The sequence below is a fragment of the Phlebotomus papatasi genome, chromosome 3 (genome assembly GCF_024763615.1).
Source record: "Phlebotomus papatasi isolate M1 chromosome 3, Ppap_2.1, whole genome shotgun sequence".
Taxonomy (NCBI): domain Eukaryota; kingdom Metazoa; phylum Arthropoda; class Insecta; order Diptera; family Psychodidae; genus Phlebotomus; species Phlebotomus papatasi.
The window spans coordinates 84,848,051-84,920,139 of record NC_077224.1 but is presented as its reverse complement, the minus strand read 5'-3'; the positions used below and the strand labels follow the sequence as shown (position 1 = coordinate 84,920,139).

Sequence of the window (72,089 nt, the reverse complement as noted above, 5' to 3'; positions counted from 1 at the left end):
TTTGCTTTATTCTATAATAAAGCGAAAACTGACAAATATTGATATTACAAGACACTTCGAAATTCAAAAAGAAATATTTTAGCCACCACGCGGACAAATCGAGAAGTAAGTAAATTTTTTTTTCGATTTTCGAAACCGATTTTCGAGTGTATTCTTTAGGGGAAAATCTGGCTGCATGGGTGTAAATAATTATAGGAATTATACGTCTAAATTGCTTTTCTCATTTGAGCATTCATATAAACATTGAAATTTAGATATTTTGCCCTTCAAAATAATGTTTTTTTCTGAGGTGGCTCACTGTATAATTCTAAGTGATGGACTAATTTTTTTTGGAATAAGAATGACAAGGGATCAACCTGCTTGAGTTAGATCCCTGTTTCACAAAAATATGAACGATAACGATAAATATGTTTTGTGTCCCTAAGTACCAGATTTTGGTTAAATGATTGTTCCACCACCACAATCTAAATTTCTACTATGTTAATCTTTTCAATTTCTTGAGTTTCCTTGACAAAAAAGTTTGGAATTAGAAAAACATTTTTTTAAATTTTTTTCGCTCAATTTATCTCAATCCGTTTTATATCAATGCAATAAAATGATCTGCCAAGAAATAAATAATTCTTGACCTATACGTTGACCGTAAATGTGTCTTGAACATCGAAAATCGTGTTAATATGGAAAATTTGCGCAAAAATTCCACCAGTTGCAATCGAAAAAAAATTTAAACAACAAAATATAAAACAAGTAATTTAAAAATTTTAAATGTCTCTGTGAAATTTCTTCATTTCCCCACGCACTTTTTTTTTCGATGTTGGGACCGACAAAGTTGAGATCTTGCACCACTGTCAAGCCCAATGCAAAAGTCACTGTCGAATTTATTTATTAAACTGATTTATTCACTGAAAAATTACAAAATCCACTGGTTTTTTCGTAACCCCAAATTGCTTGTCGCGAGTAAATCAGTTTTTTTTCTTGAGTCACCTTTTTTTTGCCATCATATCGAACAAATATTGTTCCAAGAGAAAATTTTTTGGTGAAAAAGCGACGCAAATATTTGCAAAAGTCTCATCTCTCTATTGCAATTTTTCCAAATAAATTCATCAATTATTCGCAATAAAATTGACCTGAAAATTTTTGCGTAAAATTTACGAGTTTTTCTCGATAGACTGTGTCTTCCTCTAAAAAAAAATTGCTCTGAAAGTTGACTCTGAAAATGTTAGCAATACATGAGAAACTTTCTACCTGGTGAGAAAGTTCTGTGTTTACATCTTATTGATGCACAATAAAATAATTTGTAATATATACAATTTATCTCGCTGGTGTTCAATTATTGACCCAATAAAATACAGTGAAATGCAAATATGAAATGCACTCTTAACATGCATACTAAATGCTCGAGTGTCTCTGTTTTTTGCGGGGCTTACAACTTCTTATGCTTCATGTTGCCTCTATAGCAATTAAAGGCTGAAAGATAATGCCATGTAGGATTCTGCAAAGTGCAAAAAATAACTCTATTCCAGAAATTTAAACCTTGAAAACCAGGAAAAGGTTTTGTTGCCTAAACACAAAGAAAAGTAACAAAAACTCCTGAAATTAAAAAAAAAGGAATGGCAAAACATTCCAGGTTTTGCGAAATGCTCGAACTTGTAACATAGTTAGATGCTATATCACAAAAGTGGTGATCTCAGTGGCGCAATAGGCAAGACCGTTGCGTCTTTGGCGGTGAGATCTCTGGCTCGACTCTCACAGATGTGAGTTCGAGTCCCGCCGGGTGCAACAACTGAATGTTTAGAAAAAAAAATATTTTTATTGTGATATAAACGTAATAAAAGTGCACCGCCTATGCCCAACAACTGCGGGAAAGGCGTTCCTGTGTGGTCTACAAACGGATTTAGCAGATTTTTCCAACACGGGATCAACAACAATATACAGTAGACTCTCGCTAATTCGGCTCTTTTAAGATCGGGCTACTTTATAATTCGGGTGGCAGTTAAATTCGAAAAAAGTTTTCTAGTTCGATTTTGATTATCAAATGAAGCAAATATGCTCAAATTTGGCATGGTTTGTCTTAGTTTTGATGTTATTTTTCATTTTTGAGGGATTTTCATGCAATTTACGTTATATATGAGTGTGTAAACTCAATATCTATATGCAAATGAATAAAAAATCGTTGCATTTCAAAAAGTTTGTCGCCCGAATTTCTACCTAATTCGGCTGACATTTCGGCCCCATATGCCCGAATTTGAGAGAGTCTATTATACATTGTAATAATATAGCTCGATACGATTAATAATAATAACCTCAAAAGTAATTTCACATCGTAAACGGTTTATCGGTTCTCAACCGATTTCAACCGATTCATAAATTATATTATATAAATTCATAAATGAAATTGGTTTTCGGGCAAGAATTACTAATCGGTTTATAACCGGTTCATTACCAGTTCACAATCGATTTGAACTGATTTATAAATCTCTAAAAATGATGCCCAAAATACGCCTCAGGAATGTGAATTTTAGATAAAAATTAGTTATCGGTTAGGAACTGGTTTATTATCAGTTTAGAACCGATTGGAACTGATTTAGTTTTATCGGATATTCCAAGACCTTTTCAACGAGCCTAAATGTGATACAGTTCGGTTGATAAAAGCGCTGTATAGAACCTTTTTGAAAAACATATCCAAAAATGAAAAAAAATCTCACGACGCGTTTTTGAGAAATCCCAAAAAAATCATGGTTTTTATGGGAAGGGAAGGCAAGGGGGAATGAGGGGAATGTTAACGATTCTTAGCTCGACTTATGGGAACAAGACGAGTATCGGGGAAAACAGTCGTGATAGAAACGAATACAGAGAAAAGTCGATAATGCAGAAGCACTTAAGATAGAGAACAGTCATGTGCTAAAACAATGTTCAGGAGAAAGATTTCCCCCTTTCATTTTTCGTTGGTATAGCACCATAATGATGAGACCACTCAATAAGTAGGTTTTATAGTTAGGGTAAACTAGGGCGCTAGAGAATACGCGGTAGCACCGAACACTGCAATTTTTATTTAGATATTAGGTTTTATAAGACGAGACATGTATGAATTCATAGATACTCTAGGGATGCTTGTCCACTGAAGAAATGATCGTCATACTCTAGTTTAGGAATAAAAATCAGTGTTCGATGCTATCCGATGTTCGGTGGTGCCCCAATTTCCCTAATGCTTATAATAATTCACTATATTTGAACATTAACTTTTTTTTAGAACTGAGATATTATTTGAACATGTGGCTTACATGCGAAACAATACAACTTAAAGAGTGATTCTTATCATTCACAAGTAGAGCTTGAAAAATTCGAAAATCTATTTGAAAAGCCAAAAAAGATACTTTCTTACTTCTTGATAATTCAGAAAATCAGTCAGAAAATCTGCAAAAATTTCTGACGAAATTTGTCCCAAGCCCAAATAAAATTCGTAGGAATATCTACAGATTTATCGGCAGAGTTGTAGATATTTTCTGCAGAAACCTTAAAGATATCTGACGAAATTATTTGACGAAGTATAAAAAATTCGAAATTCAATTTGAATTCTTCGAAATTCAACGACTTTTTGTGCAAATAGTGTTCCATTTACCTTTTATCCAAGACACTCTTGGAGAATCAAACTCTACTTGTGTTTACAACCATTTGTGTAATACCGGAAGGGTAATTGACAAAATTTCTAAAACATAGAAATAGTTAGGTGCTTTTAATTAACACTAGCGAATGCACTGAGAAAAAAAGGGGGTGCGATTAACGTTTTTTCTTCGTAACTTTAATACTTTTTAGGTGTAAAAATATATCAACATTTTTTAATGTTAATTTTACACATTTTTAAGTGTAAAATTAACATGAAAAAGGGTAACTTTAACCCATATTGCACCTAAAAACCATAATATTTACACCGATTTCGGATCAATACTGCAGGGTAAAATAAACATTTCCAGAATGTTATTTTAACTTTTTCGGATTTCTCTCAGTGTGGTTAACATGTGGCTATCACTATCGTATTAGGTGAGATTCTTAACAATCTCACCTACTATAATCCTAACAAAATTTCATGTCGTCCGATCGACCTCAAACTTGGCCAAAATGTGTTTCGCCACTTCCTGATCACGAATATATATGTGGCTATTTTACGTTCCCGGCCGGCCGCTCTTTGGAGCTTAATAGCTCCTAAACTAAAAAAGATATCGACTTGCGGTTTTCGGCAAAGGTTATATATCGGGTGAAAATTGCAACTTGGTGCATTGACCCCCCACCCCCCACCCCTCCTTCCGCCATTTTGAAGACCCCCCTTTTTTTGTTTTCTCAATAGCTCCGCCCCTATGGCATCGAGCGGGCTCAAATTTTAGTATGTTATAGCTGGGCCTTAGAGCTTTCCATCAATACCAAACTTAAGGTCCCCCGACCCCCCTGACCCGAGCTATAAGGGTTCAAAAAAAAATTTCTTAAAATGGCCATAACTCCGGTTCTAATTGTCAGAATTTAAAAAGTGAGGGCTTTTTGGAAAGCTCTCGTGAAATGCCACTTCCCCTTCTAACATCGCAAGTTCATAAAACCACCGCTAGGGGCGCTATTATTAAAAAGAAAATTTTTAAATCTTATAAGTTAAATAACTCAAAAATTCCATTGTGCATCGGGCTGAAATTTTAGTATGTTGTAGCCGTTGATCATACCTATCAAACAAAAAAAACCTTAAGTCGATCTAAAACCCCTGACCCGAGCTATAAGGGGTCAAAGTTCGAACATTGACCGGCCTCTATCTCCGGTTCTAATTAACATAGCGACATAAATTTTACCTTTTTGGTTTCGTCTCGATGAGCACTTTCAGATGGAAGTTCAAAAAGTCACCACAGGTGGCGCTGTGATAGCATCAAAATTCATCGAAATTCAAAGTCACTTTTCTCAAAAACGGCATTGTGCAAGTTAATGAAATTTTAGTATGTTGTAGTCCAGTCTAGGACGTTTCCAAAATTGTGCGTATGCGCGCTGTGGTTTCAATAGAACCGGAGATATGAGGGGTCAAAGTTCACGAAATTCAAAAAATCATATCTCCGGTTCTATGTGACCGATTTTGATGAATGAGGGCTTAAACGAAAGATCTCACCAAATGCTACAACTTTCTAGAATATTTGAACTTCGTGGGACCAACACCAGGGGCGCCACAGTCGAAAAACCAATTTCAATATCACATAACCTCAATTATCTCGACTGTCGCTGAACCGATTTTGATGATTACTTCAACATAATTGTAGAGCACATTTGTCTCTACATTTCGTCCATACATCATTTTCCACTCAGACTACGCTATCACTCCGATTTTGCCGTTTAAGTGTGAAAAAATTGATTTTTCCCATAATAACGCTTTGAAATCACTCAGATGCCAATTTGACTGCCTCTACTCCACCAAGACACTTAAAATAGGGGTTTAAATGGAAAGTCCCGCAAAATACAACAATTCTTTGATATAGTTGAAGTTCAACAAATGAACACTTGGGGCACTCTGGATGAAAAAACGAGTTCAGAAACAAAAAGCCTCGCTTATCTTGGCTTCTGAGTAATCGATGAGTTCAAGTGCTACGGCAAAATTATAGAGAACATTCTGGTCTACATTTCACCCATATAACACTTTTCTGTCAGTTCATCCAAATCCTTGATATTTTGGTTTAAATACAAAATTTGTATAATTTCACGAATTTGATTCAAGATAACTGAATGGCGTCTCCCAACTTCAGCATCAAATCGAATTTGCATGCACTCCGAGTTAGCTCACGTTAAGAATCTCACCTACATAAGCCGGTTAGGATTATCTGTCCCTTTTCTATTTTGATTTCTACTTTTTTCAGTCATATGTCAACACCTTCGCCAAAAAAATGCTTTAATTAAGGACTTAAAAAGTGTTTCTCATGGACTTATTTTATGTACTTAGCCAAAAGAGCATCTTATTTAAGAGCATCATGGGCAATGTCTAGCATTACGCTATTAACAACTTACCTTGTCCCGGTCTTACAGATTCAAAGTTAGCACTAGAAAAGATAATTACATCTAGCATTTAGTCAGCATAGCAATATTCGATCAAAATAAACTAGTTTTGACCAAACTGAACAGCATGATTATTTGAAACATTTTTTGTCAATTATATAACCAACATTAGCTACAAAAAATAAGCCTAATTAATAAGTTATCAGTAATTATAAAAAACAAAAGTGATTTTCATCGACATCATCGAGAAATGTTTTTTAGCATGTAGCTACCTCCAAACGACAAATCGTACGACTCTCCGTCGGAATGTCGATCAACGTTTGTTAATGGGATGTGATTTTATAAAATCCCGTACTGTTCGTTGAGAAACTTAACCACCCCAAGTGATACATTCGATATCCAATTCTTTCGCCTCACTTCTTCAGCAGTTAGTGGGTAAATCTCTCACTCGAGTAATTATACATACGTTCCCCAAATGTATATTCAATATACTGGATTTGGCAATTAATTCACCGAAACAAGAGTTCGCGATGGTAATTAAAGTGGCGAGTAAAAATCATCAAGTGTATTTCATTAAACGTCTCTCTCTCTGATTTTTTTTTATTCACCTCCTTGTCCAATTTGCATGAGGAGAGAACGGTACCCAAATCTGCCCAATTTTGTGTGTTGATGATGGCTTTAGGCTAAAAGGCGCACACATAAATTTTTCACCGATACGCAATAAAAAAATTGCGTACACGCGTTTCTTTTATACCAACATAGGTTCCCCCAGTGAACAAAAAAATTATCTTCCAAAAAGACAATTTTTTTCTCTTTCTGAATGTGAAAGAAAAAATCTCTCTGCGTGTGAGTTTAAAAAAAAATATTGGTGACTTTAGCTCGTTTCTTTTATTGCTTGAACTCTAACAGAGAGCAATGTATATAATCTATCGATTTTGAGTTATATACTTGGAACGACTCCCCTACTCTTAAGGGACTATATTTTGATAAAATGTTCTTAATCGGATGTTTTGAGTTAAAAAAAATACTTTTAAAGGAATTTGTTTATTTGTTGGTTTTGGGACTAGGGACTAAACGGTTGAAGATATCGACTTTGGGTTTTTAGTGACTCCTGCACATAAATTTACCTCATGCTCTGTAATCCAATTTTTGCTTGTCTGGATTTTCGATATACTCATAAATCGATGAAAAATCGATGAATTGCCAACTGGCATGCAAGAAAAACCTATATGTAGTATTACCGCATGAGCATGTATCTCTGAATTTACTAATCAATAGTCAATGTAACAAACCATTTATCAGACTAACTAATCAATAATTCGCATCTTTAAAAGCGATGTACTTAGATTAAAAAATTCGAGCAATCTGCGAATTTTCCATCGCCATTGTTTTTCTTCGAGACACCATGAGTCTCTTTTTTTATTGTCCGTTTACCAATTTAAATTTATATCAAAAGTATTTCACGCAACGAGCCCAACAAGTGCCTCTTCTTCTGTTGGATGCCCAAAAAGGGTTATGAATGAGGTAGCATAAATTCAACCGTAATTGCAGAAAGATTTTTCAAGAGACAGACATTCTTCTTTGCTGGCTAAAAATAGCCTTCTTTTTAAGGCAGGTCTTTCACTGCAGCATCTTCTTTGGCAAAATTGTGGAAAAAAAATTGGTAGAAGAGGTGGAATTGAGGTGTGCTTAAAGTAATTATATTGGACATGTACTATTTTGTTCCCTGAACATATTCATATCTCGTTCCTTATTCTCTAAAATAGAAAAAAAATATTTATTCGGGAAAGCCAACTATCATGCCATTTGACTTGTACTAACAAGTGATATATCATCAGGTACTAAAACCATTTTCGCTATTTTTAGTACATTGTTATCATAGACAAGAAAACGAGTCAAATAAAGAAAGAAAATAAGAAATTGGAAAAGGTTGGCTGAGGACTAATCAAAATGGAGATAGGTTGTGAACGAAACCAAGGTCCTAGACGGACTGTACCGCAAATGATGATGATGCTATCATAGCTTTGAATATCCTAAGTTCATTTTCTTTCTTACAATTAAAATGAACAAGGTCTTCAAATAGCTCGCAAAGTTTTAGAACTATGTCTCTGATTTAGTACTAAACTGTTAAATTAAACAAATTTTGCCTAATTTTAAAGACAATGAATTGTTCTTCCCATCTTTATTTGGTTGTATTTCCATTGTTTATCATACTATTTTTTAGTATTTACGCGGGATTTCTGGTTTCCGTCTATTTGATAAAGAAGCATAACCTAGTTATGAGTTTTAGTACACGTGAGGTGAAAGACATTCTGAATTTTCTGTTGAAAGAAAATTTCAAGGTAACGTTTATTATCAATGATACTGTAATTCTTATCCCCAATACTATATCCCCTTGATAATCATCCCTTTGATAACCATATGAAATTTAAAATTCCTGACAGGGCTCAATTAAGTGAACAAAAATGTACTAAAAAAGATTTATGGTACATTTTGGGCATTTTAGAACGCTTCTCAATCTATTGGCACCATAATCAGCCTGTATCCTATGGAAATGTGATTTAATAAATTAGATAAACAATTTTAGCGGATTCTGTGAATATTTATTTAATATATAATAATATTTTATTATTATTTTTTTTATCAAAAAATAAATAATAATAACATTGTTATAATTCCAGCAAAGTATGAGGTAGAATCTTCGACAATGACGATATAAGTTCTAAAACTCAAAAAAAAAAAAACGAATGAAAGCAGAAATTTTTCTACTGATACTTTTTTTAGTACATGACTGTTCTCATGTATGAAGAAATTCTTCGTAGTTCACTTTTCTTTATGTAAATTCATATTCCGACTGTTTAGTAGTTTTAGAACACGATGAAAAGGGGAAAAAATAGTCGTGACATGAGCCTATACAAAAAAGTCCATTACGCAGAAACACATGAGAACAGCCATGTACTAAAAAGAAGTTCAAGGGAAAGATTTTTAGTAACAATCACAATTTAGAGTAACAATCTTTTAGGGAAACACATCAACTATTTCCAGAGCTTTCGGCTTGGTCTCCAAGCCTAAAGCAAAAAGAAGGAGCGGTTTTTATTCAAATTTTTAAATAAATTACAAATTTAAAACAACTTTTTTGCTGAAATGTATTTAAAAATTGGAACGGAGTTGATCCACGGAATCGAAGAACCGTACGATATCTTGTTGACTCTCTGCAACCTGGTGCTGATCCGGATTGGATTCTTATTTGTGTCTGCAGTTAGACTCCATAAACATCAACAGACTTAACTAATCCTACTCTTATTACCTGAAGAGTCGTTAAAATCACTACACCGGCTTCCGGCAATGGTGAATGATCACATTTTTATAATTGTTGCTCGCGTGAATTATAGCAATTATATGAAAAATTATCTTAGTTGCGCAAAACATATTGGTGTTACTATAATAATTCTTTCGTATTATTATAGGAAACGAAGCAGCCCCTTCAGCTAGACTTTTTTAAATCTCTATGGGCCTTTCATGTAAGGGGTGTAAGTGGTTAAATGTGACCACAATGAATAACCCATTAAGTGATTTTCTTATCAATCCGTCTTAGAGGACACAGAAGTCGTTGACATACGAGCCTGTTATGTCCTACTGGTCCTACTGATCCTACTATTCTTCAGTTCCACAGCCTTATGCGGAATTCGAACATAACACCCTAGACACACTTACGATTTAAGCCGAGATACGAATTAGTCAGAAACTGATGTAAATGTGATCTGATCATTATTTTGATTATATTTACGTTAAGCCATCTTTCTGCTTAAGTCATAAGTGTTTCTAGAGCATAAGTATACTCTTGGCTTAAACCGTAATGTTCTGGACACATTTATGCCTGAACCAGAGAGACGGTTTAACGTAATTGTGATCAAAATAATGATCAAATTACATTTACATTAGTTTCTGACTAATAGAAATTTAGCCAAATCATTATTTTAATTACAATTAAGTTAAGTCATCTCTCATGTTAAGTCGCAAGTGCTTCGAGGGAATAAGGCTTAGCCACGTGGCTTAACTCTTTCAAGTTTTTATAAGGTAAGATGTTCAGGAAAATTTTGAAACTGAATTAAAAATAAAGAACGAATTAGTCTTTTAGATTTCAAAAAAAAAACCCTAAAATTACTTGTTGTTAAGGATCTCATCACCTTCGGCAATTGAGCTAAACCTTCATTCTGAAACTTATTAAATTGAGTCAAATTCGTTTACCTATTTCAAGCTGGATCTTTCTAGTTTTCCTGAAGCATAATGGGCAATTTTCCTCCTTGCGAATCAGATGATCAGCATACCAGAGCCTAATACGGGCTTCAGACCTGAGGCTTATGCCCTTACGCCTTAAGCCGAGAGACGACTTAGTGGAAAATTATAGAAATGAAGTTTAACCATTATGTCGAGTATAATTACGCTAAGCCGTCTCTCGGCTAATCCTCAGGTCTGTTAAGGCCATTATAAAAGTTTCAGACCTAAAGCTTTGTCATATACCTTAACTGCTCTAATTTCTTATCAATCAGGATTTTTTGGAAAAATTTAATTTAGGATTGAATTATTAAAGATAAGTAACCTATTAGGTTCTCAAAAAGCAATAAAATTGCACGCTATTTAGGATTTTGAGACATTCGGGAAGTAGGCTAAACCTCTAATCTGAAGACCGCTTTAGTCATATAGCCTAAATCCTCTAATTCTTTATCAGGCAAGATTTTTAAAGAAATTGTTGCTTCAGATTGGATATTTAGGGCAAATTATCCATTGCATTTTGAAAAATCAACAAAATGGTTTGTTGTTTAGATTTTTAGATTTTTTTTAGATCCCGCTCCTACTAAATTTAGATATATAAATGCAGGCTATGCAGTAGTGCTTCCTCAAATTGTGGGAATTAGCCGACGTTAATTGCAATCAACAATAGGGAAATCTGTAAGTCGTCGGGAAGAAACAATCACTCAGGGATACACATCAACTATCTCCAGAGCTTTCGGCTCGGTCTACATGCCTTCATCAGTAGTCAAGTCTTGCGATCTTTCTCTTATGCCTCTTATGCCCTGTTATAATCCTGACCAAAACCCTGAACGAGTCTCAGTGAAAAATTGCAAGACTTAACCACTGATGAAGGCTTGGAGACCGAGCCGAAAGGCCTGGAGATAGTTGATGTATTCCCCTGAGTGATTGTCTCTTCCCGATGACTTCCGGATGTCCGTCCTCAAACTCGGTATCAAAAATCCGTTGTAGAATCCTCTATTTAAACAGAGAAAGCAAAGGATCCATGTTGAAGATGAATGTTTTATTTATCTAAGTCGCGCGAAAATCCGGATATTTCCCATATTTTTGAAATGATCTAGGAATAACTGATGAAATTTCCATGCAAAATTTTGGGATAAGGGCCCTGGACAGTTGGTTCAAGTAAAGAAAAAACGCACCTCAATTCACCCAATCGAAAAGATATGCGCGATTGCATAAAAAAGCGCGCGACGGGTTATAAAATAGTCTGAGTTTTTAACAGTTCATTGACACGGTGCCTTTTTCCAATCACACACTTCTTACTCTTCTTACGCCATCTCTCAATCTCCCAAGTCAGTAGAGGAGATATGACTGTATTTTATCCACATGGATATACCCAATATGTGCCTCTATTTTACCCTTCCTTAGTCCCCCAGTCCACCTTCTCAATCGCCAATGCTTAACTTAAAACACTAAACATGTGTACATTGTATACATTTTATATAACAAATATCTACTACTCCCATATCCCCCAAATATCATCCCAACGATGCCATCATTGCAAATAATTCACACAATTCCGATAATTGAATGTCCACCAACTCAAATATCACCTGACACCATGTGAATCCGTCACACCTGGGAAATTCCTCTCATTCACAAACACCCATTTGGCCTGAGAAGTGGATTTAGTTATCAAATGCAAATCTAATACGCATTTAATGCTAATATTTACATACCAATTAATGCAAATTGCACTGCAATTTACTAATGAACTTAATTGCTATTGTGGGAAATTTGTGTCTCCTTTTCTTGTTACATTACCAATATCGTTAAATTGTAGGATGACTTATTAGATTTTTTTTTAACTAAAATTTGAATTATATGATCTTGATCTATCTCAAATTAAAAGAATTTCTTGAACTTCGTTGATATACGAATTTTTCGTATATTTCTGAAGGAAACTAGGCTTTAACGTAATGTAATTTAGATAGACAAAACAATACTGGATCTAAATTAAATTATGGTGAGGTCTAGCTTATTCAAAATAGCCCCATCTGTCCCTATTACTAAATGGATTTTAAAATCATTTTTCATTAACGTAAGATCTTCGTAGGATCTACTCAGTGATAACAGCATTAAAGGCTACTATCTTTCTTTCTAACTAAAAGTACTGCATAAATTTTTTAAGAACAATCCTAATATCTAATTTTAATAAGAATCGCTATTAGAATTTAGAAAACTTTGAAAAACTTGCACATTCTTACAGGAAAGAGTTTTCATTTTTGGCAGAGGTAGAAAAACATGTTTTGTAAAATTGTTCGTAAATTTTGTGAATTCCTATTGAGGACTTACGAAATAACCCGCAAACAAGTTCGTAAAAGTTGGTACTTTTTTCATAAATATTGTTCTTAAAATGATCATTTGACAAGCATTTTTTGGACTTTTACAAACATTTGTTCGAAAATGTTCGTAAACGCACAAAAAGTGTTCGTAAAATTTTGTCATTTTGTTTGTAAATGTTTATAAAATGTTCGCCAGGCAAACAAAAATTTATGAAAAAATGCTAAAATCGTACGAATTTTATTGTGTGTTTACGAACTTTTACAAACAAATGTTTGTGAAAGTAAAGTTTTATTCGTAAATGTTCGTAAACGCACAAAATGTTCGTAACATTTTGTCATTTGTTCGTAAATGTTCGTAAAATTTTCGCCAGGCAAACCAAAATTTACGAACAAATGACCAAATTGTACTAATATTTTTTCTGTGCTTAAAAACATCTGCAAACAAATGTTTGTAAAAGTATACGAGTACTTTTGCTCGTAAATGCTCGTAAACACACAAAAAATGTCCGTAAAATTTTGTAATTTGTTCGTGAATGTCCGTAAAATGTTCGCCAGGCAAACAAAAATTTATGAACAAATGACAAAATTGTACGGAGATTTTTGTGTGCTTAAAAACATTTGCAAACAAATGTTTGTAAAAGTATACGAGTACTTTTGTTCGTAAATGTTCGTAAACACACAAAAAATGTCCGTAAAATTTTGTCATTCGTTCGTAAATGTTCATAGTTCGCCAGGCACACGAAAATTTACGAACAAATGACAAAATTGTACGAACATATTTACAACAAAAGTATAAACTCTTACGAACTTGTTTGTTTACGATTTAGCAGAAATTCGTAACTCCCCAATAGCAATTCACAAACATTTACGAACAATTTTACGATTTTTTTCTGTACAAGCAGGTGAACAGTTCCGTTTAAGCGTCCCTATCAAAAACATAATTAAAGTATTCCTTACAAGAAAAATATATCAAAGAGAATTTAATAATTTTTAAATGCAAAAGATAATACAGATGTTTTTCCCTGTTCTTAATAACCAAGCTATTTCTGCACTAAGAAAAATACTAAGGAGTTGAAATAACTCTTAGGTTCGAGATAAATTCACTCGATGGATAGTTATGTTGCAGTTACACTTTTTCAATGTGAAATTTCATCTCGACTGAAGTATGTAGTTAAATGTTTTTCATTTAAGAATATACTTCAGTCAAGATAATATTTGTTTAACAAAGTTCGTTTTAGAAGAGTATTACTGAAAGCATGTGCACCACCATACATGTCTTGCAGTTTAAGAAATTAAAAAATAAACAAGTTAAAAAAGACAAAAAAAACAAAATGCTGACACATTAATTAAATTTTGTAAAATTATTCATTTTTTCATTTTTTGTTTGTTTTTTGTAAGAAAAAGATTAATTTTAACTTTTCTTTTCACGCAAATTTTAGAATGAAAAGATTAAGAGTTGTTAGAAATTAAAAGTTTTTCTAAACAATTTTTTCTAAAACATTTTCCTAAACAATTTTTTTAGTACATAGCTGTTCTCATATGCTTCAGCATTATCAACTTTGCTTTCTTCCGATTCTTGTCACAACTATTTAATGACTTTGGAACATGGCACAGATTTGGGTAACAGTCGTGACATAAAGAAAGTCGATACCGCAGAAACATATGAGAACAATCATGTACTAAAAAATTTTCAGGAGAAAGATTGCTTTTTCTTCATTTTTCATTGAAAAAGCATCATTTTGGTGCTATTCTAATTAAAAATGGAAAATGGTAATCTTTCTCCTGAACATTTTTTTTAGTACATGGCTGTTCTCATGTGCTTGTAAATATGTTACTGACTTTTTATTGCTTAGTTCCTCTCATAACTGTATTCAACAATTCTCGTCGTATTCCACATCTATAAGACAGTCGTGACGAGAACCAACTGAAAAGAAGTCGATAATGCAGAAGCACTTCAGATTGAAAACAGTCATGTACTAAAAAAAAATGTTCAGTTGAAAAATTCCCTCTTTCCAAGTGGTGAACGAACAAAAATCTGTCTTGTCTCTTGCAATTTTTATTCTACACGACGACGTTTCGGGAATCTATGTTCCTTTCATCAGGTCTACAAGACATTGAATAAGAATTTTTGGTTATTCTGTGTTTAATAAATTATATTTAAATAATAAAAAAAAAAATGTTTTTAAAGAAAGAATGGCAATAGAATTGATTTTCGGACGAAAATTACTTATCGGATCATAACTGGTTCAATACTGGTTCAGAACCGATTAGAAATGAATCAGCTTTATCGGAAACTCCAAGAACTTTTCAACGAGCCCAAAACATGATATATCATTCGGTTGAAGTACGAAATGTCCGTCTGGGTAATTTCTAAAAATGTCAAAAAAAATAAAAGAACGCACGACGTGTGTTTGATCAATCCCAAACAATGGGAGGGGTGGTAGGAGAAAGACATGTTAAAATTCCTTGGATCGACTTATGGAGGGTCCCCTGAAGGTCCCAAATCGTTATATCTTATCCTTTAGCCTCTAGAGCTGGCGAAAGCCGGACGAACAGACGGACAAACAACGTAACGACATTTCTCAGAGATTTTAATAATTTTTTAAATTGGTTTTTTAGTACCCTTTTGAAATAATAAATCTAACAGAAGATTATTTGATAAATTATGGTGTTATTCCAATGAAAAATGATCATGTTTCTTTTTAGAAATTCACTGTTCTCAAGTGTTTCCGATCACGAATGTTTGATGGATTGCAACACGATGAGAATTGAGGAATACAATCGAGACAGGAACCACCATAAAAAAGTCGATAATGCAGAAGCACTTGAGAATAACAAAGTACTAAAAAACATGTTCATTTTTCATTGCAATAGCACCATTATTTATTGATAAAATTAGATAAAAGACATTAAAAATCCTTTAAATCCAATTTCAAGTAAAACATTACCTTTCCGATTTTAATGCAAATTCACCAAGTATTTGAGATGAAAATGCTTTTTTAAAAATAGCAGCCGTTTCAGCAAAACTTCAGTAAATATTAAATATTTAAAAATGTTTATAAAAGCTGATGAAACATTTTGAATTTGACCAAAATTTTTTGCATTACCGAAGGTTGTTCAAAAATGCAAAATTGAGAAATAAGCTGATGTCAATGATAAATGCAAACACCCCAGGATTTATTGGAGGGAAATGGTGATTTTTTTTTCGGGTGGAAAATCCATGTGGAAATAAAATATGGTGTCCCACCTGAGAGAACGATGTGCCATTTATGCAATGTGCAGAGCTCAAAAATTCCGTTTCGTGTGCGTCTTTCAGCAATAATTTGTGTGCGTGAAAGATTAAGAGAACAAAAAAAAAGGGGTGGGAAAGCATTTCAGCTTTGCAGAATGCTCGAATGAATTTTGTTTTTAATGCAATGTTCTCAAAATTCGTATAAAAAATGCTGTAAGAGGAATATTGAATTGGAGAAATGATCAGGACAATCATTGGACCGTCGATTTGTGGGAAGGGTCTACTGGGTCTACTGAATACCCCAAGTCGCTATCTCTTACCGTTTGACCTCTAGCTTTGGCAACGGTGATAGACAAATTGTCAGATTCTTGGACAAATGGTATGAAGTCACTTTTCTTAAAACTTCAGGATTCAAAAATATGATCCCCCGGTGGATTAAGGAGTCAGAATTTCCAATTCAAAACCAAGGGATTATATATCTTGTCCGCACTGTAGAATTCGAGCAATAAAAGAAACATTCAAATGCAGATCGGAAGAGATTATGAAGCTGAAGCCGGTTGATATGACCTTTCTGGCTGGTGAGTTATATAAACGTTACATTGAACCGTGTGGATTGATTTTAATGGAAAGAGGCAAGTGAGCAGATACAAGACATTCAGCGACGCAGAAGATTATGGTGGGAATTGTTTCTTAACACTCGTCCGTTGGTGATTTCCAATCGATGATCTCTCTTTGTCATTGAGACCACGATTGAGGACGCGGGAATGTTGATCATATTACGATCGTTACTTTATGCTTCCTTTCCGTTTTTTTCTTTGTCATCCCAAACTCGGACTAGTCTACGAAAATTAGAATAAAGGTACTATCGACTAAGTATATCCATTGAACTTGAAGAATGTGATGAATTTAGCACGCTAATCTGATCCTCAGAACAGGGGCCTAATACGGGCTTCAGACCTAAGACTTAGCCATATGGCTTAACTGCTCTAATTTCTTATCAATCAAGATTTTTTGGAAAAATTCATCTAAGAATTAGATAAAGATAAGTGATCTCTCTAGGCTCTATAGGGTTCTCAAAGAGCAATAAAATTTCTACATATAATCGACTTTTCTCTGTAGTGGTTCCTGTTACGACTGTTTGGTGGTTTTAGAACACGATTAAGTCTGTGGAAAACGGTCGAGACAGGAACCAACACAAAAAAGTCGATAATGCAGAAGCATTTGAGAACAGTAAAGTGCTAAAAACAAACGTGAATAGCAGCATTATGGTGCTAATTCCAATGAAAAGGAGAAATCTTTACTGAACATTATTTTTAGCACATGGCCGTTATCAAGTTTTCTTACATTATCGACTTTTATTTGTATTGGTTCCTGTCTTGACTGTTTTCTCCAGTCCTTGCTGTTTTCTTGTACCACCAAACAGTCTTTACAGGAATTCATACAAATAAAAATCAATAATGCAGAAGCACTTGAGAACATTGAAGTGCTAAAACAACATACAGTGGCACCTCGATAGAGTCAATTAATTATTTTCAGGCTTGATGATTCTATTGAAGTTCAAAAAATCAATTGAAATGTGAAATTTTGATACTTTTATTTATATAATAAAGGAAAAGTTGACTCTGCACTGAGAAAAAAGGGGGTACGATTAACTTCTTCCTCATAATTTTAACACTTTAGGCGTAAAAATATATCAACATTTTTTAATGTTAATTTTACACCTATTTAATGGTAAAATTAACATACTATAACTAATACTATACCTAATACGCCTAAAAAGTATAATATTTACACCGATTTCGGATCAATACTGCAGGGTAAAATTAACATTTCCGGAATGTTATTTTAACTTTTTCGGATTTCTCTCAGTGTATCATTAGTCAATTTGAGTTCAAGATGACTATCGGAGTCCATAGAGTAAAAGAAGCTGTTGATTCTTATTGGAGATTGACTCTATCGGTGGTTGACTCTATCGAGGTCCCACTGCATACATTTTTTCATTGGAATAGTACCATAACTCAGTTTTTGAATATCTCTAATTTATTTCTACGTAAAAAACAATTTTGGTGATTTTTCAAAAAAAGCAAATTAAATTGACTTCTATATAGTTTTCTAAATCGAAATTTCCCTAAAATTATATGCATATATATAAAGAAACTGAATAAGTTAAAGCATAAGAATGACCCTCATACGAGCCTCAAACCGTAGGAGAAGGTGGGGATATATTGAAAATTATATTTTTGGTTTATTTTTAAAGGAAGCTGGGCTTTAGCGTAATTTAATTTCGACAGACAAAACAATTATCGATCTAAATTCAATTATAGATACATTCAGTTTACTTTAAAAATATGCTAAAAATGTTTTCAATAAAGTCCCATCTCATCCTAACATGCAAAATTTTCGAAAAAAAAAACTTAGAATTGAATACTTAAGGCAGATATTCCATTAGATATTGAAAAAATTAATAATATTTCTTGTTATTTTAAGATATTGGGACTTACAGAAACTAAGCCACGCCCAGCAAAATTAATATTCAGTCTGATAGGGAAGGGTGAGGCAGTTCAAGGATGGGGCAGTCTGATATTTTGCGATTTTTTCTACCACTTTTGCAGAGTTTTACTAAATCTTTCATGTTTTTAATAAGGTAACTGAGCCCCATTTCTACTAAAATTATTAACTTGGAGAGGAAGGATCAAATATCAAACTTGAAATGTACATTTATCACAATGGCATATCATCGGTTCTATCGACTGCCCTTGTATTTTCATTTTTTTAGTGTTAGCATATCATACAATCATGCAATTCATGCAAGCTTACAGATGCTGCCTGTATTGCAGCTTGTACCAAATGCAGATACGACAACTGTTGATGCAACCAACGATATGTTATACCGTAAACTTATTAAACTGAAAATGACTTCATTATTTTTTATTCATATATTAAACATTTAAATCATCGTCAAAAAATCGATACTTCTTAAAAGAACCCTAATGATCCATTTATTTTAAACAGTATCGTCGCTAAATTACCAATTGTCGGAATTACACAGCAAACGGTTGTTTACACTCTTTTGGAGTTTCTACATCACTAAAAAGACAATAAAATTCAACTGAATACACTGAAATTAACCCAAACATAAAATTAAAACTAAATTTAAGTAAAAAATGTCATTATCATTAGTCATTCGACACTTGCCTTTAACAATAAACAGAACATTTACTAAAGATCGGCTAATGTTACTAATCTTTGAGATCGTTTGTTTGAATCCTTAATTTTCAATTTTGTCAACAGTAGGCTAAGTGTACCAAATACCGGCCAGCTTGCAATTCCGTCCACCATTTTTGTTCCTCGAATTTCCATGAATTCTTAGTTTTTGCATACTCTAGAGATTATACAATGCAAAAAATATCAAAAAATATCGTTTCGACGAGCAAAGAGCAAGATAATCCAAAAAAGGCATAGGAAGAATTCCAGAAGGGCAAGGAACTATGAGAATGAACGTGGTCGAAATATACCACCAAAGCTGTATCTATATTTTTATTCAATTTAAAATATATTAAGAATGATTTTATAGTAAATAAACACTCATTAAGAAGAAGGAATAAAAAAGTGATTTTGTATTAAAAATATTACAGTCGAGTTCCTCAATTTTGAACGACGGACGGTAGAGTTCAAAATGTAAAATTTGAGGTTATGTGAAGAAAGTTTTGCGTGGAGTGCCATTTTTCTCTGGTATTTCCTCAATATTATCGTTTAATAATAACTTCCGGAACAAATTCCATTTATTTCACAATAAATTACATTGATATATTCTCTAAAGTTGTTTATCTTAATTTACGGAAAGTGCGTTGAGGAAGTGAGAAAGTTGAGGAGTGAGAAATGTCATCTATACCCCCCAAATGTTCAGATTTGAGGAACTCTACCGTACATTGCAAACTTAAGACTTTGACGCTTGCATGCAACTATGTCGAAATTTGGTACACTTACCCTAGATTGAGAAAAAAAGAGGGTGCGATTAACTTTTTTTCCTCATAACTTTAACAATTTTTAGGTGCAAAAATATATCAACATTTTTAAATGTTAATTTTACACCATTTTAAGGATAAAATTAACATGAAAAAGGGTTAATTTAACCCCTAATACACCTACAAAGGGTAATATTTACACTGATTTCGGATCAATACTGCAGAGTAAAATTAACATTTCCGGAATGTTATTTCAACTTTTTCGGATTTCTCTCAGTGTACCAATTTTTGGACTAACAAATGATGAATAATCATTAGTCAAATTTACTCATTATTGATCACTAATTTTACCAATGTTTTGTAAATATAACAAAACTTTTGTTATATTACCTCAATGCTAAATCATGTTTAATAATTAATTAGTACTACTATTAACAATTCAATCCAATTAGAATGAACTAATCATTAGTTAAAATTATTAATTTTGGGTAATTTCGATTTAATTGGATGTATCTTCCGGTGATGGTGTCCAGGTGCAATTTGGGCATTGAGACTACATCATTGGACATTCCTTCCTTCTTCGATCACCTCAAACCAAAGAAAAAAAGGCATAGCTATGTGCAGCCGAAGCGGCCTGTGCGAGTGTATGGTAACTGTACAAGTATCATATGGTGGTCAGTGGCTGGTTCTTTTCCGCCAGCGACTGTGTGTCTTTTCTGAGGCTCTTTTCTGGGTCTCTGGCCGCGAATACTTTCACTCTCGAAGGTGCACGAACTCTACCATCGCGATGATGCCACATATTTACATTTGTGCTGGCTGGAATTGGTCTCTTGGTCGTATGTGTGTGCTTGTTTATGCGTACAAAAATGCCCAAGTGAGAGAATGCCTTTCTTACGAGACCAAGCGGTGAAAGATCGCGCAAAATGTGGCGGATTCTGTGTTGGCTACTGAACTTCTTTGCCCGTTTTTCTTCTAGAGTGACCAGCTTTTTTCTCTTGTAACATTTTCCATCTCCCTCTAACACACTGTATCAGATCCACAGAGATTATTCACACTTGATGACTATCTCGTGACTTTTTTTTTATTCTCTCTCCTCATACTATATCTCTGGTACATAGACGGCCCCCTGTCCACTTCTGAACAATGACCAATATTTGACAAGACATAATGCCTCAACGTGTGGAATAAATAATCTCGTGGACAATTGAAGAATCTCACGATGCGACATTACTGACCGAATTGTGATTTGATGAAGACATTTTAGCGAGTTTCTTGACTTCATACCTGCAATTCATATCACGAATACCGGCTCCATTTGGGTTTTCCATTATTATTTCATGCAACTAATCTTGAATAACTAATTAATGTTTGTGAAATAACATCTTCTTTGTGCAAGAAACAGATGGAATTCAATCATCATTTCCATATGACCCCTCCAATACGATTTTTTTGGGATTCTAAAGCGTGAACGCTTTGCAATCTGTTTCAATTAGTATGTGATTTAAATATGCCATATTAGAAATTTTCTGTTAACCCTTTCACGATGACAAGACTGAAGTATTTTACTATTTAGTACATGCATGTACTAAAAAATCACTTAGAAAATTTAAACTTTTGTTAGAACAACAGCTAAATCCACTTGCGAAATATTTGTCGGAATCCTCTACCTCACTAAGAAAAACTTAAGGGGTGTTTGAACAAAAGAAAGAGATTAACTTAGTGGAGTACTAAAAAAGAATCAGGGAATACTCCTTGACTTTTTTAAAGAAAAACAATGCCATTTCCAAAATGCATTTGAATATTTATCACTATTAGTATAGCCATATCAAAAGTTAAAGCTAAAGAATAATAGAAGAAGGTTAGCTCTAAAAATATTTTTGCTAGGCCAATAGGAATTTTCAAAATAAAAATACTGGAAAACTATAATACCTTACTTTTAATCTCTATTTATTAGTATCACATGGTTTATTTTATTAATTACCCGAGGCAAAAAAAAAGTTGAATTAAGTATATTTAGAACAGCCATGTACTAAAAATGTAGAATGATTTCAAATCAATTTTATAAAATTGATTTAACAGTTGAAGAAACTTATTGAAGCTTTCTAAATTCGAAAGGAATCTTCATGAAAAACTTTAGAACATAAGATTACGCATACATGTACTAAAAATTTAGAAAGATTTCAAATCAATTTTATAAAATTTATTTAATTTAAAATTGATTTGCGATTTGCTGTGGCCCGGCTGTCGACAGACAAAATTTACATGTAGGATAGCTACTATTTGAAAATACCATGGAACGGAACTAACTTCATGCCATAGTTCGCCTAATCATGAGCTCACCTGGAACAGTACTAAATAAAATTCACTGTCTTTCATCTTATTTCTCCTGAGTATTGAAACACTATGTGTTCATGTAATAGATGTGCAACAAGTGTTCTCTTTTATATCAAAGAAATAGCAAAAATTGACGGAAACCTAGACCTTTCTTGACTTTCTCAATTTTATTCTTTACGACGTTTCGAGGATGAATGTCCTCTTCATCAGGTATCGAATTTTGTTGGGAAAATCACGTACAGGCGGGAAATGGTTACACTTTTTTGGACTTGGATCACAGATTGCACTTTAAAGTTCACCATTCGACTGATCGACACAGAATCAGTCAGAATTTCTCGAAGAATCAGTCAGACTGTCACGACTCTTTCTCCCAGTCCTCATCGTGTTCTAAAATCACCAAACAGTCGTGGTAAGAACTAATACAAAAAAGGTCGATTACGCAGAAAGGCATGAGAACAATCATGTACTAAAAAAAATGATCAGGAGAATAATATTCCTTTTTGCTGAATAATTTTTTTAGTACCTGGCTGTTCTCATGAGTTTCAGTGTTATCGACTTCTGTTGGTTTTGGTTCCTGTCACGACTCTTTCTCCCAGTCCTCATCGTGTTCTAAAATCACCAAACAGTCGTGGTCAGAACTAATACAAAAAAGGTCGATTACGCAGAAAGGCATGAGAACAATCATGTACTAAAAAAAATGATCAGGAGAATAATATTCCTTTTTGCTGAATAATTTTTTTAGTACCTGGCTGTTCTCATGAGTTTCAGTGTTATCGACTTCTGTTTGTTTTGGTTCCTGTCACGACTCTTTCCCCCAGTCTTCATCGTGTTCTAAAATCACCAAACAGTCGTGGTAAGAAACTAAACACAAAAAAGTCGGTTACACAGAAAGGCATAAGAACAACCATGTACTAGAAAAATGCTCAGGAGGATGATATTCCTTTTTTCTGAATAGTTTTTAGAACGTGCCTATTCTCATGAGATTCAGACTTATCGACTTTTGTTCGTTTTGGTTCCTGTCACGACTCTTTTACCCAGTCCTCATCGTGTTCTAAAATCACCAAACTGTCGTGGTAAGATCCAACACAAAAAAGGTCGATTACGCAGAAAAGCATAATAACAACCATGCACTAAAAAAATATTCAGGAGAATGATATTCCTTTTTCCTGAATATTTTTTAGAACGTGCCTGTTGTCATGAGGTTCAGAATTATCGACTTTTGTTCGTTTTGGTTCCTGTCACGACTCTTTTCCCCAGTCCTCATCGTGTTCTGAAACCACTAAACAGTCGTGGTAAGAACTAATACAAAAAAGGTCGATTACGCAGAAAGGCATAAGAAAAACCATGTACTAAAAAAATGCTCAGGAGAAAGATATTCCTGTTTTCTGAATATTTTTTAGTACCTGACTGTTCTCATGAGTTTCACTGTTATCGACTTTTGTTCATATTGGTTCTTATTACGACTCTTTTCCCCAGTCCTCATCGTGTTCTGAAACCACTAAACAGTCGTGGTAAGAACTAATACAAAAAAGGTCGATTACGCAGAAAGGCACAAGAACACTCATGTACTAAAAAAAATTTCAGGAGAATGATATTCCTTTTTTCTGAATATTTTTTAGTACGTAACTGTTCTCATGATCTTCAATGTTATCGACTTTTGTTCATATTGGTTCTTGTCACGACTCTTTTCCTCAGTCCTCATCGTGTTCTAAAATCACCAAACAGTCGTGGTTAGAACCAACACAAAAAAGGTCGATTACGTAGAAAGGCATAAGAACACTCATGTACTAAAAAAAAATGTTCAGGAGAAAGATGTTCCTGTTTTATGAATATTTTTTAGAACTTGCCTATTCTCATGTGGTTCAGACTTATCGACTTTTGTTCGTCAATGACGTAGTAATGACGTCAAAGATGTCAAATTTTTTAATTTTCGACGCCATTTATTATTTTATTTTGGATTTTTTTTATTAAAATAGAAATAATTAGCATAAATTAAGTAGACTTTATGTCTTGTACTAAGTTTCTTTTAAATATATTGAAAAAATAAGCCAATTTTAGTACTCTGTACTAAATTGGACTTTTTGACAAAGAGTAATAAATTAGGTAATTATTAAACCGTGACTTTGATCCCTGAGATCGATTAAATAATTATTTTTGGTTCTTTTGGTAATTTTGAATACTTCAACCCAATTTTAAGTACAAACGAGTTTAATATTTACATTTTAATATTTTTAAAACAAACTAACTGATCTTAAATTGATCTTAAGATCACCTCTGTCAACTCAGACACTCCCCATTTGTTCTTAATAAAACGTGATTGCAGTTTTTGCTTTAAAAAAATTCTCTTCTGGACAAGCCACATGACAGAGATTAAAATCCATGCAAATTGTTAGTGGTATGATATAATATTTTGTGACCACAAATTCTAGAACAAAGTAATTTATGTCAGAATTTCTTGCCACTAAATCTTAACCAGTTGAACAGAAAACCTGTTGGGAAATATTGTAAGTGCGTAGTTAAGAATTGAGATAGAGTTCTTTCAACATTTTGCCTATGCTGCAGTTCACCTCTTCATCGAGATTATGACAAAATCTCCTAACATATCAAAATTCTGCCACAAAATGGGAATAATGGTGGTTTTTATCGATAAAACACTTGTGTTTAGTGGGCATTGAATGTGTTCAAAGACACGATTGGGTGCCCCATTGATTGCATAAGTGATCAGCTATTGAATGAAACTAAAAATTTTTATTTATTTATTTATTTTTTTTTTATTTTTCGTATTTAGAGACGTCAAACTGAAATGAAGTCAATGAACTGACTTGCACTTTGCAGAAAGAAATATAGGTGTGTGTTTGGATGTATGGCTGTGTGATAGAATTAATATGTTAAATACACATATTACACATTCCACATGCTGCTCTTTTCTTATGGGAGGGAATATTGCTTAGTACATAGATGTCTCAAATAGCATGAGATTAGTGCTGAGGACGTGTTTTTTCTTCGAAAAATCATCTCTTACATGGATAAATACGCTAAATTATTGTAGTGCCACTCTAACTAGGTCTATGTGCCTCTTCATCGCATCCAATTCCGATCTCTTCGGCGATTCACCTCCTATTATTTACGTCACCGTCATCCGGATGACGTCGACCCAATGCATGCATTGAACGTTTCAGCATCCGTACATATCCGCTTTTTTCCGCTAACAACATTGCAGAGATTCTTTGCTGTTGCTGATCATTCGCACGAACAATCACAGGAAAGTTCCATTTAACCCTGAAGGCCAAATCAAGATGACTAATCTCAATCCGATTTTAATTAAATTAAGAACTTAATTTACTTCATTGTTTTATTTGGCTGAAAAATTTTTCGAATAGGTTATATCGATTTTAACCTCAAGGAATGCAAATCTGAACTATCTAAATATCAATTAGAATTCGATACTTTAAATCCCAATATCCCCTCTTATCAACCAACTGTTCCCATTTTTGCCGCTACTGTTTCCAATTCGCCACGTGCCGCTATCAAGTTGTTTTGATCTTTCTAAATTCGGGAATCTCATCTAAATAGTAAAGTATTTCACGATATAGAGTTGTCCGTGAATTATTTGTCACATGGTTTTCTGGTCCTTACTGGTTTGCATGAAAAGTAAGTCGTTAACGGATACTTAACCGATTCATTACCGATTATGACAGATGTAGCCGGGTTGGCAATTTCAAAACCTCTTTAAAAATTTCAAATTTAATCAAATCGATTTAAAAGCAAGTCCCCTAAAGTGGTTAAATACAACTTTTAAAAATTCAAGATAGCGCTTTTAGGTTATAAACGAATTGTTCACCTGGACTATACCTTCAAAAGATTTCCCAATATGAAAAGAAATTATAGGAGCTGTTCTCGAAATAAGGGGGTAGGGTTAAAATAAGGTTGTGATAACGACTTTGCTCGACTTAAGGGGATTATCAGAATACCGAGAGTTCGTGTCTCTTACCGTTTGGCCTCTGGTTGGGTCAAAAGTTTACTGATAGACAATAAGAATATTTAAAAAGATAAGTCATTTACGGGTAATTAACCGATCCATTACCGATTATGACAGATGCAGTGGGGTTGAAAATTTCAAGACCTTTTTAAAAAATTCCAATTTATTTAAATTGGTTGAAAAACAAGCCCCCTATAATGGTTAAACTTTAACTTTTAAAAATTCAAGATAACGTTTTTAGGTTATATAGAGGAAATGTTCACCTAGACGACATCCAAAACGTATCCAACATTAAAAGAAATCGTAGGAGCCGTTTTTGAAAAAAAAACAAAAAAGCATTGTTTTGGAGGGATTGGAAGGATATCTGGGAAAATAATAGAAAAATGAAATTCGGAACTATTTCTAAATTGAAAATGATTCGAAATTGCCCAATTTTAAAACTTTGTAATTTTTAGATAAAAAATAAGATCATAAAAATGTGAAACCTGTTAAATATATTGGAATTTTAATTTCTGAATCACAAATACCAGATATTTCAAGATTTGCAATTTAAGAACGAATATTTTACAGATTTATAAGATTACATTCCGTATTTCCTTTTTTTGTAGAAAACATCGCCCGACGAACAAAGTTTTTTTTAATCGTCCAGATACAAAGTAGAAGAATTCATTTCGCTCTCAGGGAGCAAGATTTTTATAAAACAGGGCTCTAAATTGAAAAAAAGAACTTAATATGAAAACTGATTATGGCCCCGGTACACCTTTCAGATCAGGAAAATTTCATGATATCAAAATTCACATCTCTTTCATTCTCACACGTTTTGCACATGTCTAACTCATTCTTTCACACTTTAAATTCGATTGAGCTAAATTGAATTTGTTGTGATGTTTAAAAGAAGAAGAAGAGTGCGAAAGAATGAGATAGATATACGCAAATCTTATTGAGAACGAAAGGGATTTGAATTTCATAAAGTCAAAATTCACATAATTTTCTGTCTTTAAAATTTTGCATATGTCTATTTTACTCTTTCGCATGATTCTTCTTCTTCTTCTTTTGAACATCACAGCAAATTAAATTTAATTCATTTGAATTTCATATTGAAAGAGTGAGATGTTCTTATGCAAATCTTTTGCGAATTTTGTTTTCATGAAATTTTCCCGATATTAAAGGTGTGTCTGAGCCATAATCCTCCAAGGATTAAAGAGCTAGTAATACCTTAAAGAAATTTCTCTTTTTTCTTACGAAAAGTTTTATAAAATTCGTGAAAACCACCTAAAACTAAACAAGTGTGAAAATTCTTTATTAAAATCGTAAAGATTTTCAATCATGAACCTAGAAAAGGGTTTCACATAAATTTAGATCATAAATTTCAATTTCAATTTCACATAAATTAATTGCAGCATTGAAATTTGAGCAAGTTTAATTAAAAACTAACTTTCAATCAAAGTAGTTAAAAACAACAACAGAAACGTTAAAATTTTCAATTTTCAAACTTAACCTAAAAAATACAAATTTTAGCCTTTGCAGCTGGCAAATATAAGAAGTTTTAATAAGAAATCCAAACTTTGGAGCATAAAAATTTTTAAGTGAATAAAAAATTAGAAAAATGGCAAGTAATTCGTAACAAAGTTTAAACGTAACCTGAAAAAAATTCGAATTCTGGCATAAAATTAGTCAAGCTGTCCATTTGTTCGATTTAGTTAACAAGGAATATGTTTTTATCTATATTAAGGTTGGTGAAAAAAATCATTTAGAATCTGATACAGACATTTCAATAACAATAAGGAATTACAATACAAAATACAACATAACCTCAAATCTTCGAATGAAGCTTTAATTTGGTTATAATGGCCTCTACACATTTGGTAGCAATTTCTGTCAAAAATTGCTTTTTTGAAGGAAATTCCCTGCAGCGTTGTAGGGGGAAACGTCAAATTTCTGTCAAAAACGCAATTTTTGACGAAAATTGCTCCCAATGTGTAGACGCCTTAACTGCCGATTTCCTAACCTTTGATAAAAATATCCTAATAAATCGAAAACTTCTCATACTCTAATAAAACATTTTCCTACTTCAGGTGATTTTAAAATAAATAAATGAGTATGAAATGTATTTTACCATCACTGATCAAAATTCATGCAAATGGTCACCGAGTGGCAACACACTGAAGAATGTTAGAGGTTTCGGTGGGCAATATTGGAGACATTTCGTAATTGGAGTTCATCAACCTCACCAGGTATTAGTTTTGTCTACAGCATTTCTTCCCGCCACTCTTTTCTAATCACCACCTTTTTTTTGCACCTCGTGCATAAATTTTGTGACCACTGCAGAAATAACTTAGACATCTTTTTTGTAGTCCCCCCAAAAAAAAATATCAATGTAAAAATTATGCTATAAGATGGAGACACACTTTCAGAGATAAGCCACAGAGTGTCTCAACAACTTCTGAGTCCATCTGAAATTGGTACAGAAATAGAATTCTATTCCTTGGACATTTAAACTGCCAAGCAACATATTAATGCGAATCGTCCCGTGAGTCTGCAAAATGTACAAATTCAACACCTGAAAATTTATTGGACGATTGTGGCAGAAAGCTCCACAAAAGAGGTGATTAAAGAAAGACCAACATATGAAATGTGTCCAAATTTGGCCCCCCTCTAAAGCCACCCAAAAAAAACCCAATCCACTCGGAGATGCAATAAATTTTTATTGAAGTATGTTCCAGAGACTGAAAAACTCCGGTTTTGTTTCAAAAGTATCTCTGTGGTTTTCATTGCTCGAACTCCACGGAGAGAGTAATGTATATAATCCTTCTACTTTAGAATACTTTGGGATTTTCATCTATGGCCCTCCAGAAAATGTTTTTTAAAAGTGATGTCATACTGAGGGGTATACAGGTCTGCCACTCACGCTTAGACTTAGAAACTGATCGATCATCGAGATCTTGTAAACCAGAGGTGAGCAAAAACCGTTTGGAATTAAACAAACGTCAAATAAAAATTGTACGTCAATGGTCAAAAGCGCTACCTGGACAAAATTATTTAGTGGTTTATTAGATTTTAAGCGGTTCGTGCTCACCTCTGTTGTAGACTGATCAGTTCGATCAAAACGATCAGAGTGATCTTGTACAAATCAGTGCCATGACTGCGATCTTGAAGACTGATCACAGTGCTCTTGTAGACTATTATTAATCGTGTCGAGGCCTAAAATCAAGTTTGTCTTGCCCAAAAACGAGCCACGTCAATGGCAAGCGGACTTGCCTACATCAAATCCCCTGTTTCGCATGAAGCAGAGAATAACGGTCAAACACAGAAGTGGGGGTTGGTTTGGATCACCCCACAGTCACAAAGGATGTCACATTCGGAGAATCCCCATCGCTGTTTGTTGCCTCTAGAGCGCGCTACGCCGCTTCTCAAACGATTGAGAGACTTCCATGTCTTCTTGTAGACTGATCAGCGTGATGTTGTGGACTGATCAACGCAATCAGAGCGATCAGCGTGCTATTGTAGACTGAGCGCGATCTTGTGGAGTGATCAATGCAATCAGAGCGAGCAGTCTGATCTTGTAGACTGATCAGCGCGATCTTGTGGACTGATCAACGCGATTAGAGTAATCAGCGTGATCTTTTAGACTGATCAGCACGATCTTGTGGACTGATCAACGTAATCAGAGCAAGAAGCCCGATCTTGTAGACTGATCAGCTCGATCTTGTGGACTGATCAAAGCAATCAGAGCGATCAGCGTGTTCTTGCAGACTGATCGGCGCGATCAGAGCGAGCAGCGCGATCTTGTAGACTGATTAGTGCGATCTTGCAGACTGATCAGTGTTAGACTGATCAGCGCGATCTTGTAAATTGATCATCACGATCAGAGCGATCGGCGGGATCTTATAGACTGATCAGTGCGGTCAGAGCGATCAGCGCGATCTTGTAGATTTATCAGTATAATAAATCAGTATAATGCGATCTTGTAGATTGATCAGCGCGATCATTGCTATCTTGCAGATTAATCGGCATACTCTTGTAGAGTGATCAATGCGATTTTGTAGAGTAATTAGTGCGATCAATGCGATCTTTCAGACTGATCAGCGTACTCTTGTAGACTGATCAGCAAGATAAGAGCAATCAGTCCGATCAAAGCGATCAGCACGATCTTGTAGACTGATAATCGCGATCATAGCAATCAGTGCGATCTTGTAGCCTGATCAATGCGGTCAGATTGATCAGCACGGTCTTGTAGATTTATCTGCGCCATTAGTGCGATCTTGTAGAATAATCAGTGCGATCTTATTGACTGATTAGTGCGATCAATCCGATCTTCCAGACTGAATGATTTTGTAGGCTTAACGCTATCCGTGCAATTCTGTAGACTTATCAGCGTGATCTTGTAGGATGAATAGCGCAATGAACCAATCAGAGTGACTAATCGGCACTGATCAGTCATTCAGAATTGTTAAGAATCTCACCGAGGAAGGATTATGTATTAGCTAGCCACTAGGGCCTATAGGGTGCTGAACAGTCTAATGACGGGTTACGTCTCAACTATGAATAGGCCCTTTCCCTTACAGCTAATGAATAATAATAGAAGAGGGGAGCCACTGAAGGTTAAAAATTGGTATCTCATACCTTTTGACGCCTAGTTCGTGAAAAGCCGATCTGACACTTACAGTTCACTCGCTCATCATCTTTATTTACTCCCTGTGTAATGCCCAACGCACAATAACTTTTGTTTTGTAAATATGTTTTTGACATTTCAATAAGAGTGAATGAAACATAGATCTAGTCATCTTGCTCATTCTCATGGAAAATTTTGAAAACATGTTTACAAACAAAAGTTATTGTGCGCTGGTCATAATGCTATTTGTCCATCTGGCGGCTGTATTATGAGTTGGCTTATCATTGAAGTGATATTGTTTTTAATTCTTTTATTTATTCCAACTTGGCAGACAGATATTTTATAGCCTTAATCAGAACTTTATATATCTTCAGGCATGAAATAAACTTCCAATTTTGAGGTGAATTGACATTTCTTATAAAAATTGTTTACAAAAATTTTCCAAAATCTATGCTTCAAGAAGTTATACAGGATGTATTTCTTAACCGATTTTGATAAACAAGGATTCATTTGAAAGGTCTTTGAATTCCGCACAAATTTTTACAAATAGATTTAGATATAAAATTGAATTGTACGTTCATTTTGGCAATTTTGAAATAGAATAGAAATCATGGATTTGAGCATTCTGCAAAGCTGAGATGCTTCGGCACTCCTTTAATCATGGGATCTCTGTCTTATTTTTCAACGAATCTGCACCTTTTTATGTGCAGCACACTCTCGAAAGTTTCTGACACCAGAGTCTAGACGAAAAAATCAATTTAAATCACACAGGACAACCGAAAAAAAAGACAATCATTAAAACCCACCAAGATGATCGAGGGAGAGAGAGACAGAAAAAAAATGTTAATTTTAAGGTATAAATATGAAAGGGGGCATTGGAAGTGGGAAAGAAGTCATGATTTCTGAAATGTACAATTTGCATAAAAATCATAAATTTTGCACAGTCAATCGACAAAGTGGCAAGGCGGAGTGACGCGAGATCATGACAAGAAACTCTTTTATGCTTTTTCTCTGGCCAAGAACAAAATGATCAATATTGCTAAAGGAAAAACAGGTCAGTGAGTCGCTTCTTGTACATAAACAACATATTGGATGGAAGTTAAAAAAAAACAAGGAGAGAAAGATTCACACAACTTGTCTCATTTAATGTATTTTTGACAGTGCTATCAACTTTAAAGAGAGACTAAGAAGTTGCGAAAAAGTTGCCCATTAACTGCTTAAGAACACTTAAGGGAAGTTGTAGTGAAGCACATTAAAGGAGACTGAAAATAAATTCAATTAGCCAAGACATAAACCAATGAATTGTAGAATAAGGATTTAGCTAATACACCTCACCGGTATGGAACAACTTATGTATTCTGACCATTCTGACGACTATTCAGGGGAATCTTATGGGTAGTTGGTAAGAGATCGTCAATCAGATATTTAGCAAAGGGATCCCTGGCTTGATTTCTGCGAGCTTTCGTTGATTTGAGTTCCTCCCGATGCAAGCAACAGAACGTTTTCACTTACCAAAAATCCTTTCAACATGGGATACACAGACTGATATGAATTAATCGCAAATCATCCCTGAAATCGACCCATGAAATTCCCTGAGGAAAAACTGAGAATTAGGTACCTAAATAATGCATTTGCACGTAAGTCTAAAATTCATGCGAGGATCTCAGATGTCGACAATAGATAATAGAGCGCTGCGTAGAGTACAAAATAAGCTTGAAGGTCCTGAATGGGCTGTACATTCAGCAGGAAACGTTGGTACTCAATCTCGCTTGCTTGATTTTTTTCTTGCTCTTTTGTGATTTGAAAGGTAATTTTGTTCTTTTTAAAACTATTTACTCGATTTTGGATTATATGTATGTTCAAGTTTTTTTCGTAATAGTCTTTTAACCTTTTTTTCTGAGAAAATGTGAAAATAGTTTTTCTGCAAAACCCCATTCTTAGAAATTTTAATTTTCTTTACTCTTTATCAGTATCATTGAGTACTTGAAAAATTTAACTTATTATTTTGAGTTTAACAGGTTTCGAAAATGCAATAAATTTTTATTTATTTTTAAAAAAAAAAAGGTTAACGCAAAAGTGGAAAGCTCCTTTTCAAGGAACGTAGTGCTCAATGTTGATCAACAGTAAAAATCAAAATTTTGGAGAATTGTATTTTGATTAAGATTATTTTGAAAACATGCACAGCTTAATCATGAAATGGTTAAGATTGTGCTGAAAACATGCACATCGGTTAGACTTCTTAAAACAGATGGCGCTCGTCAAAACCAGTACAGCCGAGCACAGCTCAAGAATAAAATAGTTAAAATAGAGAAAAGTCCTGCATATCTCAAACAAAATTGAATCTAAAGTTTTAACAGTTTCCTTAATCCTAATCGTTTTATGTTCAACAGCTGTGCGCGTTTTCAGCACAATATTAGCCGCTTTATGATTGATCTATGCAGATTTTATTCACAATATCTAAGAAGTACGAGTTTTATTCACAATCTGAACCATCTTATACTAGAGCTGTGCGTATTTTCAGAATAATTTTAAAGTTTTTTTTTTTATTTCAACTCGAAATCTTGAAAGAATATAAGGTCAAAATGCGTTTTAGGAGAAAGAGAAGCGTCAAGAAAACTCTGCAAGAAATTAAGCGCTCTCAAAAAGCACCTGAAGGAATTCAAAGTGTCTCTTTTTACTTCAACATGAAATCATGCAAAAATATAAGAGTAAAATGCATTTTGAGTGCTTTATGGGCGCCAAGAAAGCCTTTAGAACCATTGGACGCCCCAGGAAGTCAGGTAATTAAAAAAGCATCTTCTTTACTTTAACACGAAATTTTGATAGATGAATACAAAAAGCATTTTAAACTAGGACCACAAAACTAGAGGAGCGCCCTAGAAAGTCTCATGAAGACTTGCGTGAAGAAATTAAAAAAAAATATATATTTATTTTAACGCGAAATTTTGCAGAATTATAAGGACAAAAGGCATTGTAAGAACTAGAGGGGCACTCCAGAAAGACTCGGAGTTAAAAAAAATTTTACTTCAACATGCAAAGAATAGGGTAGAGTAACCACTTATCGCCATGTTTAGGAAAAAGAGGAATTCATTTTATTATAACTTCTGAACCCTTATTACAAGATAACTCAAATTTTATATAAAGTTACTTAGATGTATTAGCTCTAGATACGTGAAAACAATAGTCCTACAATTTAATGCTGAACTACTTAAAACATTGATTTTTATTAAAAATGCAAAAATAACCACTTCGTCGCCACTTTTTATCACTTTTCGCCAGTTTTGTAACTACTTCTCGCCACCCACTTGAAAAGGTCCGAAATCGAATTTTTTAGGCAATGTTATGAAAAGAATACATTCAGCATTTCTTTTCCCTCATGATCACCTTATTATTACTGACTTTAAATGATTTTTCTTAACTTTTATTTGAGAAATCAAATTATACGTCTATTGCAGAAAGTAAACAATGCAGATTTGACAATTGACAATCTGCGAAGTGAAGTTAGCGTCGCCTATTGAAAAGACATGGCGACAGGTGGTAAAATCAATTCCAGAATATTACCACTTTTCGCCATGCCTCATTTTTATATAAAAATAATGTAAAATGAATTATTAATTAACTAAATACAAATTTCATGTATTCCACAAGTGTGATTAAATATTCAATAGTCAAATTATTTATCCAAAAAGGTATATTTTGCTTGATAAAAATTTGATGACACTTAATATATTTGGTAAGAAATATTGGATTCGATGCACTTGCTTAAAATATTGCTCTTAAAAATACTCAAAATCGTCAATCCAAAACAAATAATTATTATTTTTCGACTTTATACGTAGCAGCAGTAAAAATACAAATAACTTTGCGGATCATTTATTTCATAAATCGTGAAAAATAAGGATTCCAATATAGGTGGCGAAAAGTGGGGCACTGGCGAGAAGTGGTGATTCCACCCTAAAGGGTCACGGTTTAGTTCCCTAAAAAAAGGAACATTTGCGTCCCTGGAAGCTCGCGCTCTGGGCGGACTGCCCCTCCCGCATCCCCTTAGGTACGCTACTGACCGGGGCCTACTAGGCATCTAGCCCACTTGGAGGTGAACATAGGAATGAGAGGCTTGTGTTAGAACCAGAGCTTCATTAATGTTACTAACCAGACCCTTTCTCTCTTCCTCCTACTCACAGAAGATCGTTAGTAATCTCATCTACTACAATACTGTCTTTCAGTGTAAGTATACTTTAATACTTTCTTCAAAACGTTTCAAAATAAAATAAAAGTCAATAGAATTTCTATTTTAGCCAAGACACACTTGGGGACATAATGACATATGGTGAAGAAAAATAATCTTAGGGTCAAACCACTAGCTGTTTACGGCATAGTAGGGCGCATTTTAAAACACTCTTATTTTAGAAGAAGCATCCTTGTCCATTTATTCGTCTGTCTGTTCTCTCGTTATTTACCCGTCAAATAATTTCGTCAGATATCTTTAAGTTTTCTGCAGAAAATATCTACACCTCTGCCGAAAATCTGCCGAGATATCTGTAGATATTCCTACGAATTTTATTTGGGCTTGGGACAAAATTCGTCAGAAATTTTTGCAGATTTTCTGACGAATCCTGGTGCACACTCTGACGACTTTCTGTAGATATTTTGCCGATTTTCTGTAGATTTTTCTACATTCCAGACTTTCCAGACAGCTGCGTCAGAAAAGATGGAATATTTTTCACTGAAGTTTGCAAAATTCTATAGAGTTATTCTTAGTGATATCACGTTGTTTATATAAAATGAAGAATTCTGCAACGCCGTGTTATAAGTAGAGAATAGTGAAGTGAAAACTTTAAGCAGAACGTCAACCTAAATTTCGTGTTTTTGTATCATTCAATTGGCGATTTTTTAGAAATTAGTATTTTTGCTCGCAACTTTTTACTTATCTAAAATGTGTACTCGGTAATACGTGTTAAGCAGAGCATACCATTTTCTTTATAACTTCTACAGTTTCTTCATAAATCAACAATATTTTTGTGAAGTAATGGAGGTTATGCAGATTTTCTGGGGAGAAATTCCGCCGAGAATCCGCTGATTTTCGGCAGAATTTCTGCCGAAAATCTACAGATTTCTCTGAATGTACTAGAATATACCGTTAAAATTCAAAAAACCTCCGAGTAAAATCGGCAGGTAGAGCAATGATTTGAAGGGTAGTATTCAAAATTTTAACATTTAAGTAATGAACACAAAAAATTACATTGTCCGTAGGTAGCGCGCTTTCCCCTATAGAGTTCGCTTTGACCACTCTTAAGATCGAATAATTTTCCCATGAAGACAAGTTATTTTAGAAAATGTCTTAAATATACACTTAGGCATCTTCCTAAACGTTTTATTGAGCAAAAGGAGAAATTTAATTAAGCTTCATTTTCCCACTGTCGATGCTTTGTGCTAAAAAGGAGCTAGAAATGAATCACAATTTTACCTTACGTTTGGTGTGCAAAGTGAAAGAATTTAATGCTTAAATGCACAGCTGAGATGACCAACATAAATATGCAGATAATTTATGTTTTACTTAATCAATTCTTTAGCATCTTTCTAGAGCAATACGTGAAAATCATTTAAATTGAGATTATGAGCAAAAGGTGGTACACAAAAAAAAGAAAGAAAATGCAGAGAATGATATTTTTATTTTAAAGTTACATATACAAAGTTGTGCACATTTAATTGAAGCAAAACATTTGCAACGACAATTTCCGCCAATTTTATTTTATTTTCACTGACAGTGGATTTCTCTCCTTATTTCACGATCCCTCCATATCACTTTGGACATGTCCAAAGATGCACCACGCGGATAATAATAATAACAATAAATGAAGAACACGAAAAATTGTGCACACACTTGGCTAAAAAGGAAATTCATTTACCCTACTTTTCGTCAATGATCGCTTTTTTTTCCTTCTCCATCTGCCTTTTTTCGGGGCTCGTCTTTTTTTTTTTCTTCTTCGAAAAGGTAATAAAACAGATCGTAAAGTATGTTCTTAATTCACATTTTTAAATTAACTTCTGCGCTGTACTTCACAAAAAAAAACCGCAGAGAAAGACTTTCTGTCTCCTCAATTTATTTTTGCCATTGCAAAGAAAGAACCATTTGTCCGAAAAAAGAAGTCATTGGACAATGAGAGAAAAGTTGCGCCAAAGCCATGAACCAAAATTTGTCGAAGGGTGACTCATGAGAAGAATTCCGTTGCAATTGTCAGTTGGAGGTTTCGTGAAACCAAAAACTTTAAGAAGTTTTTCCGAAAATTCGAAGAAGCTTCGAAGAGATTTATCAAGCTTTTAGAAAAAAAGAATCCTTCAAACTCCATTGAAATGGGAGGGGAATTTTAATCCGAAAACTCCATTTCGAAATCGAAAATCCATTACTGACATTTCTTTTAATTTTGCCTATCTTTTGGCATTTAAAATGTAACATCTTCGAAAGTTCCATGTAGAGGCTAGGTTTTTCGAACAGTTAAGTTTTGCGTAATTAAGAGTTTTGTATTGTAACTCGTAACGGACTGTTGCAGATTGATATTCCAAAAGAAAATTAGAAAATTGAATTAAGAGCTCTACACATTGGGAGCGATTTTCGTCAAAAATTGCTTTTTTGAAGAAAACTTTCTGCTATGCTCTAGGTAAAAATGTCAAAATTCTGTCAAAAACGCATTTTTTATGAAAATTTCTCCCAACATTTAAAGACCTGTTCTAGTTCTGCTACATTTTCTTATCATTCACAAGTAGAATTTGAAAAATTCGAAGATCTAGGGGAAAGTACTCTCCCTTCGAACGTTCATGCCTTCGATTAATATGAATTTTCTTTTATTTTCCTAAGAAATTTCCACATGATTTTCAAGAGATCGAAAGAGTCGGATATACTTATGCAAATTTTTTGAGTTAGAAAGGGACGCGAATTTTGTTTTCATGAAATTTTCCCGATTTTAAAGATGTGTCTGAGCCGTAGTTCACCAAACCAAATTTTGATTTTTTGTAATAACGTAGCAGAGATTCGCTTAACGAGGTTCCCCGAATTACAAGGTCAAAGAAGGGTATATTTTTTATTGCCTTATCAGATAAAGATAAACTATCTAAGAAGTTAATTCGATGTGTTTCTGAAAATACAGAGATGAAAACAAACGGTCTTCTTTTTGACCGGTTCCTCAATTCGACCGGTAGAGTTATTTATTCAATTAATTTTTATATTTGCACTAATATTTGGTATGATCTAACATTAATAGGTCAATTATTCCATAAATAAATACGAATCAGTGACAATTTTATAGAAATTCACCATTAAAACTTTCAAATATTGATCACCGGTCGAATCCAGGAACCGTTCGACTCGAGGGCACTTTACCTTAATTATCAATAATTGATAATAAGCTAAATAATATTTAATATAAATGTTTAATTTTCTTAGGAAAACTTAAAGAAAATTCACATTATTCGAAGGCATGAACGTTCGAAAGTAGAGTACTTTCCCCTATTTGAAAAGCCAAAAAGAGACATTCTTACTTCTTGATAATTCCGCAAGGTGGCAAAGGTACATCCTGTTCGAATTTCAAAGTGAAGAAGTATCAAAAGGTTTTGATCTTCACTTTATTGTGAGGAAAAACACAAAGCAAAGACGTTTACTACCTCTGTCCCATTAGGGGAAAGTATTCTCCCTTCGAACGTTCATGCCTTCGAATATTGTGAATTTTCTTTTAATTCCACTAAAAGAGTTTCACATTTCTTTTAGATATCAGTTAGCTTATCATGAATCATTGCTAATTGCGTGATAATTATGTGTAAATCTTTTAAGAAAATAAAAGAAAATTCACATTATTCGAAAGTATGAACATTCGAAGGGAGAGTACTTTCCCCTACTTATTCACTCTATAATCACTGAGAAACTCTTTTGCGAGCTTTGTAGTGTGATGCATGATAAATTTTCCTCACCTTGTGCGAAAATCTACTGTGAAAATTCGAAACTGAGTTTGAATTCTTCGAACATCAACGACGTTTTGTACAAAAAGAGTGCCACGTACCTTTTATCCAATACACTATTGAAGAATCACACAAGTAGAGTTTGTTTCTCAAATAGTGTCTTAGATAAAAGTTAAATGGAACACTATTTGAACAAGAAGTCGTTAATGTTCGAAGAATTCAAACTCAATTTCGAACTTCCATACCAAATTTTCCTACTAAAATCTCGCAAAATAGTTACTCAGTGAGAAGCAGTAAACGTCATTGCTTTGTGTTTTTCCTCACAAAAGCGAAGACCGACACATTTTGACATTTTAAGAACTTCAAAATTCGAACAGGATGTACTTCAGCCATGTTGCGGATTTATAAAGAAATAAGAATGTCTTTTTTTTGGCCTTTCAATAGATCTTCGAATTTTTCAAACTGTACTTGTGAAAGGTAATATTAACTCCATCTGACATTTCTATTTATTTCAACATTTTTCTTTATTTTTATTCCAAATCTCTTTTACAATGTAAAAAGCTACATTTTCGAAATTTTTTCGAGAATTTCTATTTTTCAGAAATAGTTATAAATCAGTCATAACGACTAGAAAACCTAAAGTAAAAACAATAAAATTCTATAGTGTTATAATATCGAGTAAAGGATTGATACAAGATTGACACCATATTTTCTATTTCTTCTTTTTAAATTGTATTAATAAATCGAATTAAATTACTACTTATGCGTTTAAAAGTCTAAATAAACGATTGAATGTGTTTCGAAATTTCCGTTTCGAAATAGCAATCTCGAATAGAGCTCTACTCTGTCATGTTTTGCTTATTTTTAAGCTTTTTTAAAAGTATTGCGTTGAAAATTAGGTCTCTTTATGATGTACTAATGATGCAAGAAATACCTAAACCGTAAATTTGTGCAATTGGATGATTGTGACAATCACACAAATTCCTTACAGATTCTGACAATAACAAAAACTGGCATACTTTATATTTTAGTCGAGACACACTTGGAGAAATTATAACAGATGGAAAGATAATTCTAATAGCCGGAATTTCAAGAGCAAATAACTGAAAGGGATCTTGCCAAACTCACCAGTGCATAGCATGTCGTTTAATGAGTTCTATTGATTTTATCTTAGGATTGGACCGCTAATAAATATTTCCCAAGACCCACCAGTGCATTTCGAAATACCCCTGTAGTACGCTTTCAACGTCAATTTCATCTGCGTAAATTAGACAGCTTGAAATGAGGATGAATCACCCCTTGAAGATTATCGTTGAGCCAAGCGGAAAAATGCTTTGAGATAAGAAGCATACCATCTCTGCTTTTAAGATGACCAAGTTGTGGTTACACAAAAAAAGCCTCATTGAGATTTCTTTCACGATCGGTCAACATGCAAAAAGAACGTAGCGGAAAGGCGTGGAAATGTTCACATAAAAATATTGAGAGACAGCATTAAATGCAATTGGGACAATTTCATGCATCACTTTTGGGGGCTCTTCCATTCCGTTCACGAAAAAAGCCTCCGCCAAAAAGCTTTTGTGCAAAAGAAGTGTCCAAGGCAGATGAGAAAGTTGACGACGAAATAATGTAAACAAAATATCAATACGGTCAATGGCCAGAGTCGCGTGTTGAGCATATGCAATTATGTGAATGCAGGAAAATTATAAAGTGTATGCAGAAGGAAAACATCTCAGGGGAATTGCATTTATTAATTGTCACTGTATCTGTGTCTCGATGCAGTCAGGAGAATTATAACACTTTGTTAATATGAGCAAAAACATCAAGATTGCCATAAACATTATTATCGAATTAACTTCAAAACTAATCCTCTTTTTTAATAAATTAACTCAAGAAATATTGCATATTCTTGTGCGTTGGGTACAACCGAAATTATGTATTTATATGGTATTTTAGCCAAGACCCGCTTTGGGGGATTATAACAATCTGAAGGAATATTTAATCTCAGGAACAAACCATTAGGTGAGTTTTTTCTAGAGATCTACAGTGCTGTCTCTCTATATGCATAACGTGTCGATGCACAGCATTTGTGTCAGTTGCATTCAAAATCAATTTGTTTACATTTTGAAAAAGTAATAAAGTAAATTATGTTCTTGGTAACTAATTTTTCACGTTTTTAATTTTCTTATTTTTATTTTTTCTGTCTCATATTATAGTTAAAATAACACGGGAAATTCTAGAAAAATAAAAAATTAATAATTTATTAAAAGAAAAAAACCGTTAGGAATTTCAAAAAAATTTGTGCATATTCAGAGAGAGAACTGTCAATAAAATAGTACCCAAACTATGCATATAGAGAGACAGCACTGTAGTTATAGTTTTAGCCTTGTGAAATGGTCAAACTTTTCACTTTTACTATACCTCAAAACTAGTCTCGAATTACTTTTCTGAATTAAATACTCCCTCCGTTCCGAAATAAGTCGTACGTTTGGGAAAAATTCTTGTTCCGAAATAAGTCATACGTTTGGGAAAAATTGGAATTAAGGGAAAGTTTGTTGGTAAATGTTTTGTGTATCAACAATTATCTCTTGTAAGAACTATTGCTAATGTCCAGTACTAAAATTGGGGTCCAGTCTTGATGGTAAGTTGAGGAACGAATGTCTTAAAAATGTCTTATTTTTGGTGTTTTATTTTCAATCTAAAATAGGTGCAGAATGATGAGAGATACAGACTTGGGACCTTCGGGTGACCCCCCCATAAGTTGACCCTGGGACCATTAATATGTTCTTTATTTTGCCCCCACTCCTTCCCTTTCCCTTCAAAATCATGTTTTTTGGGATTGCTCGAAAACACGTCGTGCGATTTCTTTTTTTTTTCAATTCAGAATATGTCTTAGAGAAACATATAAATTGTCCCAGGGTCAACTTATGAGGGATCCACTGAAGGTCTCAAGTCCCTATCTCTCACCATTTTGCATCCAGATATTCGAACACATAAAAAAGGATGTTCTTTTTATTGCTCATTCTGCAAAATTTGAGCAATAAAAAATGTCATATCGGTAATAACTGTTGAGTTCTACTTCTGCATACTAAAAATTTAGAACAAATTCTAGCCTGTAATGTTAATCACAGTCTATCTTGTAGTAATTAACTATCTACCGGAGCTCTTTGAAAAAAACGCGAAAAATGGACAACTTCAACATATCGAATCCTCAACATACCATCGTGATAGGATCCTCATATTATCCATGAACATGAAGGATAGTTCATACACAAGATATTTGCAAATAACGAAAACATTCTCTCAAACGATTCCTTAATCCCTAATTTTTCCCCAAACGTACGACTTATTTCGGAACGGAGGGAGTATTATTTAGCGGTAGAACTCATGAGAAAAACCTAATATGGATGCAAACACAAGTAGACTTTGATTCTCCAATAGTGTCGTGGCTAAAAGGTAAATGGAACTCTAAAGCGTGTCCACGATAAAATTGTTCCCAAGAATAATACTTTAAAAATGAAGTTTACATAATATAAAAAAAAATATTTTTTGAAACTTTAATTAATTGTAGATTTATTAGATATATTAGTTTTTTTATTCAAGTATTTGATTGGCATCAAGGTCTGTACTAGATCATCACCGCGGTTCTTGGTTGTTTCGGATTTGAATAGTAACGTTTATAACTGCCAGGATATTTGCAACGTCTACAATTGGTAGATGGTACATTTGTAAAAATGAACAGAATTTGATAAGAGTTCCACCAAAAGAAAGGTAAAAAAATGTGTTACAATGTTTATATACAACAAAAAAGCGGAGCTAGTGGCATCTGTCATAAAAATATCAAATCATTTGGAACAATTTTATCGTGGACATGCTTTAACAATGAACATGGTGATCCAATTGAAGTCAAACTAAATAGAGTATTAAAAATTTTATAATTTATTTCAAATTTTCGATAATGTCTCGCATAGCCGCGAATGGGAACCTATGATATGAGAGCCCATTCACAACGAAGCAATGTCTTCAACGGATAGACATTCTCAAGGGGTAGATAACCCCCCTCACTCGAGTGCTGATCTACCGATCTTTTACAAAAATTGTGCCGATCTGCATAATTTTGTGTACAAAATTTGTGCCGATCCCGTGACAGTCTGCCAATTTGGCAGAATTTCAGCAGAATTTCCGCTTAAACATTAGTGTGTCCACTGAGAGAAATCCGAAAAAGTTAAAATAACATTCCGGAAATGTTTATGTTACCCTGTAGTATTCATCCGAAATCGGTGTAAATATTATACTTTTTAGGTGTATTAGGGGTTAAAGTTATCCTTTTTCATGTTAATTTTATCCTTAGAAAAGTGCAAAATTAACATTAAAAAATGTTGATATATTTTTATACCCAAAAAGTGTTAAAGGTAATGTAGGAAATTTAAGATATAACACGAGTTTAAACGAACGCTATACTTCATGAGATCGAACTGATATTTAAAGCTGCTGGTTCTTCCCTAAAATCGAGCAGATCTACCGATTTTTGTTAATTAATACGCCGATCTGACGATTTCTGGCCAAATTTTACCGAAATCTCGATTTTTAGCTCCAGATCGGCACAAGTTTGCCGATCGCCGCTTATGGTTCACTCTGACTGAGAGCCACTTAAACACTCCTTAGATATTCTTGTATTAGGTGAGATTCTTAACAATCTCACCTATTATAATCCTACCAAAATTTCATGCCCTCCAGTTTCCAAAAAGTAGCGTGGGTTCGCTGTGGTTAAAATAGAAACGGAGATGTGAGGGGTCAAAGTACACGAAATTCAAAACATCATATCCTCGGTTCTATCTAACCGATTTTGAAGTATGAGGGAGCAAATTAAAGGTATCGCAAAGCACTACATCTTTCTGGGACATTTAAACTTCGTGGGACTAACACCAGGTGCGCCACAGTCGAAAAAACAATTTTCATAACATATAACCTCAATTATCTCGACACATGTTTAACCGATCTTGATGATTACTTCAGCATAATTGTAGAGCAGACAATGTCATCTGTCCGATTTTAACGCCAATGACAATTTGACTGCTTCTACTCGACCAAGACACTTAAAATAGGGTTATTAACTGGAAAGTCTCACAAAATACAACAATTCTTTGATATAGTTGAAGTTCATCAAATGAACACTTGGGGCGCTCTGGTCGAAAAAACGAGTTCAGAAACAAACAACCTCGATTATCTCGGCTTATGATTAATCGATTAGATCAAGTTCTATGGCAAAATTATAGAGAACATTCTGGTCTACATTTTACCCATATATCACTTTTCTGTCACTCTATCCAAATCCTTGATATTTTGGTTTAAATACAAAATTTGTATAATTTCACGAATTTGATTCAAGATAATTGAATGGCGTCCCTCAAGTTCAGGAGTGATATGATAACTTGTTTTCGATACTATCGATTCTGAAAAATTTGAACGATAGCTGCACTTCCTGTAACTAATACAGATATTTATTAACAGTCACATTCTTTTAAGAATGTCACAATAAATTATCCATCAATGCGTAAAAAGTTGACATCCATTTAATCTAACAGATATAGGTTTATCGATATTATCGATTCGATAGTGTCGAAAAGTTATCATTCACCTACAATAAGCTGATCTAGGCTTATCACTAGTTTTTTCTCTGTATACTTCTTATGCATAGAAGAAACCAACATACAGCTGTTCGAGATAAAATATATCATCAGTATCGCGATTCTGCTGACTTTAGTAAAATTCTAACTTCGCATATCAAGCGAATAACAGCCCAAGCGATAAATAAGGAAGGTCTAGAGAAGAAAAATCTCAAAATACGTCTCTGAAGCGCGTCTATTTGCATTTCAGATGCTCAGGAAGAGTGTTTGTCGCCCAAATGGAATGCACATAAATAAATATCACAATTGAAATTTGATAGTAAAATGAACTAGAGTTGTGTTGATTCAGATAAAAAAAAAGTCATATGCGATAGGGATCGCGTATTTCAGCACTTTTCTTCCATCCTCTCAGCTTGCATGAAGTTGATATTTTTCATCTTGCCTCAGTGTTATTTTGAGTGCTCCAGAGAGTGGTTATCTTGTGAATAAAGTGTGATAGGGAAGTCAAATATGATCACTGTAAGGGATAGTGCTTGAGGATTTTGTGCAGAAGCATTGAGACATGATTAATTTGCAGATACTTTGTGCGATTTTCGTGGTGATGTTGGTCATCTTCTTGACTAAACTTTACCTGCAGAGAGATACTCCACCAGGACCCTGGGGATACCCAATTGTGGGATCACTGTTGGCTCTCGACAGTCAAAAGCCCTACATCACTTTGACGAAGATGTCCAAGAAATATGGAAAGATCTTTGGGCTGCGTTTGGGATCAATTTACACGGTGGTTCTCTCAGATGCAGCACTAATTCGCGATGTTCTGAGACGCGAAGAGTTCACTGGAAGAGCACCTCTGTACCTAACCCATGGTATTATGGGTGGCTACGGTGAGTAAACGAAAGACTTCAATGTCCGGTCGAGAGAGAAACCTCAGGGGCAAGTTCATTTTAGCCCAAAGCAAAAGCACAAATAAAAAATCCAAACAGAGTCTAGACGGCAGGATGTTAATGGTCTTCTTTGGAATTCTTTGACGTCATAAGAATTCCACCGGCAAAAGAAAAATAATCCACAAAGAAACGAAAGAGTTCGCATGAATGGAAAAAGGGAATTGTGACTCATATTTTTGGTATTCTTTGGAATCCTTCTTTGATCATCTTTCCCAGTCCCGTGGGCGTTTTCTAAGAATTCAATCTGACTCCTAAGTTCTTGAGAAAATCTTGTGAAATTCTTCCACATACTAAATCAGCTTACCGCCCTTTTGATATTCGATATATTTTAAAACTTTTAACACAATCTGAATTCACACAATCAAATTCTAAGCATTTTGTTGATTTTTTATGCTTCAAATCAATGCTATTCCCTCTGTTTAGACATTTAATAAAACAGAGATATACCTAGATAAGCTTATAGTAGCTGAGATTCTCTAGAGGTGTTCTCGTAGTGGTGACAAGTACAAGTGCGTGCAAATTAAATTATAAATTAAATTTTAGTGCAAAGGATTTTCCCCAAAAATTTTCAAAATAATCCTAGTAGGTGAAAGTCTTCAGGCTTTGCACACGCTTTGGCTTCGAACAATATTTAAGTCACACTCTTGAAGAAATTAGGTCAGATTCGTCAAAAAATATGGACAAAATATGAAATATTGGAAGCCAGAATATGTGCGAAATCTGAAAGCCTTTCCCTATTTTCAAATTGAAAATCTCAGTAGGGGAGACCGGGTAAAAAGTCACAAATCGAAAATTTCAAAATTCAATATCTTCCAAAATAAAAAAAAAGATAGCAGCTCAATTTTTTTTCTATAGATAGTCTCCATAGACCTTCTTCAATGTCGTATAAGTTTCTTAGAATTCGAACAAGGAATTTAGAAAATAAAAAATATCGAAATTTTATAGCCCTATTTTTGAAATATTTACCGTACAGAAGATAACAATTATTACCTACTTATTTTCCAAAATTAATGCACTGGTGAATATTTTCTAAATAATTTGGATTTTTTGAATACGAATTCGCTATCTATTTTAGAATTTCACAAAAGTTCTTTTCTCCAGAAATTTTTTTATTAAAAATGCCCACTTGGGGTAAAAAGTAACAAAAAAGCGAAGCAATTTCTGATGTCTCACGGCGAAAAGAAACGTCATTTCCGCGTCTCGCCGCTTGTTGTTTGCATTGGTCAAACGGTTTGCAGTCTTTTGTGTTTTTTTTTTCTGAAATAGATTGAAAAGCGCTTTCCTCGTTTTCTTACTTTTCTCGAAGAGAAAACAGTATTTTACAAAGGTGTAGATGAATAAATTTTCTATGAAAATATGTCCTCTAGGTATTTTTTCAAATTTACGGAATCTCGTAATGAGAAGCGAATCAAAATATGATAATACCCAATGTCTGGTACTATTTGCCCCAGCATTTTTAAGAATGATCACAAAATTACCTTTTAGAAAACAGCTCGATAAATGTATTTCCTTACAAAATAGAGGAAAATTACTTTCACAAAGTTGTAGAGCGGTAAATTTCCTATAAAACTGCGCTAATTAGAAATTTTTGAAGCGCTCGAGTAACTTGTAAAAAAATAAAATATCCGTTTTGTGACTTTTTGCCCCAGTCTCCCCTAGTGATTTTTTTCTTCCTAAAATTTGTTATTTTGTTTTTTTTTTTTTGTTTTTGTTGGCTTTCTTGGTCAAATCTTGCACAGATTTTGATTGTTGTTCAATTTTTAACGGATTTAGACACACATAAACAATTCATGAGTACAATGGTCTATGAAATGTTCCTACGACTTAAAAATGCTTTAAGATTCTAACTAAAAATTGCCATAAATCCCATTTTAAACCGATTTTGATCAGAAAGTCTGTCAAACGAACTAAAAACAGCAATTTTCTCGAAATCTTTTTTTTTTCTTACAATAGGGTAAATTAAACTAATTCAAAACCTGCTCCAAATGGAAACGTCATTGTTTTCATGATAACTACAGTACTTAATTACTATATTTATATATTTTCCATACCATAATTTCATTATTTAGTTAATTTTGCTCCAAATAAAGCGAAAATCTATTCATATTCACAAATTTTAATTTGTTAATTTCTCAGAAAAATTAAAAGTGTACCTTTTCACAATCGAATTTTTCATCGATCGACCATGTTTTCCAATGAAAAACACAATGAGGTGACTGTTGTTTGTTCGTTTTGTTTAACATTTATGTCATATTTCTGGCTAATTTTAGTTAAATAAAGTGCGAATCTTTATTGTTAATGGTACGTGAAGTTTTCAAATGAAATATAATTACCTATTTCGTGAACAAAAAGGGTTTTTCTGAAGTGTTTGCAAATGCTTCAATAGGAAACCCCGGAAATATGAGTTTTTTGGAGAGATTTTCTTATTGTTTTAGATGAGAAAGGATAAAAGCCAAGGAATAAGTACAAATCCTGCACTCAGGAGAAACTCAACAAGGTTTTGGAAGCCTTTTCGTCGCGATTTCACTTACACTGTTTGTTTCCAATTAGAAACTTCCCTTGTCTCCATTTGGATTCATTTGTTTCCAATAGAAGCATTTTCACTTGTGTGTATTTCTTGTATTTAAGAAGTTTTCAAATTATATTTAAAGAATTTTCACTAAATAGTTAGTAACATTCTAGAAGAGTCAAGGAGTAAATTTATGTAATTCTCTTCAGAAAAAATATAAACTTATTGTGTTGAATCTTCTGTTAAAGTTAAAGCGTCTGGAAATAGTTTTGAATTATGACATTTACCCTACTCCTGAGGTGTCAATTGAGTGATTCAAAAAACCGGTTATGAACCGATAAGTAACTCTTGTCCGAAAATCAATTCTATTACTCTTAAAACTATTTTGGGGGATCTTTTGAGTGATTTATGAACCGGCTGAGAATCGGTAAACGGTGAATGATGTAAAAGTACTTTTGAAGTCCCAGCGCTAAAACAGTTAGCTAAAATAGGCAGCGTTTTCAGCAAAAATATGCTGAAAACATTGCCTTTTTTTAGCATGTAAGTCACGAGTTTGAAAAACCTTTTCATTCAGAACAACATTTTTCTCCGCTCGAGGGCATTGTTTTTTCTCACGAGGAGGCGCTGACAACTGTTCTCAATTTTTAATTTTCAAGCTTTTTGTGCTTAAGCTTCAATTTTTGTCCTACATCTGAATAGGCCTTAACAAATTTAAAAGGGAAGCTTTTTCTTTAACCCGTGCACTTTTAAACAATTTCAAAAGCTAAACGGTTAGAGTCAGCGATGCAATGGTCAAGAAGATTTTATCTCTGACCAAGACTTTGTAGATTTTCTTTCTTCCCATCCATGTCAAATGTCTTACAGAAATTCCTTCATAGGTCTTATTTGTTCCGAGGGCAATTTATGGCGAGATCATCGAAAGATGAGCATCAATTGGCTCAAGATGCTGGGAATGGCCAAATACAATGAGAATCGCAACAGTCTCGAGACTAGAATCATCAATGGTGTCAACGGAATGATAATTGTGAGTTTTATTTTTAGTCAAAGAAATGGTCTTTTTTTTTGCTTCCTCACCAATTGCAATGTGCAAGAATTCCAAATGTGGCATTCCACTCAAGTATTTGCGCGTCTGGCAGGAAATGAATGGACAAATTGGGAAAGAGATGGACTTGATGCCAATTCTGCATCACCATTTGGGGAATATCTTGAATGACTTGATCTTTGGCGTCAAGTACACCAGTGATGACTCAACGTGGAGGTATTTGCAGCACCTCCAAGAGGAAGGAGTCAAGCACATTGGAGTCTCCGGTAGTATCAACTTCCTGCCCCTGCTGCGGTACATTCCGACTTTCAGGCGCAGAATTAGGTTTCTGCTGGAGGGAAAGGCCAAGACTCACAGGATCTATGAGGATTTGATCACCAAAGCGAACACTGATGGACGGAAGGACAACGTTCTAGGGCTCTATTTGCAGGAAAAGGCGAAGAAGAGCTTCCAAATCAGTAACAACGATGAGAAGACTTGGAGCGATGAGCAACTGAAACACGTTCTGGCGGATTTATTTGGAGCTGGACTCGATACAACTAGCTCAACCATCAGATGGATTCTGCTCTTCGTTGCAAGAAATCCTGGAGTTCAGCAGAACATTCATGAGGTACTCGTATGTTACAAACTAGTCCCCGGCGAGTGGCCTTCAAAGTTGAAGCCAATTTCTTACTTTTACATATAAATGCGTATGGGAATTTTTCTGCACTCGTAATCGTTATGTTAAATATTTAAAAAGTGAGAAGTTTTTCTGTATAAGATACCTTTCCGTATCGAGGGATAAATATACTAAATTTTTGTTTAAATAAATTTTTTCCTTGGAGAACTGTGAGCTGAGTCCGAGATCAATTTAGGAATTGGCTTCAAATAATTCCATATAAAAAGGCCAACTTGCCAGGCGCTTGGTTACAAACGCTTTCTTTCAGAATAGCTACAACATTTTTAAATATCATCATACCACCAGGAAATGTCTAAGAAACTATCCGGCCCTCCAAGACTTCAAAACTACGATGATTTGCCCTATTTACGAGCCTGCATCGCCGAAGGTCAGAGAATCCGATCCGTCGTTCCTGTTGGAATTCCACATGGAACTAAGGAAGAGACTAGAATTGATGGCTACAGAATTCCCAAAGGAACAATGATTGTTCCTCTTCAGTGGGCAGTTCACATGAATCCCCAAATTTGGTCAGATCCAGAAAAATTCTCTCCAACCCGTTTCTTGGACGAAAACGGTCAATTCCAGCCTTCTCAGCACCTGATACCTTTTCAGAGCGGAAAGAGGATTTGTCTTGGAGAGGAATTAGCCAAGATGATCATGTTCCTCTTTGTAGGCAACATCCTCTACAACTTCAATCTAAGCCTGGTAATTGAGGGAGATCTGAGTGGAAATTGCGGGATAACTCTAACACCTCCTGCGCACAAAATTATTGCCAGCATTCGAAAATTCTAAGACATTATTTTACGTATTAAAAAAAAAGTGATTAGCTGAAAAATTAGTTGTAGAATAGATGAATAATTATACCTGGACATTAAAGCTCTATTAACTGTATAGGGGAAGGCTTTCAAGCTTCGCACATACTCGAGCACTTCTTGTTTTTTTTTCCATATTCCTTTAATAAATCTGACCGAAATGTGTGACTTAAATCTGGGTTTTTAAATATATATTGCTACTAGGTCAAATTCAATAAAAGAATGTGGAAAAATATGAAATGTTTGAAGCCAGAATGTGTGCGAAGCTTGAAAGCCTTCCCCTAGTTATGTTTGTCTACTGATTTTTATGATTAACCCAAATTTAAAATAAGGCTAATTTCTTCAGGACTTTTGATCATGAAAACTTCATCCATCCACCGCAAGTAGACCTAGAGATTCGCATATTTTGTATCAATTTAGAAATAAAGAGGGTCCTTCTTACCTGTAACACAAATTCTATAATTTGTTATTCTCAAGAAACCTGTGCAAGACTGAATTTCACTCTTTCATTGCACAAATGAATAATATTACTCTCTTAATAAACTTAATAAAAACGGATTTAATAGTTGTTTTTATTAAATTGAAAAAAATAGTGTTTTTGTCAATAAAGAGATGGCAAAGCGTTCTAGCTTTGCGGAGTGCTTGAACTCACGTGAAAGAGCTATTCGTGTACAGTAGACTGTCGCTCAATCGGCTCTTTTTCAATCGGGTAAAAAATTTTGTTGACAATTTTCACATTTAATTATGAAGCTAATTTGCTCAAATTCGCTAGAATTCTTCCTATTTTATCGTGATTCTTTATAATTGAACGCTTTTTGTGGAATTTACAATGGCTTTGACCTCCAAATCTATCGATAAACCGGATGACATTTTGCCCCAAATGCCCAATTGAGAGAGAGTCTACTGTATTATCTTCTCGCATGCTTTTTGGGTACATACCGCTTTACTACCGATTAAATTGATTGATTAATTAAAAAGAAAAACATTCCGAAATAAGAAACTGCTTAAGACAAGTTGGTTTTAAAATGTATTATCATGAGTAACAAGCATACGAACAAATGAAAAGGTAAGTACGACACAGGTAAATCATTTACGGATCTTTCAAAAAATCCAAATTTAAGCAAATCTGTTGGAAAATAGGCCATCCAAAAAGTGGTTTTGTTGGATAATTCGATATCGAAATGTTTTTCGAACATAGGTGTTCCAGGACGAAATATTCACCTTGACTATCTCTAAAACATATCCGAAAATGAAAAAAAACTCGTAGGTGCTGTTTTTGGAAAAAAAAAAACAAAAAACATGGTTTTGGAAGGGTAGTACAGAGTGAGGGGAAAATAAACGATAAAAAGAATATTGACTTATGGGGGGGATTGTCGACGACCGGATGTCGATATCTTTTATCTTTTGTCCTCTAGCCATGTCACAAGTTGAAAAAAGTGAATTATTAACTGCTCTCTCTTTGAGTTACAACAGTAAGAAAATTTAAATAAGCTGAAATTAACAAGTTATAGAATTTTTGGGAGAACATTTCGTTCAAAAAACTACCCTGGGAACTACTCTGTATCCAAAAATATTCAAAATTAAAAGTTCTAAAGGCTTTCTTGAGTGTATTTATTAGCCGATTTAGACTAATATGAGTTCATTTGAAAGAAGGTCTTAAAATTTCGGATAGTTTGAATTGGTTCCAATCGGTTGGGAACCGATAATGAAATGGCTGCGAATTGTTAATTGTTTTTTTATGAATAATTCTATATTGTTGCTCTCATTTTATTTTACTGTTACTGCTCGAACTCCAGACAGTGAGCAAGTATAAATAATTCCTCGATTTTTTTATCCCCGAAAACTTTAACCAGCTACCCTCCCCCGTTACACTTTGTTTTTTTGCTCCCAAAAGTTTTTGTTTGACAAATATCACATAATTTTCAAGTTGAAGCACAACTACTTACCTTTCCAACGGATGCTTATTTATTAAGTTCTGTACACTAAAACCGGAGAAATAATTTGATAATACAGTAGACTCTCGCTAATTCGGCTCTTTTAAGATCGGGCTACTTTTTAATTCGAGCAGTAGTTAAATTTGGAAAAAGTTTGTTGACATTTTTCAAGTTTGATTATGATTATCTAATGAAGCAAAGTATATGCTTAAATTTGCCATGGTTTGTTTTAGTTATGATGTGATTTTGGATTTTTGAGAAGTTTTAATGCCATTCACAAATAAATATGAGTATGTAAACCTCAATGTGTGCATGCAGATGAATAAAAAATCGTTGCATTTCAAAAAGTTTGTCACCCGAATTTCTCTCTAATTCGGATGGCATTTTGGTCCCAAACGCCCGAATTTGAGAGAGTCTACTGTATGAGACAAAACAACGAAAACAAAAAAATCTTTAAAGAAAATTGTGACGTGAGCAAAACCAAGAACAGATTCTTCATCAGGAGACTCGACTTTACCAAACGTACCATGTGAGACCCGTGTGCCAAAAACCGTGTTGCAGTGTAACACTGGTAAAAATAAAAGGATCAAATTAATCCTTTTGCAATGGATGGATCAAATTAACATGTTCTATTATGAAAAATGTTCATTCAGAGTGATAAATTTGATCCATCCTTTGCAAAAGGATCAAATTCAAGGGGGAGATATTAGTATGAAAATGTGTACACCACTTCCAGACACTTCCACAATTTGTATGGAAGACCCCTTCGCACTTCCAACATATCGGAAGACTCCTGAAAAAGCAGCAATACTTCCAGCACTTCTTGCACTCCCATGCACATCTCATACTTAGGAATCAATAATTTATTTAATAATTGTGAAAAAATCCAATTAGGAAAACGATATTTTAATATTATCTGTGTTTTATGACCAACAGAATTTGTTTCTATGGATTTTATAAAACACTAGTGGAGCTACTTTTGTAAGATAGTTTTAAAAAAATGTATTGTTGTTTCTAATTTAATGAAACTGTCTTGGAGAGTCTTTCTGGTTTTAGACATCTTTCAATGAGTCTTCAAGATTGAAGCAAATGATAGTCTGATGGGTCCTGAAAGATATTCTAAGTTCTTGAGAATTTTCCATTGCAATTTCTGAAATTTTGGCAGTGCCTATTGTTCGACGCATGATTTAGTGCTGTCGCCATGCAAGCTTATGCCCTTTCTTTCGTCCAAAATCGGACGTTTTTCATTTAAAAAAAATAAGCGCATTGAATCTAATGAATTAATCACACTGTGCTTCTTTGATGGCATTGTAGTAGTCCAAGAATTACATAAAATTTGCAATCAACACTGGCTATTTTTTCCAAGACCTTTTCCGTTGTTGCTGTATTAGATCATTTCTCAACAACACCTGTCACAAATCTGATCCAGAAAAGGTACTTTATCCCAAAATATCAGGAGGGAAATCGCTACCACTGGAAAGTATCTTGTAGTTTGGATTGTACTCTTTCTTGTACACCGAGTTAGATTTACTTCTTGGAAGAAATTTTTGGTCTTTTGCCTATCGTTCGTCAATCAAAGATCACACACTTGTCTTTCGATATAAGGCTCCAGCTAAACGTTCTAACCTTGATATTGCAACACTTAACCTATCCATCAGATTGGCATAAGTTTTTTCGCAGTTGGGTATCAGCCAATCTAGCCCTTAAATAACTTTTTTTCCCCAATTTTAAGTTCGGACCAGTATATATCGCAACCACCAAAATAAAAAAGGGGATTTCTCAATTTTTATATCATCAATAAGAGCATTAGCGGTGGCTCAGCGGGACAGCGCAGGACATTCAATGGGAGTGCCGCGGGTTCGATCCCTGGCTCCGTCTGTTTTTTTTTCCTTTTAATATCTTTTTTTTTCTCGAATAAAAAATTCTATTCTTTATTAAGTATTATTATTGTAGTGTAAATTGTTTTTCTAGATTGCCGAATGAAAATCCTCAACAAATTTTTAAAAACGATGAAAGTACATCGCATAATTTATCGAATTATCAATTTGCTAGTAGAAGAATAAAAAAAAAACTGTATTTACTTACAATCATCTATCTGAGGATCGTTTTAAATATTAATTAACTTTAATTAATTAATATTAACTGCATAATTAGTAAAAAAAAAGCTTGAATTCAACAACCGTCAATGCTTGACAGCTGTCAGTCGTATATCGAGGTGCCGGATATCGGAGAGAGCTGTGTACTCAAAGAATGCAGGACAATTAAAAAAGACATATTGGTACTTAATATTTTTATTGTGAATTTTCATGCAATAAAAAAATAATAAGAAAAAAAGTATGGAATGCTTGATAGACAATTTTGGCATTCTGGAATGATTAAAACATTATTCACTTATGAAGTATTTTAATTATGAACATCTTTTAACACCTAACATCTACGATAAACTCAATTTTTCTCGTTTTGTTTTTTTTTTATAAATTAAAAATGTTGTACACAAAATAAGTTTGTCGCTAGAGTAACTGAACACATTGTGGGGTGGATTTTTAACTCCTTCTCCATTTCTTCTTCTTCTTTTCTGCAATGTCTTGGATTTTTGTCAACTCTGGATCGTTTTTTCTCTTCTTTTCATCTGCGATTGTTTTTTTTTTATTTTGGCTGAGGGAAGGATTTGTCTCATGTCATTTCCTTGCTCTCTTCTTCGCAATTTTCTTTTGTCTTCTCACTTACACACAATGACTAGCATTGAATCTCGTTTTCTTATCTAACGTCTTTTTTCTTCTTCTTCTTCTTCTTCTCTTGCTTCACATGAGCTGGATGCAATTTTGTCGGCATGTACTGTAATGCATTTCTATTGGAAATCATCTTTTTGCGGCATTTGGAGGATTTTGTTGGGACTCCTGAAGATTGCTTGGATTGCTTTTTTGTCCATTATTCTTTTGTCATCTTTGAGATTAGAGTTTAGGAACCGAAACCGTGCTCTGGGACTTTTTTTTTCGAGGCTTGTTGACACAAAAAAATTTCTCTGTCTCGGATGCGCAGGAAATTTGACGGATTTTCCTTTTTTTTGTGTGTGCGGAAAAATGTAGAGGTCATCGGGAAAAACTGTGCACATTTTCTTTAGGGAGTTTCAATCTGTTGTGTTTTTTCGTTTTTGTTTTGGATTGTTTATTTCCCACCATGAAAACAGAGAAAAGAAAAGAAATTCCTTTTGTACTCTCTCGTTTTAACCCCCAAAAAAAAAAGAAATCCTTTCAATATGACCCTACATTTCTCAGAGTGCCAGTCACAGGATCACTCACGATGACTTGGGGCACAGCCAGGGGACGCGGTGTAAGGCAGACACGGAAGGCTTTTGGGGTGATTGTAACACCAACCTGACCTTTGAGGCTCGGCATGGGTTCACCATCGGGCAGCTTGAGATCGAAGGTGTGCATGAGGGAGGAGAAGAAGAGAAAGAGTTCCATTCGGGCCAGGACATCACCCAAACACATTCGACGGCCTACACCGAAGGGCATGAAGTATTCTGGCTTCTGAACTTTGCCTTCGGCATTTATAAAGCGATTTGGATTGAATTCTTCGGGATTGTCCCAGAGAGTTGGATCCATGTGGACACTGTTGATCAGTGGAACAACATGAGCTCCAGCAGGAATTACATAGCCATTGAGGGTTACATCCCTGGAAAGAACACAAGGGAAAATATTGATCTGTTAGGATTGGGACTCAGGGTTCCAAAAATTTAAATAAAGAAGTGAGGTTATTTTTGAATGTGGGGTTATAATGGACCTAACCTCAATTATTATACATAATCTTTGAAATAAAGAACCAAAATCAATCAGCCATTCTATAAACAAAGTGATACATCACATTATTCCAGAAATTAAAAACGAAAATATTTCATTGCAAAATAAATTTAATACCCTAACCTCAATTTTTTTAACTTATAACCTCAATACAGTTTCAGAACCTAAAAGTTTTCTGCATTTAGAATGATGAGTATGCTCACAAACTTATTTATTTTTAGTTATTTAAGAATGTGAGGTTATGTTTAGCCTAGCCTTTATTAATAGACACAATAACATAATCGCTTAGTGATGTTGCACCACAGTGAAAATTTGCAATTTTGTGGCAGTTAAAATATCCAAAATCGGATTTGAATAAGATTTATTCTGATTTTTCAAGCATATAAAGTTTAAAAGCTTATTTGATCTTTTAAGAACATCGTTTTGGGATCCTTAAGCTCAAAATATCATTTCCTGGAACTGTAAGCTACTCAGATTCGTGAAAACGCTTTTGTACCCTCCGTCTAAATCCGACAAAATCATAAATCGGCACAGTGATTTCCTCGAAAAACAGATCGTAAGTGGATTTCCCTTTTCTTTTTATTGATTTTTAATTAAGCTCAAATTCATAATAATGAAACTTATTTTTACAAATTTTTGAGGAAACTTTTGTTCTTTGCGTTCGAAAAAAACGATTTCTTTTGAGGATAGTTCTCCAATTTGGCATGTTATTTGTTGAAGGACAAGTCCAGGGACAGTCGTGAGGAGGGTCGCGGATCGAATTATTATGGGGTTGCAGTTGCAGCCGACTTCACATCGGTTTTGTTCTGTCTGTCAAATATCAAGAAATCTCAAGTCACGTTTTGCTCATCCTAAATCTCTCAAAAAATCTTTAAAATCTCATTTGTTATTCGTTGTATTCTCATTATTGTTTGAAGTTAAATATATTTTGTTTTGAATTGACACTTTGAGATTTACGCTGCAGTGGAAAAAAGGACGCAAGTGAAAGATCGAACATTGGCCTTCGGAGCCGAATGATTAGATCTTTGCATCTTTCAGGTAAAAGTCAAGGAAGAGTGCCCAGTCATCAGGAAGTAGAGCAGATCTCATACAATTTCATATAATCCTCAAGTAAATTCACTTAACCATTATTAATGAGTTGGAATTGCAATTATTTGATGATTAAATGAAATGAAATAATCTTTTTCAATAGTTCTGACCAAAATCACCGTAAAGATTCTTACACTTCCTACATAAAAAACTCAATATATTTCCTTTTCTCATTTAGATTTTTTTTTAGATTAGATAGATTTATTGTCATCAATGCATTTACGCGTAAGATAGTTAACTGGTAACGTAGGTCAAGTAAAAAATATTGTTGCTGAACAACATATGAGTAATGAATACGTGTGCAACCGGGTAATTTGTAAAACGTCATTTTTCCTTTTTGTAAAAACTTTACTGTGTGCTCTCGCTCTCATTCTGAAGTCAGTCAATTGAAGTGTTTCTCAATTTTAATCTTTATTTTTCTAATTAATCTTTGTTGAAAATAGTTCTGAAGTGTGAATAAAAAGTTGTTAAGGATAAGCTGGTGGATAGTGTTGATCAATCTTTGCGCTTGTTCCTGTGGATTGGCAGCACGGAGGACTTTTTAAAACTTGCCCTTCGAGCCCCATGCTCTAACCCTAAACATATTTATCACAGGTATTTCAAGCAGATTGATCATCTCATACAGTACCTGGATTTACATAGTATCTCATATTTATCACAGGTAATTCATCCCCAAATATAATATTTTCTCATTTTAACTGCTATAATTTCTTATCAGTCAAGATTTCTTGGAAAAATGTTACTTAGGATTGAATTATTATGGGCAAATGTTTTATTAGATTCCAAAAAACCAATAAAATTGGTTGCTGTATAGAAGTTTGAGACCTTCGGGTTAGTGGTTCTGGCCCAAGAAAGATTATTCCTTTTGTGTACGTATTCATAGCTTAGGTCAGGATCAAATGACTTTCTGCTAAAAGATAAGAGCATGATACCATCGGAAGCCATGGTCGCTCTCAGACTAAAGTCTTAAAATTTTGAGGATATGTTACCTACTTCATTCAAATTTTTCATTCAAAACCCCTCAAAGACAGTTCGTATTTGAGCATTCTAACAAGTTTGCAGAATCTGCCCCCAGGTGGCGCAAACCCTTGCAGCTGTCAAAAGCAAATTCTTCCTACCGCTCTGAGCGCCACCAAACGCACAATACTACCCGACGCAGTTATCGTCCTATGAGCCGGTTTTCCGTTTGACCGTCTGAAAAACAAATCGCATGATTTCGTGTGAAAAGAGACCTTGATAGAGTATCCCACGCATTTTCCGCTCGGGGGATTCCCCAAGCGTGTGAAGCGCACACGTTAAGGTCATTTGGACGATCCATCAATTTCCTCGCAGACGAAACTCTTGAGACATTTTTTCTCTCATTCTAGCGCCCATCTAAGAATTGTGTGAAGAAAGCGGACCTAACAGTAACGAAGAGGTTATATGTGGTTGAGAAAAAAGCCCATGCATTTAGCAGTGTTGGATAGTGCTTTCACTTTCATCTTGGAAGTGTCTGAATGAAATGGGTAGAAGAGAGAACGTGTGTAAAGTCCAGAACACAACCACAATATTCTTCTTCTTGAGCTTCTCTCTCTCTCTGTCTCACTCTCGTCCGGATCGTGGTGGATGGAGGTCTGGGGAGTTTTACAAGACTCACCGTTAGTTTGGGGCTCGTTCAACGATCGTGACGCGATCGATGATCATCTTTGTCTCTTTTTTTTCTGTCTTTTTCAAGCATTATTCGTGTGCCTAAGGAATTTGTCGCGTGAATCATTTTTCTCTTTTCTCTCATTCATTGATCAATCTCTACGCACATCATTTGTTTCCAAGGGGCAATCAATTGACCAAAATCACTAATCCTAGATCCAATATTTCTAAAATATTCAAAAAATCTAAGCAATATTCACTGATATTCTTGAATATTCATATTGAATAAAATAGATATTATTAATTAATACGCCGACGCAGTTTTATAGGTTAGAAATAGAAGCTTTCTTCTTGTAAAAAATGTTTAAAATCTTTTATACAGAAAGGATTAGACTTACAACTTTTTAGTTTCTTTTCAAGTTTTCGGAATTTAATTAAAAAAGCAAAATTACGTTGAGGTGTATTAAGGTTAGGTTCTACATAACCTCAGATTCTAAAGCTAATGAAGTTGACGATTATTCTTTTTTTATTGTTGTGGTTTTTCCCGCCAACACATTAAAGTAGCGTCGTTCTTTACAACCTCACTGAAGCGATGTCCGTTATATTTGAACCATGACAGTTCCTTCCGGCCAGCCACTGAGTGTGACGGGTAACGACATGGTGTAGCTACTACGTCACGAAAGTTTCGCCAGTTCACATAGTGTATGCAAGGAGCTCGTACAGAGGACAGTCACCAGTGTGAGCTGTAAGTACCTCTTTTAAGGGTATTTTCACAGTTCCGGGAGTCCGTGAAGGAATGAAGCGCTTCAATATGTAGTCGTTTTCCCCGTCGACTAAGTAATGTAGGGTTGTGCTCTACAATCTCATTGTGGCGAATGAGGTTGTAGATTATACTTCACGAGAGCTTTACGGATTAATGCACGTCGGTCCGTGTGTCCGAGCAGCTCGGCTAAAGGACTTCTATCAATAGTTCTCAGTAGTAAGTGTTTATTCAGAACCAACCCCAATGGTAAATTACAAACCTGAGGCTAACGAACAAGGGATCAGGTCCTTCTAGAGAGGGTTGGGCGAGGGACTAATAACCCCTTCTCGTAAAAGCAAGATTGTTACGAAAACTCGCAAGGAACCTCAGATAGGACGGATTTTTCGACAGCGACCAATGCTACAATTTGGGGCGAACTGACGGAGGGACGCCAGGACTAAGGAAGGTTAGTCCGAGATGCCGCCTAAGCAACGAGTCCGGAAGTTAACAAGGGCGCTACAAAGATGATTGAAATCCACGGAGTTTCTTTCCACTTTCTTTCTAATTAACCGCCATCATGAAAATTATAACCTTAACAAATATGTTTTCGGAGAGGAGAACTCCGTCCGGATGCGGCAACACTATTTGTAAATTTTTCAACCCAAGATCAAAAACTAACTCTTCCCCAGAACTTTGGGCACGGTCCGTGTCTTCCGTGGCGGGAAGGTTCCAGGATTTTGACAAAAGATCTCAACGGATGCACTAGACACTCTTCGATCATTCAGGAGGGGAGGGGGGTTGATCTCGGGTTGAAAACTCCACAAATAGTGTTGCCGTATCCAGACGGAGTTCCCCTCTCCGAAAACACATTTGTAATCTACACAGGAACTTTTACATTATAACCTTAACCTAACTATGAACAAGTAAATCCGTTATTGCATTGTGCTTTCGACTGATTCGGTGCCAATGAACCTTCACGCTATGGAGGTAATGGAGCTGATATTTGTTTTACCTACATAATTTTGGAGATAATGCGAAATGTATACGATGGCTGAAAAAAATACAATTTTGCTCACAATATTCAGATATAATGGCAGCTTAGTGACATTGAAAATATTATACTAAGCTGTCCATCCTAATGACAGCTGTCAAGCACTTAAAAAGTCCCAAGGTAACGGCACATATCTGTCATTTTCACCCCTAATCATTCAAATACCTGAGTTGAGTATAAATGCTTAGTAAATCAGCGTTAATTATTTCTCTCCCCTTATTATACAAATGGATTTGCATGTCTTCATTTCTTCAGACCTGTACTAATAAGACTACTGACTGACATTTCATGGGGTCTATGATTTAGTACTACCTTAGTATTTCTAGTAGTATTTTTCACTGAATTTAGTAAAGTAATTAACGATACTGTCATGTTTTTTGGTATATTCATATTGTTTGCCGGAAGTATGATAATCTATTTCATAGGTTTTTTAGTACACAATATTGAAAGATGAAATAAAATATTTCCATATCACATAAGCTTTACTAAGCTTAAGTATTTCCCTTTCATATTTCAATATGCTACGTGACACTAAAAGCTTCTACCAGGTATTCTTTTAGAACAGGCATGTACTAATAATGTTTATTTATTTTATATTCACGACATTCCTAGAAAAATCGTAGATTTTCGCAATATTCACATAGATACATGTCCGAAACTCATTAATTGTCCACCCCTTGCCTCTTTTTCTTGTTTCCCCTAAACATCTATCTCTGTCCCTCCTTCTCAGACCCAATATAAGGAAGAAAAGATTGATCTTGGAGCACGATCAAATAAATCTCATCAATTACGAGTCATGTATTTTATTGCACTCTATTGCATAAAATTGCACTTAGCCTCATGTGCGTTTTTTTTTAACATCTCTGCACATCTCTTATGCTACATTGTATATTTTATACCTCTTTCTCTGTCTATGTACTAAACCCATTGAGATGTGACTATATAAAAACAGTGTTTTATATACAAATTGAATGAGAGAGAGATGGCAGATAAAATTCCACCACATTTATCGAAAAAGACATTGCACACATATTTAGACAATTATCTTTAACCAATTGTACACGCACTCCTTTACATAACTCATACATCGAGGTGCTTTTTCTGTGATATTGGCCGACCTTCAATTCCTCTCTGTTTACACTAGATTTTATTGAACTGTGTTACGCGTCAAGAGTTGCACATTGTATGGAATCTCCAGTATATAGAGTTGCGTGATTATCTATGCCCCAATGTTTCGAGAATTGAACGACATGTGATACCTAATTGCTGATGTGATCACATCGACAGTGTGATCCTTGTTAACCCTTACTAGCGTTGGCATATTTTTTTAATAGATCATTTTTTGTGATAAACGGTATGGTAATATAAAGTAATTTGAGAAGTCAATAAGTCAAGTAGTAGAGTACTTGCTCTATGATGCAAGTGTCCCGGGTTTGAATCCCCTTTATGTCACCAATAAATGTGGCGTTAAAGGTGTTCGAATTGCACCCAATGAACTTCATTAGACTTTATTGAGGGAAGGCTGGGGAAGGCCTAAGTTCGTAAGGACTCGTAAGAAATTTTCTGAGCATACGCTCATTGGTTCAGCCGGGTAGGGTTTTGGTAAAGGAAAGTTTGGTAAAAACTTTAGTTGAGATAGTCTTGTGTACGATAATTTGAGGAGCAGCGCAGCAGACACGTGGAAGCTGTCAAAGTGAATTTCTGCTTATTTCTTTAAATTACTCTTTTTTCTAATCAAATCTTGCTAATTACGTTGTCAAATTTAAAAGGTAATATCTTCAATTAAATAAGTGCTTGAGATCAAGAGAGAATAAACAGTCGAAGAAATTAAACGTTTAAGGGCGTCTTTTCTGGAAGGCTTGAGATTGGGCGACTGATTATCTGGTCAATTCGAGCCAGTTGATAATAATCGCAAAATACTTAGCAAAAAAAAAAGAAAAATTAAACTTATTTTTATGAAATTTGTAAATTTAAATAATGAAATGATTTAGAATTGAATTTTATTTCATATTTTTCTGTTAATCCACACGCTGATAGTGGCATTGCTGTCTTAGCATCGCGACCAGCCTGAAGGACTAAACACGGAATTTTGAGGTAATATTGATTGACGCATCATATTACGTATATCGTTTAAAGTGAGAGTTTCAAATCTTTTTTGAAAACAAAAAAAAAATCGAAAAAAAAATAAAGAAAGAGCACCCCTGATCAGAATGTTAAGAGACGTGCTCGATATTTAGTTTAAAATATAAGCCTCAAAATAGTTTGATATTTTTCTGAATACTAGGGGAAAGTGCCCATGCTTGATACCATTGGAAGCTTCGTAATGACTAAATTTTTCCTATGTTTTTCAATAAACGTGACTCCACTATATATTTTAAAAACTGGCAACTTTCTCATAGTTTTTAAAATATGGTTGCGATCAGTCACATATATATTTTGAAACATAGAAAATTTAGTCATTACGAACCTTCCAATGGTAACAAGCATGGGCACTTTCCCCTAATCGGTATATTATTGATCCATTTAACTATACCTGTGCATTTGAGTTTTAAGTTTCTGCAATAAATTAATTAAAAAAAAATAGGTGTAATTGCAACAACGTACTCTGTACATCGGATGATCACGAATTTAATTAGATGTCTCACAGAAACTTGATTTTATAAATTAAATCTGAGCTAATGCACTGCATTCTTGTGAAAGTTAAATGGTAAAAAATAGTTAATAATTTTTAAATATTCGATTGAATTGGTGCAACAAAATTGTAATAACCTGACTATCCGAGAAACACTGTCGATCGCTGGGACTCTTCCCTTATAAATTGACTTTTATTTCATAATAATTCTATTTACCTGCCAAATTTAGGGTTATGTTCAGAATAAACACATCACGTAAAATAACTTACATCAAGAGTGAGCAAGAAACGTTCCAAACTGAATAAACGTTAAATGTCTCATTTGTTCAGTGTATTTTGATTTGACACATATTCGGTTTCAAACAGTTGATCACCTCATAAGAATTAAGATAGATTTTATTGGGTTATACTTTGAACGCTTAGACAATTTGAAAAAAAGAATAGTGGTGACAAACACTATACGAAATTAGCTGAATGTCATTGTACTAATTTTTAGTACTGTCACTGGAGTTAGTCTTAATTGTCAAGAGTTGTCAAATGCAATCAATATCAAAAACATTTTGTCCTTATCGCCGGATATTGATTTTACAATCTTCCTGATTCAGGTAATTGAATATTTGTTGTCGGGAATATTTTTACTTGAACTTAAATAAGATGAATATGAAGCACATAATAGATTTATTTTCCTATGGAGAAATTCTAAAGAAATCTTAGGTTAAGTTGTCATTCCTCCCAAAATCTAAAAGTCCAGCGCTGTTACATTGCAGCGGAAATATTGAGTACTAAATTTCAAAGACATCAGCTTTTTCAATGACAATATCTTTACTAATTCCCATGCTGAAATGAGAGTTTTCCATCTAAAATTTCATACTCTCCATCCTTCACATTGAAAATCTCTCAAGGGTTGACAATCTTATCATTATGCTAAATCTCGTTAAAAATGCGTTGCAAAAGCATCAATTTCCGAGCTAAAGATCACACGAGATCACATCTAAATAGATTCTTGCTGCTAGTTTTCACATCATTTACGTAATGCACTTAGAGAGTTCGCTTCTTATCACCACCAAACACACTGACTTCCACAGAGGTTCGATATGGAATCTAGGTCTGTTTTTACTAACTTTTCCATCTCGCACCATGTTTTTGTCCTGACTTTTTTTTTCTCTTCTCATAAGTTCAAAACTAAGTTTTTTTTTCTTATCTTTTTGATTGTTTTTTCCACAATTTTCCATCTTGAAAGAAAAAAAAATCCTGCGGATAGTAACTAGTACAATCTAATACGTCGCATGGGGTTTAATGACCTTTCCGTGAGAGCGGATCTCTGTTAAATCTCGCGATCGGCAAAATAAAGAAGAAAAAAAAGGTTGTCACCATTGAAGGTGTTGTAACAACACACACTGAGCTTGTAGATGGAATGGCGAAAAAATATAAAGGTGTTAAGTGCAGTGTATTGGTCTCAATGGGAAAAAAGGTGCATGAATATGGTGGGGTTTAAGGCATGGGTATAAATTACCTTGTAGGTGAGTGAGTTGTAGCCAGTGGAACGATGCTCGATCGTCGCATCGCTTCCAAAATTGTACTTTCGGTGTATGGTAGGAAGGGCAGATCTTCAATTCGTGGCAATCGGCTGCGTCCAACCACAAGATCCAGCTCCTCCTGAACCTTCCGCATCACCTGCGGATTCCTCAGCATAAACACATTTATCCACAGCAATGTTGTCTTAATGGTTTCCATGCCAGCCGAAAAGAGATCACCAATAACTTGCATAATTTGTTGCTCTACAATTGGCCCCAAGACAGACCACAAAAGAAAAAAAAACAGAGCAACATCAGCCACAAGAAAAGCCCAATGATAAACGTTGTTTGGGTTATGATGGTTGAGATTCTTATTGAGAGATAACCCGGGTAATAGCCTCTATCTTATAGCGACCGCTCAGAATAAGAAACGAATAACTCGCAATAGGCAAATTTTACAGGAGAGCGATTTAAAGTTGAGATTTTACATACAGAGTATAGGATTTTTGAGATTTGAAATCTCTATAACAGAGGTGTGCAAAAAACCTTTGAAACCGAATTAACGTCAAAATAAGTTTGTTTAGTAGCGTTTAGACCATTGACGTACATGTTTTATTTGACGTTTATTCGGTTTCAACGGTTCTTGCACGCCTCTGCTCTATAACTTTGAAAATATTTAACTTTAAAGTATATTATTCACAGGGAAGGTAGAGGGTATAAAGAAGTATCCAAAAAGCGAATAAAACGATTTTTGGAAAAAATAGAGTTGTTCAACTTATATTCTGACAAGTCGATATGATAACCTGGTGAAATTTCCTCAACAATGATGACAGCTGTCAAATGCACTTACAGTAGACTCTCTTTCAATCGGGCAAAATGTGATCCAAATTATCCAAATACCCAAATCAATTGGGCGTCAGAATCATTGTATATTCCACAAAAGGCGCTCTATTATAAAGAATCACGATAAAATAAGAAAAACTGCAGCAAATAATCAAGCGTGAAAATTGCCAACAAAATTTTTCGCCCGATTGAGTGAGATTCTACTGCATGAGAAATTTTCTGAGCATACGTTCATTGGTTCAGCCGGGTAGGGTTTTGGTAAAGAAAACTTTGGTAAAAACTTCAGTTGAGTTAGTCTTGTGTACGACACTCTGAAGAACAGACACGTGGAAGTTGTCAAAGCAAATTTATGCTGTGATTTCTTTAAATTACTCTTTATTCTAATCAAATTTTGCTAATTACGTTGTCAAATTTAAAAGGTAATATCTTCAATTAAATAAGTGCTTAAGATCAAGAGAAAATAAACAGTCAAAAAAGTTAAACGTTTAAAGGCGTCTTTTCTGGAAGACTTGAGATTCGGCGACTGATTATCCGGTCAATTCGAGTCGGTAGAGGTATATCCGGTGTTCACCGGGTTGAAGAGAAAAAAAGAAATAATAAAGAAAGAAGATTGGGTAACCAACCCCAGTGGAGGAAGTCACGAACCTGAGGCTAATGAACAAGGGATCTGGTCCTTCTAGAAAGGGTTGGGCGAGGGACTAATAACCCCTTTCCGTAAAGCAAGATTTTTTCGAAAACTCGCAAGAAGCCTCTATTGAACAATTTTATTCTCTGCATTCCGAGAATGTATGTCCTCTTCGTCAGAGATCGAATATGGCAAGGAAAATCATGAACAGATGGAAATTGTGCAAGGTTATAACATCGTCGGTTGCGTCTACCTCTGTCGTATCTGCATTTCTTTTGTGTCAGCATTGCACGCAAGAGGGAACGTCTGTATTGTAGCTTGCACCGAATGCAGATGCAAAAGAAATGCAGATACGACAGCGGTGGACGTAACTGACGACATATTGGTGGGATACCATCTGTCAACTTGTCAAATATCCGTCAGTGCGTGATGTGCAATGGCACATCACAATTGTTATACTTCACTTGGACTTGGATCGCAACTTCTGCCGTAATGTTCACCATTCGACTGAGTGACACAAAATGAGTGTAAGGATTCATTCTGTGTCAGTCAGTTAAATGATGAACATTACAGCAATACATGAGGGAGACATTCATCCTCGAAACGTTGTAGAGAATAAAATTGCGAAAATCAAGAGAGGTTAAGTGTTTCTAAGCTAATATCTAGTGTACCCTTCGGGCGCTTTCCAGGTGATATAGACAGGAGAACCCAATCTTTGGTCCTAGAGCCGATTCAGATAGGTCCTCAATTAGCATTCATTACGGAACTTCTCAAAACCCGTGTCTCATAGAGATACAAAAGACGACCTCTAACTTCAGGTTTGCATCTGTCTTACCTTACATCTTACATCTGACTATTTAGGTGACTTTTTTTTTCGAAATTCGCAGTTTCTTATGGTTCAGTAGCCGGATATTCGTTTCTTGTACAGATGGTTAGAGAATTTAATCAAAAGACCATCATTTTAATCCTCATAGCTCGGGTCATAAGGTTTCAAGAGACACATACTAAGAACCTAATTAATTCGACATAAGCAAATTATTATTCAAAAGACAATAATCGAAATTAGGGAGTATCAAGACATCTTCCTTGAAAATTTGAGGTCAATCGAGCGAGATCAAGTTTCACTTTGCACAACAAAAGCTGGGATTTATAGTGAATCCCAGTTGGAGAAAAAAACGCAAGAGATTGAATGGAATGCGCGAAAAATGAATGGGGAATTTCATTTGAAACACTTCATCAATGGAGGCAAGAGTTGAATGCGTTTTACAACTAACACACACTTACCATGATCTTTGCCTTCAAATAGTTCACTACTGCGACCTTCTTCTTTGGCTTTCTCAATTTCAGCTAAGTACATGTCGACTAAGTCACGAATGTTGCTGGCATCGAATGTACTCTTGTGCTCATCGATCACCTCACGGTAGAACTGAAACATTTCCTTTCGATTTTTTGCTATCTTATTCTTTGCATTCAAATTCCCTGGGAGATACTGAATTGTCGGAATGTAGTCAACTGTTGTAATCTCCCCAAAAAGTCTCATACCCTCCTCAATGAGCCATGTAAATCGCTGAAATTTTGGATCATCCAATGAAAAACGCACTGACATCATTATATTGCAAATGACATTGCTAACAGCCACCGCAAGAACTGGGCTCATATCAATTGAATTGCCATTGGATGCTGCTAATGTTGATAGATAATCATTCACCTCGGTCTAACGAAAAGAATAAGGATGTTCTCATCCCTTAAAGTTCATAAAACTCTTTTTTTTTTGTCACTAAACTCACCATTATTCTCTTCTCCATGACATCCTTTCCCTTGCCCATGTACGTTACACCGAGTTGTCTGAGTTTATCATGCAGAAATCTCCTCTGATCCCTCCATAATTTCCCTTCACTGTTGATTATACCTGCAACAACCCCCTTTGAATTAGCATTGATAAACCGTAAAGACTTAATTTTTGAAAAAAAAATTGTACAGATATCTTTGTTGAGGTTTGTCAAATAAGAGTCAAAATTCGAATCGAACTATTCGTCCTTTCTTACGGAGTTTGCTTTTTCGGAGACACTACTTTCCCGATCCCTTACATAGGTTCGCCACCGTAGAATGAACATTAAGATTAATTTATCTTGAAGTGTATCATTATCACTGGAATACTTCTTCTCAACAGTAGATTCGGAACGACGTATCTTGTTTTCGGAATACGTTTCCCTTGGTCCTTTATACGGCGTCGTACCACTTTCCTATTTTCTAATCTTTAGAACGACGTGTCCTATATTAAGAATATGTCTTCTACGGTCCTTTATAGGGCATCGTATCGCGGATTATTAGATTTTTCACCTGAAGCACTACTTCCACTGATTATGATTATCAATGGCAAAACTTATCAATGGCACATTTTTCAAGCGTTCCTATATTTAGATTCTTTAAATAGACCTGTAACGTATTTGGAATACATCTACCGTGGTTCCCTCGTTATTGTATAACTACGTAAGAACTCGTTTGCTCTTAAGAAAATAATTACGTTAAGAAACTTTTCAAAAGGATGACTTTTACGTTTTCCAATTAAGGACCTTCAATTCTTCAGAACAATCGAGTTATAATGAAACGGAATTTCTTCAAAAACTAACACCGTTTGATCAAACCTCAGAAAAGAGGGCTAACTTTGAGGTCTTCAAACTTAGCAAAAATCATGTACACTTCTGAATTTCGAACGTTCAAGGCAGGATTTTGGGTTTATATTACGAATTACGATATCGTTTCGAAATCCTCGTACCAAGATAGAAAATCCTGTCTAGATTTGATACCATGACCACAAAGTATCCACATTCACAAGAACTCACCAAAACCATCCATAGTCTGGATGAAGGGTGTATCGGGACGTCCGGTGTATTCTTTCTTCCGGAAGGTATCTCTGATCACCTTGTAGTCACTCACAACCACGGTCAATTGTGTTCCGAGGCGTGCACTGAAAACACCACCGTACTTCTTGGCCAGTTCCATATACTGCGTATGCTTCTCCTGACCAAGGAATGCCAGATATCCCATGACGGGAATACCCCATGGTCCTGGTGGTAGTAGTTTGATCTCCCTGTAGCACTTGAGGAGCCACTGAATCAACACCACCATCAGCAAGACACTTATGAACACATAGAGGCAACTCCGGACCTCCTTCACATCCAAATCACTCCACATTTTGCTTGTCTCTGCTCAAAAAAAAGTCTCTCAAGAAAATTCAGCCGGAAATTTGGCGGGAAAATATCGTCACTTCGAAAAACCGAAACCGAAAATCCGGGAAAAAAAATTATTTTTTAAAAAAAAATCTCTGGTAAATCTTGTATCAGTTTATCTTCAATAGTAATCCAGAGATAGAGATGGAACCACGAAATACCAAAAAAAAAAGTTTGTCACACGAGTTGGTGCAGTAACAGTCCGTTCTCACGTTAAATGTAACAGACACTATAGAGACTCTACATGTCCTTGCGACTTTTATAGCTGCCGGCCTCTGGACGTGAAGCAGTAGAGGGGTACTTATATACTACTCACAATTCCAGCGCACTCCGAGAGAGCAGCAGCCAAAGAGTAGCCCAAAGATCGTAGAGCGATCACACCAATGTTGATATTTTTCGAGTGGGGAAATCGCGTGGTGATCGGCTTTTTTTTTTGTTGAGAAGAGCAATCGCCTCTCTTTTTCAAAACACCAGATCCCACCAATGATCATCCTCTCACTCACTCTCCCAAACGCACAATACCAGTCACGAGAGACTCTCTTTTTTTGTACCCCGAAAAGCCTATCATCTCTCTCTCATGCTCTCCCACCTCTTATCTCTCAATCGTTCTCAAAAAAAAATACACACAAGAGAGTGGTCACCACTCTCGTGGAACATCGTCACACCCGTCACACCAATAGTAGCAGAGGCGAGAAAGAGATCAAAGCATAAATAACCGATCAGTCGCGCGTCAAAACTCATACTATTGCTCTCTTATTTGCTCTCTTATTTTTCTCAAAATCCCCACATACACACGCTCATACGCCAAGAGAGTGAGAGATGATTTTATGGAAAGTAGGCCTCCCCATCATTTGCCCATCTGCAATCGTCATCGGTGCTCAACTCCCCACCCCAAACACACTATTTACACATAAACACACATCATAGTGATCATATCACTTGGCCCCCTTCATTGGTGATCGCGCAGCGGAAAATGCCGCGGATTTTATCACAAAACCGCGGGGTTGGTAAATAGAAAGAACGAAAAAAACAGTGATAGATCGTATCTGCTGCATTAGCCATCCGATTGACGATCTTGCATTATGGCATTATGTTTGAGGATCATAAGGATCAAAGTTCAGAGATCAATGATCTTTGCATCAGAGTTCTTGAGAAAATTCTTGTAAACATATTTTTGAAGATTATAACCATTTAGAGATCTCAACATGATCCCATTATCATTATCTTAGTATGATGTCATAATGATTTCTATTGCCTCATCGAAAAGCAGGCCATTCAGGTGTCTTAATAATTAAGGATTGGATAAGGCTTCACTCAGTCAGTCAGAGATACAGTAGACTCTCTCTCAAATGGGCATTTTGGGCAAAATGTCATCCGGTTTAGCGATAGAATTGAGCGTCAAAGCCTTTGTAAATTCTACAAAAAGCGCTCAATTATAAAGAATCAGGATAAAATAGGAAGAACTACAGCGAATTTGAGCGAATTAGCTTCATAATTAAACGTGAAAATTGTCAACAAAATTTTTCGGCCGATTGAAAAAGAGCCGATTGAGCGAGAGTCTACTGTACAGTGTTGGCTTTGCAATCCGGATGATTGGGAGACAATATGACAGATGTCCGCTTCGTAATCCGGATGGATTTTTTGAATTTATTCAATGTCTCAAATATATAATACAAGTTTTTTTCTAGAATTAGAATAACAGTTTTAAAGAAGCTTAAAAAGACATAATTAGAGAATTCTCCGCTATTATACTTCATTTATTAAACAAAAACATCACAGGATAATTCATTTTCATTGCTGAACAACACACATGCACACATGACCTCAAAATGATTTTAAACGTAACCGTCAATAACTCATCCGGATTACGGTGATCCGGATGACATAATTTTGACATTCCCTCCTAAGCTTCATAATGACTAAATTTTTCCCATATTTTAAAAACTAAAGGAAAGTGTCCTGTTTTAAAAATATATTGTGGAGTTACATTTATTCACACACATGGAAAAAATATTCATTATGAAGCTTGAGACCGCGCAAAGTATGGGCACATTCCCCTACTGGAAGTTTCATTCAAAAAAGCAATTTTTGACGAAAACCCCTATGTATAGAAACCGTATTGGAGACGAGGCTCCATGAGGTATTGGAGATGCAGTTAAAATTGACAACATTTAAAATTACATTCGCCTAACTTCATATCATTCATCCAATTTCAACATACAGACAACTTCATACCGTGAAAAATCCTTCTTCGCATCACATTCACCATCAATCAACACGCATTTTCATCATTCACACAAAAATCACAGATTTTCTGAGCCATCACGCAAAATTGAAGTCTCAAACATTAACAATTTGTTACCCTAGTGACCAGTTAAAGTGAAATAAAAGTTATTTTGACGAAGGAAGTTGAAATTTGGTCTTTTTCGCCGAATATTAATTCACTATAACTCTATCACAAGTTTGCATACACATTCAATCATCAGAGCATATCACAGATTCACTTATCACATCCCTAAATATCACAGGTTTGTCCCAGGACTCCCTTTTGGTTATCATACATACTTATCGCAGAAACATATCATTCATTATCACAGGTAACATTCTTTACCACGTATAAAAGATTAAAAAGATTTGTAAATTCTTTTCAAGGGAAGGAATTAAAATTATTTAGTGATAGATCGTTTTTTCCTAAACGTCAGAAAGATTTTTTTCCAAATGATACAGATGACTTATACAACCT

The 72,089-nt window shown here is 34.7% G+C and overlaps 2 protein-coding genes across 2 annotated transcripts; one reads left to right on the top strand and one right to left on the bottom strand.

Moving 5' to 3' along the window:
* The first annotated feature begins 44,737 nt into the window (after positions 1 to 44,737).
* LOC129806127 (cytochrome P450 306a1) lies at positions 44,738 to 50,818 on the top strand. The gene is made up of 5 exons (XM_055854498.1): positions 44,738 to 44,814; positions 44,873 to 45,179; positions 48,627 to 48,772; positions 48,885 to 49,400; positions 49,755 to 50,818. The coding sequence occupies exons 1-5, from the start codon at positions 44,806 to 44,808 to the stop codon at positions 50,238 to 50,240; spliced, it is 1,464 nt and encodes a 487-aa protein (XP_055710473.1). The 5' UTR covers positions 44,738 to 44,805; the 3' UTR covers positions 50,241 to 50,818.
* Positions 50,819 to 54,469: 3,651 nt separating this feature from the next.
* Positions 54,470 to 70,139, bottom strand: LOC129806126 (cytochrome P450 18a1). Its single transcript, XM_055854497.1, has 6 exons — positions 68,960 to 70,139; positions 67,904 to 68,025; positions 67,401 to 67,830; positions 64,648 to 64,912; positions 55,461 to 55,869; positions 54,470 to 55,326 (listed from the first exon to the last, which is right to left on the bottom strand). The coding sequence occupies exons 1-6, from the start codon at positions 69,309 to 69,311 to the stop codon at positions 55,312 to 55,314; spliced, it is 1,593 nt and encodes a 530-aa protein (XP_055710472.1). The 5' UTR covers positions 69,312 to 70,139; the 3' UTR covers positions 54,470 to 55,311.
* Positions 70,140 to 72,089: the final 1,950 nt, after the last annotated feature.

Bases quoted from the DNA above. Each gene is read 5' to 3' on its own strand.
- LOC129806127 (XM_055854498.1), top strand. The intron at 45,180-48,626 runs GTGAGTAAACGA...ATTCCTTCATAG, and splicing joins TGGTATTATGGGTGGCTACG to GTCTTATTTGTTCCGAGGGC. The intron at 48,773-48,884 runs GTGAGTTTTATT...CGCGTCTGGCAG, and splicing joins GTGTCAACGGAATGATAATT to GAAATGAATGGACAAATTGG.
- LOC129806126 (XM_055854497.1), bottom strand. From the start codon at position 69,311: ATGTGGAGTGATTTGGATGTGAAGGAGGTCCGGAGTTGCCTCTATGTG. The intron at 64,913-67,400 runs GTAAGTGTGTGT...GGCCAATTGTAG, and splicing joins ATTTGAAGGCAAAGATCATG to AGCAACAAATTATGCAAGTT. The intron at 55,870-64,647 runs GTAATTTATACC...TGTTCTTTCCAG, and splicing joins ACAACTCACTCACCTACAAG to GGATGTAACCCTCAATGGCT.